At 43.0% G+C, this 57,500-nt stretch overlaps 4 protein-coding genes across 8 annotated transcripts in view; all 4 read left to right on the top strand.

Annotated features, from left to right (window-relative positions):
- Positions 1–6,981: 6,981 nt before the first annotated feature.
- Positions 6,982–40,794, top strand: prtga (protogenin homolog a (Gallus gallus); the record flags this gene model as incomplete). Its single annotated transcript, XM_080843539.1, is given in 20 exon segments — positions 6,982–7,048; positions 8,552–8,854; positions 21,716–21,860; positions 21,967–22,100; positions 22,408–22,704; positions 22,872–23,031; positions 23,462–23,709; positions 25,502–25,666; positions 27,205–27,510; positions 28,783–28,971; positions 35,513–35,608; positions 35,787–35,873; positions 35,876–35,972; positions 36,763–36,890; positions 37,633–37,803; positions 39,167–39,349; positions 39,675–39,798; positions 39,951–40,086; positions 40,199–40,330; positions 40,408–40,794. Coding segments are annotated over 20 exon segments (3,555 nt in total).
- Positions 40,795–46,879: 6,085 nt separating this feature from the next.
- pygo1 (pygopus family PHD finger 1) lies at positions 46,880–49,202 on the top strand (the record flags this gene model as incomplete). Its single annotated transcript, XM_080843377.1, has 3 exons — positions 46,880–47,006; positions 47,735–47,820; positions 47,961–49,202. The coding sequence occupies exons 1-3, from the start codon at positions 46,961–46,963 to the stop codon at positions 49,200–49,202; spliced, it is 1,374 nt and encodes a 457-aa protein (XP_080699503.1). The 5' UTR covers positions 46,880–46,960.
- A 2,276-nt stretch (positions 49,203–51,478) lies between these two features.
- On the top strand, positions 51,479–54,886 carry dnaaf4 (dynein axonemal assembly factor 4; the record flags this gene model as incomplete). The annotated part of the gene is given in 9 exon segments (XM_080844179.1): positions 51,479–51,601; positions 51,791–51,935; positions 52,023–52,156; positions 52,256–52,487; positions 52,572–52,681; positions 54,013–54,122; positions 54,221–54,439; positions 54,441–54,565; positions 54,783–54,886. Coding segments are annotated over 9 exon segments (1,302 nt in total).
- A 1,703-nt stretch (positions 54,887–56,589) lies between these two features.
- Positions 56,590–57,500, top strand: part of ccpg1 (cell cycle progression 1) — an 8,526-nt gene continuing 7,615 nt past the window's right edge. For all 5 annotated transcript variants that reach the window (XM_080843194.1, XM_080843193.1, XM_080843195.1 and 2 more), the window contains exons 1-2: positions 56,590–56,692; positions 57,498–57,500. The exon at positions 57,498–57,500 is cut by the window's right edge and continues 68 nt beyond it. The gene's annotated coding sequence lies outside the window, so the exon portion shown is untranslated. The remainder of the gene's footprint in view (positions 56,693–57,497) is intronic.

Genomic DNA, 57,500 nt, shown 5'->3' with positions numbered 1-57,500 from the left:
GGGGAGGGGGCGGCTCTTACAGTAGGCTGCTGGAGCTCACAGATGGGTGGGTTGGGGGCGCGTGCAGATGGGACCCCACCACGCTGAGACTCCTGAGGGGCCCTCGGCACCTTGCTCCACCCTTCCGCCCCGCTGTTCAGTCGTTTGGAGAGGGCAGAGAGGAGGAGAGTGTTCCGCTTTCTTAAGTCTCTATATCAACGCTCACTTCAGAGGTTTACAGAAATCAATGTTTTTAATGCCATGTACATATATCTGTAATACATGTGTGCTTTTCTGAAACATCTGTGGAAGCTTTTAAACTATGCCTTGCAGCGAGCAGATGCAGACGTTATCACAATCTCTATATGTATAAATGTATACATAATCTCGGGAAGGCCACACTTTGCCAAGTGGGTGCACTAGCTTAGATAAACAAGCGCCTTTCTTAGATCATCAGGTTTTGTAGTAGTACCATAATTAACCTTTCGGTAAGGTTTGATATAAGCATATTGTCTACACATGTACAATCTCAGTTAATATCAAAAGATCTGATAGTATCAACGCTCTCTTTTTTGTTCTAGTACTTTATTCTGTGTTGGTTCTAATGCTGGGACCAGACCTAAACTTGAAAACTGCTTTGTTAGAAGCTGTCAGTTCCTCTTAAAGGGTAAACGTTCAGATGCAGGTTGTGTTGGTTTAGTGAACTCAGCTGATGCCGTAATGCTGGTGGCTGTATTCTCTGCACAAAGTATTGTTGTTTGTGCCATCGTGACTTTCTACTTCACAGCATCCCTATTGAACCAGGGCTGAGGTCGGATACTGTATTTTCCCGACTATTAACTGCGCCGTGTATAAACCGCATTACTGTATTTTTTTGTAATTTCACAAAACAAACTCATGTTTTGACCGCAACGTGATTTATTTATTTATCCCATTTATTAAGTGTATTTAGCGTCATGGTGTCGTCTAGGGATCGACTCTAAATGTTTGCAAAAAGCCGTTTAACATCATCCACAAGTGGTTGTGATCACCTTAAATCCAAGACGGCCCTTTATTGGTGAGCTTGGACTTTGTTTCAGGCTATGCCACAAGCAATGTTTTTTGGTTGCTTAACAAGAACAACTTTGAAATAACTGTACATGGTTTAAATGGCAGTTTCATTTGCATGAAATGATAGCTAGGTATCTAGCTGATGTTACCATCTCCTCAATTTCACTTTTACACCACTGTCTTAAATACAAATCACGCGCTGAGCCCCCCTCATGGACAGTGGTACATGTGCGTTTGTTGACAAAATGAAAGATACAGAACCGGCAAAGACAACGTTTGAAGCCAAAGAACCATGTCGACTGACAGTTTAGAGTAACACTACAGGATTTTACACAAATATGACTGCATAGTTTTACTTATTGTGGCATCATAGATTAGCACTAACATAACAAACAAAATAACAAAAAAGAATGTAAAAAAGTTTTAGTTTAGCTGAAATAGTATGTGTGTGTGATCGCATAAAATGTTGTTTCTGACATGACAGGCTCAAATGTCCGTGAGACAGGGATGAAACAGATGTCGTTTTCCCGTTAGCCTTGAGACAGATCTCCCCAGCTAACATCAGGGCGGTATAAACAGTTTGCAACCCTGCATTAGTTGCTGTACTGGCCAAACAGCAAGAAGTAGAGCTCAGTATCTGTCTTGCATCCTTTTATCTCTTTAAACCTTCGCCAACGAGTGAAAGCCAGTCTGAAATGTACTCTTGTCCAGTCTCTTGCTCGGTCACTCTCTCTCTTTCTTTTCCTCGCTTCCTCTGACATGTCGTCTTCGTTCTCTCAGCCCATACTACACTGGGTACACTGAGCTAGCTGAATGCTCTGACCCAAAGATGTTAGTGTGACTTGATGCTGTAATACAGTCAGATAATACATTTGGGTGGGAATAAACAACACCTGTTACTTTATCATAATGGAAGACTGAGTGTGAATGAAAATGTGATGGAAAATCTTTCCCAGGATGTTTTAACTTGATACATTAGATGGATTTGTATGGAAAGAGGGAGAGATGGAGAGATGGAGGCCCATTCACACTTTACCTTGCAGAGTTAATGTGCACGTTACTAACTTCCCTTGCGAGGAAAAAAAAATGCATTCCCTTGTATAAACTGCAGGGCTGCAGATATTTAACAGAATCGATGTACAGTATAAACCACGGTTAATAGTCGGGAAACTACGATAGTCTTTTGGATAGTCTCCTAACTGAGTGAAATGACCCAAAAGTATCTCAGTGGCAGCCATGATGCTAAGGAAAGGTGCTTAAATGCTTCCTTTCTTATCTCCTTTAGCATAGAGTTCACTGGACCATCCTTCACGAAAGGAAATGCCGTCTCACAATTCCTTGCGGCAGCAACATTTAGACCCAAAAGACCCACGTCTTTGCGTAATTATGTAGGCTAAAGTGAAAGGCCAGTTGATTCTCTAAGCACCGCGGTTGTATTTTACTAAGTCCTTATGAGTTTTCCTTCACGTCTTTCCTTGACCTTATGATGTTATCCATCGAGGTCAAGGTAAAGTGGTTAGGAAAGGACTTTCGACTGCAGCCCTTGTTTGTATGACCTGTACAAATCACAAGTTCACACGTTTACACTCTGCTGTCTGTCTACAAATGACTGACAATGTTCTTGACTTCTTTCACTTTTAATCTACTTTTATACTCTTTTGGTTTGTTTGTTTTGGTTTTGCTGTTTTGGAAATTCAGGCACTTTTTTAAAAACAAATGACAAAAATAACTTTTTTAGTCTTATGTGATCTTTGCCAATCAGCTCTTTTAAATTGCTGTTAAGTATCTTGGCTTGACCTGTACATTTGACAAGAGTTAATGTTTACATGTAAACATTGCTGATATTAAGCACATTCTTTCCCTCACCTGTGATTTACCTTGACTGTTAAATTACAATGCCTTTAATTGTAAGATAAGCTTTTATCGAAGTTGAATTGTAATAAAGTATATTCCTATCCTTTGAAGGAAATATTGTTAAGTATCATTAAACTATTGTATAATTAAGAGTTATGGCAAGATAGATTGCATAATTTATGTACATATCTGTCATCTGGACAGTGACAAGAAGTGCATTTGTATGAGTATGTGGAATGGATGGGAGCAAAGTACCCTATATAGGTTGGTTGGGATTGAAGAACCCTATATAGGTTGGATGGGATTGAAGAACCCTATATAGGTTGGATGGGAGTGAAGTACCCTATATAGGTTGAAGGAAAAGTTGGCAAAGTGGTTGACATCTTTTTGAAAAAAGAATAAAAAAAAGTTACACTACATCTGGCTGTTCGTAACTATTTGTGCTTCTTCTACAATGCCTTCAGGCTACTGCTTACGATGCTTATTCAGTGCTTCATTCACGCCATTATTCCGAACTGAGGGGTTTTATATTCTGATCTTGTAACCTTTGAGTTGGCCCTTTTAGTCTGTTCTCTGTGTCCTAATCTTTCCAATGTTAAATGCTGTTAACAGTTTTACTCACCCTCTACACTTCAGTGGTAATTCTAATTTAGACCACTGGGTGGCGTTTCATATCACAAAGTAACTGGCAAATGTATCACTGAAGTTTTATCCCGGCTAAAGTTTAGGTGGTTAGTGGTGATTTAACTGCCTGTGGAATGTTATGTGTGATGTACTTCTTATTTATGGCCATTCATTTACATGTATGTGGCAGTTTACAAGTATAATCATATGCATCAGTCATGGGAAATGTGTTCTTTACCTGCATATTATGGCAAATAACTGAACCAATGCGAAATGTGAAGAGATGACATATAGTGCCAGAATTCTCTCCTGAATAACAACTTAACACTAGTATATTCTGTAAGAGAGTAAAAAGGAGTTTTCTATGATTGGGCTCAGACTGACCAGGACTCCATGTGGCCATGCTCTTTCTCCCTCTCCTTTTTTTTTTTTCTCATCCCCCAACCCCCCGGACGGGGGTAACTCTGGAGGATAGCCTCCCCCTATCCCTAAAGGGGTCAGGTGATAGGTCACACACAATTCCATTCAGCCACTTGGACACAGCAAGGGTCAGTGGGGATGGGCTTCTCCCAGGGCAGGATGACTCGGTCCCTATCTAGAGGCAGAGGATCCATAGGCTGCCGGATCTCCTTTCTCGCTCCACAAACTGAACATTCATAACCAGATGATGACTTTTACTCTATTGATCCGACCTGCGAGTTCGACCTCTGGCCTTACAGAACCAAAAACCCCCACAATGTTACCATATTGGCAGGTCCATGGGACAAATTCAACATCAAACTCCCACGTACACATACATACTCAAACTTACACACACACAGTAACACAACCCCAAGTCACAGGGCACAGGGTCAGCATAAATGAGGCCTCTCATCTCACATATGTTATGTAAGATCCATAACTGACTTTCAATATTGCTCTCTCTCTCAGACAGCATTTTTGCATGACTGCCATCAATGTGTACAAATAATTATCAAACTCATCTCAGCATTTAAATCATTTTTGTTAAGTTACAATAGGCAGCAAGACTTTGCTTTAATTTACAATGTGATAAGTGAAGTTGCAGGTACCCACTGAAACTCATACACACACTTTAGTCCTTATTTAACATGCATTTCTCTCTTTTCAGTGGACTTTTACAATGTAGGGATTTGTGTCAGTGCTGCAATGGGCCAGGTGGGGTGCTCCACACAGTATGTGTTGTCCACAGTGCTGGCCATATTGCATCTGGGCCTATTGTCCCTTTGCTGAATGAGGGTCCGGAGAGAGGGGAAGAGGTCACTTTCACCCCACAAAAAGAAACCAACAGTGGATCGATACTGGCCTTTACATGGCAGCTGGTTGGCCATGCCTTGTCCAATCTTCCCTTGCTGGGACCTTTTTTTTCAGGCAAGGGATCACATTAGCATTAAACTGTTCATTTCCCAGCTCTGGCCACAGTGGTGTGAAGCACAGGCGTTGTTACATTATAAATACATTTACTTTAAAACATCATACGTGGAACCTGAGAGTCTGAAATGACAAGACTGTATAATACTTCCAATGTATAAGTGCTGTTATGTGGCAAAAGGCTAAAATATTCTATTTGTTTGTATCAAATATAATTGTGTGGTACTGGTAAATATTAGAAAATATGATGCAGGGTGCATTTTGTCTAACTACTCACACGTGAGTTGTCACACTGGGGAATAAAATGATTTAGTGCTACATATATAGGCAGTGCTACATTAGATTGTGACGTATATATCTGTGAATTCTTTATGTTGTTGTTCGTTATGTATGATTCAGAGCTAATTACTTACTTTTTTCCTCATTGAGTTATTTGCAGTCATGTGAAATGCTTTCTGAGGGAATCTCTATCAGTTTTATGTAACTCCTTGAGGCACTGTAATAAATAAAACATCGTACTTAAACCCACATGTAGACATCAAAACAGCTGCTTAATATCTGAAACTTGTGCTTGACATTTTTGGTGAAATTTGAATTGTTAGTCACACTCCACAGAAATGTGTCTGAGGCGTGCTTATGTTGTAAAAGATGAGAAACCTTCACTGTGAGTTTCCATCAGTGTATCAGGAGGGCAGTACATAATGTGGTTAGAAACAGCAGAATGTATTAGAATGTATTTGAGCATCCAACCCTACTTCCAGGTTTGCTGAAAGCCCCAGAAACTGAAAGCTCTTTTGCAGCAGGTAAACTCACCAAATGAATAATGTAGGATGTAACATATGCCCCCATGAGCACAGAGATGGAAGAAGGTTTCCTGGTAAAGTGAGTAGAAGATTAGGATTGCAGTTTCAAGCTGAGCAGACAAGTGCATAAACTAAAGTGGGTGAAAAACAAACCTTAGAGTAAATGAACCATGGAAACCTTTCACTTCAGACTCTTTGTAGAGAACTGTCTCATATCTGTTATTCTCTGTGAAATGTCACCATCTAATCTGATCATCACCTTCATTCTGTAATGAAAATTAGAGAATATAATTAAGATACAGAATCCAATCGGCAGGGATTGCAGTCAAAAGCATGTGTATGACTTTGATGACACAATACAGTACAACCAGTGGTGTAGTCCAGGGTATACGCAGGTATACGGAGTATACCCACTTATTTTTCAGTCAGCATTGCGTATACCCACTTCTGAAAAAAGGGGGATTATCCTGTATGAGCTGCTTACAAAAATTAAGAGTATACCCACTTCTCCAGGGACCACTACACCACTGAGTACAACTAAAATACAGTATGCAAAACATAAATACTAATAGGCCTACACCTCAATCAAAAAAATATACATACATGCCATATTGTCTTAATTGAATGGAGGATCACATTATGTTTCACGTGAAATAAGGATAATACTGTATAAGGAGCCCTTCAAGTTGTTGCCTCTTAATCTACGGGTCTGATTACAGAACAAAATGATTTGATCTGAATGTGAAAATCTACGGAGCCCCTAAAGGGAGTTTCTGGTGCGCACGAGAAAGTTTCTGGTGGGCACGAGAGAGGTTTTTTTTTTTTCATGTCCCTTTAGGGGCTCCGTAAAAATCACACATCGGTATATTAAAATTAGTATTCAGTAATGCAAGCCTACATAATTCGTATTTATGAGATAATGCCTTATCAATAGCTGAAATGTAAGTCTACCAATAGAGATACAGTTTACAAACTGCACATGCATATATGTAAAAAAGAATAAAAAAGATAAGCAGTACCAAAAATTAGATTCCTAACAGTAGGTTCACAAACAGCATGAGAGGGATGTCCCCGAGTTGGCGGAATAACTCTCAGTGGCTTCACCATGATTTACGTTTACTGAACCGTACAACGCAGCCAAGGGGGGTGTTCCTCCACATTGAGCTGAAAAAACTAATCCCCTCTACGGTCAGAGGCGTGCTCAGTTGGGACTCGTAGAAGTCCTTAGTAGAGCTAGAGGCAGGAGCCCAAAGGACCTAGCATGCGAGAACAATTATAATAAATGGCTTTTTTCAAACGGATATTATATCAGCGTTTGCTGGTTTTTGCAGTATTTCTTCCAATCTCAGGTAAGAAGTTTATTTTGAATCTCCAGGTCTGTGAATATTTTATGCTTTGGAGCAGCATCTAGTTAGCCTACGGACTTCGTTGGAAGTGTCATAAACTCTATGATGACAGTGTGTACAATTAACTGAAATATACTAGTGTGAAATGTGAGAATGTAGTCTGTTTTATTGCAGGCCTAATGTTCTTCGCTAAGTTGTAGAAAGGTCTTAATGTATTTTCAATATAAAAGCAATATTTGCCCACTGGTAGATGTAACGTTTGCGTCCTACTGATCAGAAGAACTTTCAGTATTGGACACTAGAGCAGAGGCGCTCTGACCATGCTGACCATTGCATGTATTATCCATAGTCGATAGACCTCTGTCAAGAAAAACAAGTATCACAGCGTAGAGAGAAATAGCCTACGTGAGTATCGGAAGTTTGACAGGAATTTCAAGTTAAGAGACCAGTCCTGCTGATAGAGGAATTATTTTTGTAAACTATCGTAATGATGCAAAAAGTTGATTTGATGATGATTAAGCAACCTGCAGTTGAAGAGCCTTATGAACTGTTCCTGAAAGTAAGGGACTGACTGTGAATAACAAATAGAATAACATCATTCACAGAGGACAGTTTCAGTTGTCAGAGTTTTTGTCTGTCTGTAAACCAAAACATCACCATAGGTTTACCTTTATTCTAGAGGTAGAGGACAACTTGCGTTAGAAGTAGGTGGGAAAGAGGTTAGGATGTATTTGCTTGTTTAGCTAATTTTTCCTTATCTTTTCTTAATAAACATAATAAGGTGAATGTTGACCCTATTAGATATCAAACCAACAGCTTAAGGGTCGCAATCATCTAAAATCAACAATAAAGTCTCAATATAAGTGTATATTATACGGTCTCCAGTATATGTAGGCCTAGTTTCTTGATTGTGTCAACAGAACAAAATATAACTTTAACATAAATGTATTGTTAAATGCACACATCTTTGCTTGTGGTGTGACCTAGACCTGTATAACTACAGTGATCATTGAAACACTGTACATCACAGTTTTATAATTTCACTTATATTTAATTCTTGAGGTTTTAAACCATTTTACATCTTGCATGTCTGTTATGTAATGTGTTAAACACTAGAACCTTTTCACCACAAAGATACTCTTCATTCTGTCACAATGATCCTAGTGATAATGACCATGCTGGGAGCTGGCTGCAATAAAAACAGTCCTGGGTGAATAGGGCAATGGAGGCAGTCTTTTCAGAGCAAGTGACTTTATTAGCCTGAAGTAATTGGATTAAATTGTCACTTAAAGAAATCTGGAAACTCAAATATGATTACTGTAGCTCAACATAATAAGACCCATGTTGGAAGGGTTCCAGCCCCTACTGAGTGCTTTATCCCATAAACATCACACCAATACTGGAAGGTCTCGGCTGGCTGGGTTTCACGGGTTATGTAATATTAGTTCTACCCTTTCTTCTTTTGTGTGGTTTAACGCTCATATCCCCTCTCTGTCTTTTTCACAGGCATACTGTGTTTTAGTGAGCTGTTTTTCATCAAGGAGCCACATGATGTGACGGTGATGCGCAAGGATGCTGTTATTATGGACTGTCAGGCACATGGGGAGGCCCCCATTGCCGTCAAGTGGCTGAAGAATGGAGTACACATTGCAGAGAACGATCGCATTTACCTGCTGCCCAACGGCTCACTTTATATTGCTGAGGTGGAGAGTAGGAGAGGAGACAAATCAGATGAGGGGCTTTACCAGTGCCTCGCTCAGAACAAGTATGGAGCCATCTTGAGCCAGAAAGCCCGTCTTACAATCGCAAGTAAGTTCTGTTGAAGGGCAGCACCTCTTCTCCCCTCTGAACCCCTCTGGCAGTAACCTTTCTGATTCTGATTCTTATTCTAAATACTGATGCCACTGAAACTCACAGTGTCATTGTGGATATGCATGTGGATGGCAACATCAAATCTAGTTTAAAGATGAGTTAGGGATCTTAGGGGACCTGATTTTAAGGCAGTGATGGCCCATGCGTAAGAAGAGCACAAGCATTTTGAAACAGGATAGCACAATCTCAGATTCTAAGCCATACATCTCAATCCAGCAGTAGGGTGCTATCATGTTCCATTTAGTTAACAGCATCTAATCTCCAACCATGGAGAATCCCTCTCCTCTGAGTTTAGCACGTGATGCAATTTTTGTCTTTTTTTTTGCTGGGATTCCCTATTTCATCTGGAAATGTTGAGGAAGACAGGGCATTAGAGAAACTTTTTTCTCCATTGTGCATTGGGGGTAGAGGATAAAGCCTTCAAAGCTAGAGGCCTGAGCCTCACAAAGATGCCCATTGGTGTGCAAATGAGAGAGCCACAGGTTTAAAAGGTTAGGAGCTGTCCAGGATGCTGGTTACCCCAGTGCTAAAGAGCATATGACCCCTATTCACTGGCCGGGCTTTCATGTTGTTGCCTCATGATCACCAGGAATTGTTCTTTTGGAATGTCTCTCTTTTTCCCCCCTCTCCTACCGTGCATACTTTGTGAGCCTGTTCTTTCTTTAAAGGGGGGCAGTGAGGCAGCCTCAGAGCTGAGTTTTAGGGACTGTCCGCTTGGGTGTCACCACCCCCCCAGGCCATCTCTCTTGCTGTGCTGCTTTTCCACAAAAGAATTAGCCTCTCTTTTCTCCCTCTGTTTGCGTGCTATTTCACTGAGGAAATGTGAGATACCCTCACAGGAAGTGGGCTCTCTTATAGGGCATCATTTTCAACATGAGGGATGTTCCCCTGTACTTGTGATAGGTAGTGGAGTCTATGTGAAGATGGATCAAATCAGAACACGATTTGCAGTGTTGTTTGGGGAGACGTTGCATAATCAGTTTGCAAGTTTGCATCTCACCATATATTGTTATCCACAGATGAATTCACTGAAAGGTGTAGTTCATGTGTACCAGTGGATGGTGTTTCTGTCTGCGGCTTCTTACCGTGAAATTTGAATGCTGTTAATCACTTGTTACTAGTTTGGAAAAATAACAAGAATGGAATATATAGCCGTCCATTCAGTGTTTGTGGTGAAAACACAGTCGTGTGTTGGTACACAGTCCTGGCTCTGTAAAAGGAAAACAAACACAGTGACTCGGACGAGCCATAAACAATCAACACATGTGCATTAGGTGCGCGGAATGGAGGGGTGTAATTTGATGGGCTGTTTAGCGCACTTATCAACAACCCTTCACAAAACCAAAACCGAACCGCAAACGGTATCTTTAAGATTAGGAGCATCCCATTTTTGGCACACAATCCCTATCTGTTCTCATCCTGACCATCCACTGACAAGTAGATGTTGAGGGACTAAAATGTGTCTTTGCTGAATGACTCCTTCAAGCTGTACTCTCTTGAAGTTCTCTGGGTCAACAAACTATTCTTATTTTCTGTACCAAAACCTAGGAAAGATTCAGTGTTATGTCAATGAGTGTCATGCTTTCCAACAGCTGACAAAAAAGATGGCATTCCACTTTCTTTCAAGTTATTTTGCTCAGAACATACACCTGTAAATCCAACTGTAGTGGACAGTTAATGAGCCTCAAGTTGTGTAACAGCTCTTTGAGGAATGGGGGTGGACGCAGCAAATGTCTTAAAGCAACAAAACGACTATTACCTTTCCCTCCCCCCTCTAACTTAACAACAAGCATCAGGACCTGGTCCTTGGTCACTGTTTTACATTAGTTGATTTTACAGGAGTGGCTGTTTGTGCAGTTTATTAATTGAGAGGGGTTTCTGAGTTTTATGTTATGAACTTAAAAGGTGGTAAAGACTGTGAGCAGAGTTTACAGGCTTGTTTTAAAGGGACACTTAGACCTGCTCGACGGTCTGTCTGGAAGCTCATAAAATTGGCAGGTACCTGAGAAATGCTCCGTTGAAGAAAACAGAGGTGGCAACGGGGATCATCAAGATTACCACCTCTCCACGAAACTTGAACACACACATACATACACACACAAATACATACACACACACACACACACACACACACACACACACACATACACACACACACACTTTCACAAACAGAGTAGAGTGTGGCTCTCTCATGCATTAACCCATATGAGTTGAAAAGCTAAACTTTATTGCAGGCAGCCAGCAGAGGACTAGAGCAGTGGATGTGATTGTTTTCTGCTCTGCTACACTGGAATTAATGAAAAACCTTTTCACTCCGGCCTCCTTTTGTCCCCCTTGCCCCCAACTGCCCCTTCGAAAGAAAAGGATTTCTTTAGAGGGCATTTGTTTGTCCAGAGATCAGTGGACAGGACAGCTGGCCCTATTCACCACTGGAAGGGCAATTATGGTAATGGTAGAAGTTTCCAGAAGGCCTGGCCTCAGTTTAGATTTTCTTCTAAAAACTTCTTTCCTCTAAAAGTTGTTGTGTTACCAAATCAGTCACCATAAAGCAGACAGGTTAGAAAATGGATTTGAATCTCAGTTGTCTGTCTTCTCAGCCTCATTCGGTATGCATTTAAGTTTCATGTCGCCGTAAACCTACAACTCAGATTTGTTGTGGTGAGTGGTTATACCACGATTATGTAGAATCAAAATAAGAACACTTACACATATCTCCAAGCTTTTGATTGAGAATAATGAATTTGTCGAGGGATTTATTCCACTTGTTAATATGTGCCTCATATTACTTTTGAAAAGTTATGAAACACTGGAATATGCAGGGTGGCATTTAAGCACCTTCTAGGAAAGGAAACGTACAGGGAAGGTGTGGCCGTTCTTCCTGTGCCCTGTCCCTCACTGGGTAGGATTGATAGGGTGACACATGTGTGGGCCTTTTGTACCTTCTGCTCTGAGTCCCTCCTCACCTTTGACCTCAAGAGATATTCATTATCAGTCACAGAGTGCTATGTCCTGGCTTGAAGTTTTGGGAAAGATTTGGAAGTTGCCTTGTCACAAATAGCAGGTAGATTTTCTCAGGTTAGATTGTTTTCTGTTTTGTCTTCATAAAGTCACATACACAAGCACATACACACGTATACATTTACATATAGGTTTTTGAGTATCTATGTTCCTTAGCTAATGTGACAGATGTGAAGTGGGAGATGGACCCTCTTATTTGGTCCCTGGAGAAGTTCAGCCAGCATTATTTAGGAAGAGGGCCCAACTTTACTCACATGTACAACCCTGACACTTTCTGTCCACTTACAAGGACTTCAAATCTTTGCAGCCATGGTCTTGAATTGGACAATGAAATTCTTGAATAAATGGTAAAACAGCCCCTTTTACCAGTTGTAAAGCCTAGCTCCCTGGGCCTATTGCAAGGTTTAAGCCTTGGAGCTTATTTTAGGTTGCCATGGAATGCATCTGTCATGCATCTGACGTGCAGTGGTTTAGCAATGTAATAACTTCGATGGACAGAGAAGCAAACTTGCACAGTTTGGGATTGTTAAGGATGTTTAAAGAATTTATAGTGGAGTTACTCACACAGCTTGAATATCTTTTATGCCTATAGGCTTGACATGAAAGGTTGCCATGGTTTCCTTGGGCAGCAGTGTTAGAGGTCAAAGGTTGTCTTGGATTGCTCAATGGATTGTCAGCAAGGAGACGGAACTGGCTGCTTAGCTCTTCCTCAAAATGCACATTCCTCTGCGTTGATAACTAGATAAGCGTCCTTAACATACACTCAAATGTAATATTATCATTAAGGAAAGACCAGTGCAGGGTATTTTACTCTTATTTTAACTATTATTTTTATTTCAGTTTTTAGTTTTACAAGCAGCCTCTTTACTTGAGTTTTGACATTCATCCTATGATCAGCATTCTCCATACAGGATAATTACTGGAACATTCCACAGCGTCGAAACAGATTATGTTATATTTATGGGCTGGACTGTATTCTTGGGTTGACTGTTTGACCTGGCAAGAGCAGGGGGAGATTAGAAACAATGGCATAGTTGTGAGGCTGGGGCAAATATATCATGGCCCATGATTGAAGAGCCCAGGGGGTGAGATAAGAGTTTTGGTGGGGGAGACTTCTGCCCCTTTGGCCACCCCACCCCCTGCTGCCCACAAGGCAGAGAGAGGCCAAAGTGCTTCTGGGAGCCGCTCTTTGTTTAGCCAGCTCGGTGACCATTGGGCTGTCCTGGAGGCTCTAAGCCTGGTGCCGGCTGGTCAGTGATTGATTTGTTGTGCTTGTCGGCATTGCATTCTGCTCTGCCACTGTCAAGAAAGGCCATTCTTTTTCAGGAACCCTCATTATTTATTAAAGGGGGGAAAAAGACAAATGTGTGAGGTCAGTTCACCCTGAAAGCCTTTTTCAGGGATCTGTTTGGCCCCATACCTTCTCACTTATACAACGGGCTAAATAAGAAATGTCTTCTGGCATGTTGCAAAGGCATTCAATAGATTGATCATCAAGAGCCATTTGTGTCTACATGGAGAGATGATTACAGCAGAACCATCCCCTAGCTTAATGACATTGCCACTGTGAGACACAGTGAATGAAAAAAGATGTCCTTTTCAAGCCCACGGACAGGTTGCTATCTGCTTGGGTGACATGACTTTTACCAAAGGTGAATTTGTGGTTGTTTACCAATGACTCATCTCAGCTTACCGTTTACTGGTATTTAGTTCTCTGTTAGATGGTGTTACTGCCGAGCCCTTCTCCATCATCCTCGGGGTTCTTGAGGCTGAGAAATTGGTGTCACCTCTGTCACTGAGCACACTCATATGAACTGCTAAACCATTAACTGTTTCCTGCCCGCCTCAGCAAGGGAGCATTGATGTGAAATCTCCATACGGATGAATGAAAGCAGCACCCATCGATGTCCTGCGAGGGTTCATTTGCTCATTGCTTACTGGCAGTTCGAACCGTGGGATTCCAATGTATTTATAGCCCTCGGTCCTGGCTAGTGTTGTATAAATAATAGATGCAGAAAGCATGCTTAACGGTCTGACTCTATACAGAGAGTTTCAGTGCATGAAGAAAGTGAATGCTCACACAGGACATATGCTACTTTATGGAGCTTTCCCTACCAGAGCTGCAGAGAGTACCTGGCCCCCTAAGTAAGGCTGCTCGATTATGGCAGAAATCACAACCATGATTGTTTTGGTCAGTATCAAGGTCATGATTATGTAACACGATTACTCGTTCAAGTGTTTCCCATATCATGTTTTGCAGCAGCGGTGTGGTTGTGCACCCTCAGGGCTTGTATTTTTGACTTTGACTGGTGTCCTGAAAGGCAGCCTGCAATGAAAAGGACTGATGTAAATGAAAGAAGAAGCGTTTAGTGAAACATGTTCTACACAAACTACACACCCCAAAACCAGGCAAGAAAGGATGACGTGAGTGTAAGGAGGTGGTATGGCAATTTCCACATGAGCACAGCACTACCGGTCACGGATCTCAAAGCTCTCCTCAGGACAAAGCACTCCTCTGCCGACCATCCAGCTTGTTTCAATCAGGGCCGAGTAGAAACAAACACAAGCCAAGGTGACAGGAACAGGAACGCATCCTCTCCAGTCACTTCCTGAGTTTTAGCACCGTGTGGAAGGCTGAGGGGGCCTGGAGCGAATTAGCAGTGGAGAACGCACTCAGCCATTTTACCTGTCAACAGACACTCTGGCTACTCTCTACTGGGAAGAGCCAAGGAGAGCGTTTGACAGAGAAACAGGATGCATGACCTGACCTAAGGATGGTGACATGCTGCTAATGTGTGTGTGTGTGGTGGTGTGTGTGTGGTGGTGTGTGTGTGTGTGTGTGTGTGTGGGGGGGTAGTTATAAGGAATGTCTGCACCATGCAAGTCACTATGTTTACAGTACAGAAGTGTTACTCTAAGTGTAGTGAACGGTTTCACTTCAAGTATGTACGTGGTGGATGTGGGTTGGTTGAGTGGCTGCAGCCCTCCCTGTAAGATTCATTACCATGACAATATCTCACCACACACAAAAAAGGAATGAATTCCTAACAGCGCTGTTTGGACCTCGTTTACCACCTAGTGCTGTGCTGTGTTGAAAGGTGCAAAAATGCCTGCAGTGCTTTCTGTTGTGCTCTTGTCATGATACAGTATATGTTTTCTGATGGTAATAAACTCCAGCTCAGCTATGTTGCCTAGCCTCTTTCTTCAGGGGCTGGGAAGGCCCCCTAATGCTACAGAGGGCTATTGGAGTGACCAGGGAAAAGGGGGACTGAGAGCTGGCCCATGACATCTCCAAGGGAACCTTTGTCCATGTTTGACCTGTCCACTGACCCACTGTTAACCGAGCTGCTGACTGCAGAAAGGCCGTCTGCCATGGATACGCGGGGGAGGCAGCGGGTTGGCTCACCAGAAAAGAGGGTTAGAGAGATTCAGAGAGGTATGAAGAGAGGAACAGACAAACTGGAGACAGTCAAACAGTCTCTTGGATAGTAAGTAAGTAAGCACTTATGGAAGCACTGAGGATGGGTCTCGTCCCTACTGTCGACTCACTAGGCCGCATTGTTTTGGCTCATGTCTTACTTGTGCATTTTTAGTAAATTAAATATGGACACATTCAAGTCATGTTAGTGGTTGTCTGCTATATTAGTCTTTAAGTGGAGAGGGGGGGGGGGAGAGAGAGAGAGGGAGGGGGAGAGAGAGAGATAGAGAGAGGGAGGGGGAGAGAGAGGGTGGGGGGAGGGGTGGGCAGTAATAGTGATCACAACTGTTCTCAATCCACAGAAACAAAAAAAAATCTAGCTAATCTAAAGACTGGATGTACACTGGACCTGGACTACAGGGACCTGTACAAGATGTCCGGTATTGCAGCCCTGGTAATGAGGAACGATTTAGAGAGAGGCTATGGGATTTCTGAGCTGCAGGAGGGCGCTTTCTGAGGAGCCTCTGGGTGATTGATGGGTAGGCTGCAGAGGGCCTCTGCTTTGCGTTGGTGTGGCCCTGCACAGCCCTGCCTGGATCAGCCCAGCCCCAGCTAGGATTTGTGGAGGTCAGAGGTGAGAGGTGAGGTCACCAGAGGGGGCAGATGGCCAGATCCTCTTTATGTTTTGGTCAGGAATCTGTAGGCTCGAGGCCTCTCCCCTGATTTACAAACAAGCAAGGCTAGGATGTCAGCTTTCTAGATGGTGATGACATGCATGTGATGAAGTATTGGTATAGTAGTGAACTAGATGGACGATACTTTTTAAGGTTTGCTGCTATTAAAGCTAACGTTAAGGACATAAGCAGAGAGACCGTGTAATGAGATCCCCCTAAGACACCCATGAAATACATCTCTAAATCCTACTTTGGGGAAGGGGGCTCTTTAAAAACTAATCCTATGATTTAATGCATGTCGAGGTGAAGTCCTCTAGAAAAAGTTTTTAAGACTGTTCTTCAGCACAGCCAGGTCTTCAGCCTGCATGCCGTTGCTTTTCTTCCACATTACTATACCCCCCTTAAAAGAGTGAAGGCCTTTGATTTTTATCTCTTGCCTGACAAAAGGTCAGCCGCATGTTTTGAGTAGCTCAGGGCCAGGGTACTGACCATAATAAGAGGTTCTTGTGCCATTGGGGATATCACAGCAGCCCTTAGTTGTTGGTCAATAATCAATACAAGTCCTGCAGTTTCCCAATCCAGCATCTGCTAAGGAGACTACAAACAAGAAGTCAGAGAGAGAAAATTCCGGGAGCTCATCCTTGTTTTGCCCTAAGGCCTTCTCTGGCTGGGAAGCCTCTTGGTCACGGTAGTTATGCTTTGCACCGTGTTGGAATGTGTTTGATGTTGACTGGAGTCTTGCTCCCGTGAGGAGCATTGAGAAGAAGGCCTCTTGACAGGACAGTATCCCCAGGTCTGATCATCTGAACCAGAGAGAAACCCGTGGGGTTCTACAGTTGATCCCCTGGTGGTCAGAGGGTGCATTTCTGCATCTCCACATCAATGTTGCCGCTGCTGGGGCACACTGTTCCAGAGCTACAAGAGGCTCAACAGCTCAGCACTAATTCAATTAAAAATGCCCAAAAGTGGAGAGGCCGGGAGCTCATTGAAAGGAAATTGGAGCGGTTTGGCTCCCAAAAGAGATGGATACAAAGGAAGTGACCTTTACAGCAATGGGTGTCAGTAGCACAGGAGAGGAGCCCATTAGTGAAGCCCTTTCTTCAAATCCTCTGCCTCAATTCAAAACCTCAAAGGCATTTGAGGCCTGTGGAAAGGTAACAGATGCTAAATGAATATATGTCCAAAGGTGTAATATTCGCACGGGTGAAAAGCAAAGAAACCGTCTCATCTGAAATGCCAAAGGTGAGTTGAAGGAGAACTCCCTGTGCTCGCCTTCCAAGAAAGGATGTGGAAGGCCTCTTTGAGGGTAATGATTCACTGAAAGACCAGCCGAGTGGCCACAGGGGGATATCCTGCTGTTTGGCATGCCAACACCTGGCAACACAAGTTACATAGCAGCATTTATCACTTGGAGGGAGGCTAGCCCAACCTTCAGCATGTATCACTTGGAGAGAGGCTAGCCCAACCTTCAGCATGTATCACCTGGAGAGAGGCTGGCCCAACCTTCAGTATTTATCACTTGGAGAGAGGCTAGCCCAAACTTCAGCATTTATCACTTGGAGAGAGGCTAGCCCAACCTTTATCATGCCTGCCTCGGGTTAGCTCTCCCCTGGTTGTCAGGATCAGCCTGAGTGTTTGTAAGTGTGTAGTGAGCACTGTCCTAGAAAGGTTGGGCCCGGTGCTCTGCTTGCAGTGTGTGCTCTGGCTCTGGCCCTCCCTGGCGAAGTAAGCCGTGTAGCTGTATTTGTGAGGAAGTGACAGTGGATCTGAAATAGTGTGGACTTTCCTGTGGGGGCTCCTCTTCTGGCGGAGGCTCAGTTGTGTGGCAGAGAGCAGAGGGAGGCCGTGCAGCGCAGCGCTCAGGCTGCCAGCACCTCGGCACTTCCTCTCAAACAGCATTGGGCGTGTGAGTGGACGTGTGTTTGTTTACACTCGGCCAGGCTGCTGCGTCGCACAGTCGGAGAAACCACAGCTGTTGCCAAAGTTGTGTGCTAACAAACTGTGATGCTAATCAGGTCTTGTGTGGCTAAAAGTCCTCAGTGTTTTGAGTTGTTTGTGCCTGAGTTTGTTCTGGTTGTGAAGCTAGCTGATTGTCGAGAGAATCCATTTTGGATTTGATTACTGTATACCATAATTAAGTAGATGTTATCAAGCCTTGAGGATTTTTGTAAAGATTTTCTCAGACCTTACCAAAATGGGAATAATACAGGGCTTCTGAATAAAAGGCAGCACTGTCATTGATTTCTGTTAACAAATTATTGACCTGAGGCATCTTTAGGAAGGGAGGGGGAGGGGAGGAAAGAGGCTGACCTTAATGGCTTTTAGGGGGGTTTTACAACTCTCTGCCTCAAAAGGTCAGGGAAAACATCCATAGAGCAGTTTGGGTGGAATCCTCTCAAACTGATATTGAGCTATAGTAATGCATTGTGTGTTCAACGGGACTTGAAAGGCTTCCCCCCTTTTGTTTTTAGCAAACCATATCACCTTGATGGGAGACTGGGTCCATAAGGAACTCTGCCTTATCTGAAGAGTACTGTTTAAAGAGTTTTTTTCCGTACCACTTAGTGTAGTTTAGCAGCCCTAAGACATCCACTCTCTACGTTGTAGACTATTTTGGTTCTTGTTTCTGGAGACTATTTTTGGGATCTTTTCCATGTGGTAGGCCCAGTTACGGTAAAGAGCTGGCACTACTGATAGGGTAGGCTAATCATTGAAATCCATGACCTCATCAGACAGCTTTTGGGATTTGCCTGGTCCCAGATCTTTTCTAATGGGAGAATTTTACTTTGCATCACAATAGAGCATCACCTAATGCAGCAAGCCCTTGCTAATAAGTAGATCTGACTGAACTGTCAACATTTGTACTGCATGTCTGTGCTGTGATCACTAGCATTAGAGATGAGATGGGAATTGGCCTTTTTATCCTTTGCAAGGAAAGATATACAAGAATGTTGATCTAGGGACAGTGTGTGTGTGTGTAGTGTGTATGTTTGTGTGTGTGTGTGTGTTTGTGTGTTGTGTGTGTGTGTGTGTGTGTGTGTGTGTGTGTGTGTGTGTGTGTGTGTGTGTGTGTGTGTGTGGTGTGTGCGTGCGTGCGTGGGTGGGTGGGTGTGTGTTTGGGCGGGGTGGGGTGAGATCATTGAGGAATTAGTGCTGGTGAGGTTTGAAAAGGAGAGCGAGAGGATTATTGCCAAAACGACAGAGTTCCCTCTGAGGCTTTCCACATGTGATTGGGCCTTTCATGCCAGTGTTTACACAGAGCAGCTTGGGCCCTTTGGTTCCTGCTGGTCATTCATCTCCTCTGTCTTCAGCCCTCGCTCATAGTATCACCTTTCACTGCTGCCTGCCTCTGCTCACCCCTGCTGCAGGATGACGAGAGGAGACCAGTCAGTGTGGACACATGCGTCCAATTTCCGATTTCAGTCCGATTTAAATTGGATATTGGACACATGTGACTCCCCAGAACTAGATTCATTGTGTCCAGCTTGAGTCCGACTGGACTCCGATGTAAACCCCTGGACACACGATTCGATTCCGCTGGGAATTGGACTGGGCGCGCATGTGTCTCTCGAAACTAGATTGAAATTGGACAACAACAACTTTTGCACGTGCTTGAGATCGTGCCCACAGACATATACATGCATCATATATGTCTATGATATGATAATCGCTGCTAGACGCTCAGTTCTTGTGCTCCCTCTCATTCACGTTGAAATACTGAAAGCGAAACTGAAACTTATAAACTGCAACGCAACTGTTTGGGACAGAATGCGCTAATTCAGTGAACAAATATTTTCATATTACTTTTTCACCAGTTGTTAGTCATGTAATCCTTTCATATCGATGTGAATCAATCAATACTAATACAAATTTAACTGTGGTGTGTTTTTGTTTCATTTCACAACGTATTTACTGTATAATCAACGGTAGCAGATGTAAACATTCCGCATTTGATTTGATCTGACACGGCCAAGAACTAGTTGTGTCACTGCCATGTGCTTAGAGATAGAGCAGTTAACCCCCCATGGAGACCCCATGGAGAGAATTGAATGGGATCGAAGTGCTGCCATCATGTGCCCGCACTGAGTGATATTTAAACAGTTGATGCTCTCTCTCTCCCTCTCTCTCTCTCTCTCTCTCTCTCTCTCTCTCTCTCCCTCTCTCTCTCTCTCTCTCTCTCTCTCTCTCTCTCTCCCTCTTTCCCTCTCTCTCTCTCTCTCTCTCTCTCTCCCTCACTCTCTCTCTCTCTCTCTCTCTCTCTCCCTCTTTCCCTCTCTCTCCCCCTCTCTCTTCCTCTTCCTTTCTTTTATTGTCCTGAAAAAACAGAGAGTGATGCCGCCATCAGGAGAATGAAGGAACTTTTAGTGTTCGCTTTTTAACTGTCAACCTGCGTGAGTTTCATCAGGCAAACTGCCTTTCAACACAACCTATCTGTCAGTTATAAGGGAGAATAAGGAAATCTTTGGGTGTTCTAGTGTTTCGGAGAGCCTGGCAGGTGTGTGCTGTCAAGGTGTGACAGCTGATCCCTCTGGCTCTGTTCTCTGCTGAGGTGAGGAGTTTATTAATGAGATTAGCCAGCCTCTGCCCTGCTGCCTGATTGGAGACCACACTTTAATGTGTTTCAGTTTGAGGAAGCTGTGAGGGACTGCCAGAGGCTTAAGTGTTTTCTGTTAGTGCTTACTATTGGATGGCCAATTTGGGCTCTGCATCTCATTTGGATGAGAGCCAAGGTATTCTTTTTTTCAGTTAGTGAGTGATTTTACAGTCAGCTACTTGGAGAGAATAATTGGGACTGTGCCTGAGGACAAGCTTACATCAGAGAACACAGGGGGGGGGGGGGTTCTGTTACTGGTGGTCCATTAACACTAACTAATGGTCATGTATCATCTAACAAACTGCTTTCCCTGACAGTAAGAGGCCGAGGTCAAAAAGCGCATTTGTTTTTAAGCCTACAGCACAAGCAGGTTCTTGCAGTAGCACGTACAGATTATAGCTGACAAATTCTGTCCTTATAATGAGTTGGTGCAGATTGTAGGTGGACATTAATCAGGTTGCCAAACATTCCAGTTGGCCTACATCTGGTGACATAAATGTCCTTAAGTTTTCAGATGTGGCAGAATGTTTGAAATGGTTTGAATCTATTCAGATTCTTGTCACATAATCTGTTTGATAGTAAATTGTATTTGACCCATATAACACTGTTCACATTTGACTCCAAGATAGCTTTCAGGGCGATAATGTATTCATTAATTTAAACAGGCTATTGATATGATATTTCTGGAGGCTCAATATTGGAACTCATTTCCATAAATGGCATTGACTGAAGATTTAACCTTAAGTCTTTTTGGTGCGGAGGATTAGGTTGATGGATTGGAATACATTCAACCTTAACTATCACATGATGGGCTGAGGACATCCCCAGAAAAGTCCTGAGCTAAAACATGAGTGATGATCGGGTTTATAGATCCATGCAAGTTGTACACTAGGGGTTGTCAATATGAGTAATCACATAAGCAGTGCCCTGCAGACATAAAACTGATGCTTAAACATATTTAATGCAATGTGTATCCAGTGTTGAATTCAAACATCCATGACCCAACATCCCTGACTGTTTCTGTGGTTCTTGCATGAGCATGGTTTGTTGCATTTGTTGTAAACTAACAGACTGTTTCATCTTTTCCTGTGTAGATATTTCCCCCTTTACAATCCAGCCAAAATCAATTGTGGTCACAGAAGGATCTGTTGCCCGCTTCAACTGCAAAATCACAGCAAGTCCTCCCCCCATCATCACCTGGGAGTTTAACAGAGTCACTTTACCCTTGGCAACAGAGAGGTTTGTCCTCCTTTTCTCCCGGTTTTGCTTTTGTCAGGTGCAAGTAATGCTGTTTCTTCCTTACAGCATTTAGGTCAGTGAGACTGATCACATGCTCTCTGTTCAGGATCACTGTCCTGCCCACCGGAGTGTTGCAGATTCAAGGGGTGGAGGACAGAGACGCTGGTAACTACCGTTGTGTGGCCACTAACATCGCCAACCGTCGCAGGAGCACAGAGGCCACTCTTACTGTCACTCCAGGTGTGTGTGTGTGTGTGTGTGTGTTTTTTTGTGTTGTATGCAGGGACTCACTGAATATGATCAGGCCTAGAGCTCAAATTAACTTAAAATCTTCTAGTTTTTCTTAAAAAAACAACAACAACTAGGGACGTAGCTTTCTGGAAATGCAGATAGATGTTACGACTATATCTTCAACTTCGTCATTTTTAAAACCTTTAAGCTGGCCTAGTTGCCTTACATTGGGCTGATTCTATTAGTATTACTGTCCCCATGGATAAGTATTTTGCTTGACCGAGGGTGTGACTGTACTGGTTTTATTTCCCCACAGCAGCCGGTGCCCAGCTTCCCCAGAGGCCTCGCATCATGGCTGGGCCCCAGAACCTGACCGTGTCGCTGCACCAGAGCGCCCTCCTGGAGTGCATGGCCACGGGCAAACCCAGGCCACTCATCTCCTGGAGCCGAGCCGACCACAAGTCCATCGACGTCTTCAACACCAAGGTGCTGGGCAGTGGGAACCTGATGATCTCTGACGTGAAGCCCCAGCATGCAGGGGTATACATCTGCAGGGCCACCACACCTGGCACTCGCAACTTCACCATCGCTGCCGCCAACATCACTGTGCAAGGTAGTGAGCTTACCGTTACTCCCTTGTAATAGGTATCAGCAGACATTTGAACGCTTGTTTTATGTGAATAGGAATTACCCAGTAGCTGTCGCATGGAAGAAATAATGACGTTTCTGGACATTTTGTGGGCTTTCCTCTGATACTGATGAGAATGGTTTGTGTCCCAGCTCCCCCCTCACTGGTGGAATGGCCGGAGAGTCTGACTCGTCCTCGTGCAGGTACAGCCCGCTTTGTGTGCCAGGCGGAGGGGGTGCCCACCCCCCACATCACCTGGCTGAAGAATGGCGAGAGGGTCCACTCAAATGGAAGGGTCAAAATGTACCACAGGTAGAACAAACCCCCTCTTTCTTTCTTTCTCTCGATCTCTAGGTCTACGTTTTCAGCTAAGTGTTACATTTTACAAATCAGAGCCAGAAGGCATGCTCCACTGATTCAGATTGAATGAAATGGTGTTAATTTCGAGTAATGAGGAACACAGCACGAGCAGTCGCCTGTAGAAGGGCAATCTGCCGTTCTTAAACGGGCTAATTTGTCTTTAGGAAACTCTGGAGCAATGAAATATTCATAAGCTTGTCCCTTCAGTCAGAGGAGAGGAGTTTGAATAATTTACTTGTGGCTAATGGCATTTTAGTTGATTTTCCTGCTGGCGCATCTGTCCCACTTACTGTTAGTGGACTGGCTCCGAAATTAGAATTGCCCAGTGTTCTGGACCACTGGATTCGTTACGTGACTTTGTGTATGTGTGTGTTCCTTTCAGCAAACTGGTGATCAATCAGATCATCCCAGAGGACGATGCCATCTACCAGTGCCAGGCGGAGAATGAGCTGGGCTCGGTGCTGTCCATGGCCCGGCTCATCGTGGTCATGTCGGAGGACCGGCCCAGCGCGCCCAGGAACACCCGCGCCGACACCGTCTCCAGCTCCGCCATTCTGCTGGCCTGGGAGAGGCCAATGTACAACGCCGACAAAGTCATCGCCTACTCTGTGCACTACATGAAGGCAGAAGGTGAGTGAATGAAGGGAAAGAGAATAATGAGCTAATCAAAGCTAACTGGATGCACTTCCTCCCAAACTCCTCCTCAGCTCTTGTGATGAGTGTCTGTTGAAAAGGGCAGTATTGATGTGAAATATATGTTGAACTGTAAGATTAATGGACTTTTTGGCCCCCAGGAGTTAACAGTTAACACCATTGTGAGTCCACGGTGCTCCCACTTCCTCCTTGCCCTGAAAATGGAATGTGGGACATTTGCCATCTGTTGTTAATAGTTGGTTGCTGGGCAGAGGTCAAGGGAAAAGAATGACTACACCACTAAAGGAAGAGGATTAGCCTTCTCTACTTCTAGTCCTAGTACAGCTGCCCTTAAAAGGTGCAGGACCCACTCTTCGATGTGTATTCTTAGTTTAACATAGGCACGGGAGAGACAAAAAACACCTTTCAGAAATATTTAATCCTTAGGGCATTTTGGAGTCGTAGCCGATGTGGCCATTAGTCTTTATGCTTCCCCAGTGCCAGTTGAATGGTTATTGTTGATGAAGTCAAATGACCAGTTAGTGATGGGTTAAACAGTCAGTCATTCAGCTGACTCTTACCAGTTTTAAAAGGCACTGAATGTAAAAGAAACACCTGTCAGGTTATACAATAGTAATGGAGGGAAAAAGTCAGAAAATCAGCCTTTTCCCTCATGAATGCCAGGCTTTTGTGAGTGATTTTGTCCACTTAATAGGAAGTTAGCAGCACATTATGTTCCTATGCTAAAGAAAGCCTCCCCGTTTAGATTGACAAAAATGGCTAGGACACTACACTGTGTCTCTGTTGTCATGGGCAGAAAACATCGGAAATAAACGGCCAATCCATTGAAGGCAGGAACTAATTAGCCTCCGTGTTGAAGTGTGCTAATCCTGTGCTGGAGAGGCTTGGAGGAGGCACAGGGAGCGCTCGACTCGGCCTGGAAGGCAGGCTTTGTCCTGCTCTCCCTTTTCACCTCAAGTCCAGCGCGGGGCTCACCAAGCACATTCAGGGCCCCCTAACAAGGCGCTCTTCTGTCTGCTCTCAAGAAGCCTGTTTACCGGGTCAGAAATTGGGCCAGGGCGATTCAGTGCAGCCAGGCTTTAAGTGATTCCTTTGTGTGATCTTCCCAAAGTGTGCTAATTAAAGTGCTATCAGGTGCAAGCTGCCTGTGTGGGAAAGTTTGAGTTATGGACATGTTGATGACATGCCGACGTTGCCAAATGTGGACGATCTGACTAGTTTGATTGAGTTGACACGTCTGCTGTATGGCGGCCCAACCTCAGATTGGCACTCTTTCTATGTTTATAAAAGATCTTCAGAATTATTATACTGATTCAACAAGAATGAGTGGCTTTCCAAAGTCAAAGAAATTATGCACTAATTAGTCTATCAAAGAGATAGATACTAGTTACAAGATGCAGAGGGCCAGGTCCTTCTTTTCAATCTCACTAATCCACATAAATCTCTCTGTTATTGTGGGGAGGCCTCCTCAGAGTCAGACCCCAATGCCTTTCAGTGGCCCTTAATTAACAACTCAAAAACAACGCTCTCCTCATTAACATTCTCAAGCACATTTCTTTCGTTGCCCATTTTTCAATGTACCCTTCATGATTCTTTAAGGGATATTGAAAAGCAAAAGTGTTACAAGCAACACTCTTATGTCGCTTCCTGACTTTTAGACTTATACTTTGGAAAACTGCACCGAGCTCTGCTTCGGATGGTAGATGATGTGGTGATGGGTAACTGCATACGGTGTGTTTTGACAACAGAGCCTCTCTTCTCCACCCAGGTTTGAATAATGAAGAATACCAAGTTGTCATTGGCAATGACACCACCCGCTATATTATTGATGACCTGGAGCCTGCCAGGAACTACACCTTTTACATTGTGGCTTACATGCCCATGGGAGCCAGTCGCATGTCTGACCACATTATCCAACACACTCTTGAAGATGGTGAGTTTGCACATGTAATACACATGCACATGATCATGGTATACATACATACATACATACATTAACACATTCACTAAACATATACGTTATATACATTCACACATACATACGTACATATATACATTCACACATTCCTTGAACATATACACTAATTCTCGCCAACAATGTCAGGTAGTTCTCTGTTGTAACTGCTCTACCCACTTAGTGCCAAATGATTTTCTGTGATCCATTTGGCACTCTGGGCATGTGAACTGAGAGTCTGGATCTTTCACTGGAGAGGACTGATAGTCCTCGCAGCCCATTATTTCAAAGAACAAATACCAGCTGCCTTCCCCGAGCAGCACGACTACAGGCACGGTGGCCTGCTCTAATGGAGAAGGAGATGAAAGACTTTCAGCTGGTTAAACATTAGACTGGATGATATGTAGAGACCTGCCCCAGCAGAGTGTTGAAAATACAACCTGGTACTTAACTCCAGTTAAAGGGGTCTGACCTCACTTTTAAAATCATCCCAAGACTCCTGTCCTAACTTTAGACCCCTCACAAGCACATTCTTTCTAATACAGAGAACAAGCCATAAATCAATGCACTTGTTTTCTGAATGTATTATTTAAGGAGCCCTCTTGCTTTTCACTTAAACCTTTACCTCAGGCGTAGTCATATTTCCTGCTGTAGACCTACCTTTATTTATTTGGGCTATTGATAGTCATTTTATAATGCCGTTGATTGATGGTCAAGGTTTTATTCTTTCTGATGCGCATCAAGGGAGAGAGGAAGGTTTCACAGAAGTGTAAATCATTAGTCCCAACCCTACATGAATATGTATGAGAGGACAACTGTGGCACAGAAACTGCCACAATGCCACAGAGAAGACAGAAAAAAAAGAATAATAGTCTCCCCTTGCTGGTGTCTGTAACTTTTTGAAAACAAATTCAACCACCAATCACAAAGTTCAGCATGGAGGACACAGACTTGACACAGACTTGCTGTTTGAACCTAATTATGAGACACACATGAATACAGGATACATAAGAATAGTGAAGAATAATTATAGAAAATGATAGCGACTAATGATTCTGATCCACAGCCCTTTCACTATGAAGATCAAGGGCAAATGACCCAGAGTAAATACTAGAGATCAGTGTCTGCGAGTCAATCATAGAGATCAGTGTCTTTCTGTCTCATTTCAGCAGGTTCCCTTACTCCCTTACCCTGTGTGCATCAGTTAGTAAAGCGATTGACCTGCCTGATCTTATTACTGAAAAGCCATGAAAAAACCATACTAACAACAAGCATGCTAGCATGCTAATTCATGTCTTTTGGTGCTATCATTTTTTACATTTTCGCAGGGTGGTCTGACCTGGACCACAGAACTATGTAGTGCATAGCCTAGGTTGCTAGTTTTGGAAACTTTGAAAATGATGAGTTGTAAATGATCCCACCACTAGTTGTGTACATCACTGCCTTCAGTATCTGAGCTGGTAAGTGCGGTGTGGGTGTATGGGTCTGAGGTAACACTTCTCCTCTGTCCTCCGCAGTGCCCCTGCGAGCCCCTGAGCTCAGCCTCACCAGCAGCAGCCCAACCGACATCCAGGTGTCCTGGCAACTGCTGCCGCCCAAGCTGAGCCGCGGCCACGTCTCGGCCTACCGCCTGGCCTACCGCACCAGCACCGACAGCGCCATCACCCAGCTGGAGCTGCCGGGCCACTACGCTCAGCACCTGCTGGAAGGCCTGCAGCCCGACACCATCTACCTCGTACGCATCGCCGCTGCCACCAAAGTGGGCTGGGGGGAGCAGTCTGCCTGGACATCCCACCGCACCCCTAAAGCCTCCAGCACCAAAGGTACACCGACAGTGAAACAGTTCTGAATGACAGAAGTCATGACAATAACATTGTTAGATGCTCATGCGGGTTAAGCGGATATTAGTGCTTAGGCGATAACCTACAAACTGCACATGTTAAATAAATTGACATTCCTCCCTACTGTGTTTGGCATGTATAGATTAAGCAAACAAGAACATGCTGCAGGCCTGTAAGCCGTCAACTAAGGCTAGGTTGACCAAGCCATATCGTGCACGTACTGTATATGCAAATGGTGGGCGCTTTGAAGTCCACCGAAAGCAAAGTTCATTGTGGGGAGAGCGGAGAAAAAAAAACAACACAAAAACAAAACAACGGCGAGAGCTCCAAACCTCAGTGAGATTAGTGTGAGTCCCCTCTCTGTGTGTGCGGCCCTGGTGGTGCTGTGTGTGAGGGGCCCATGTGAAGAGTGCGCTCTAATAATCTTGTTAAGGCATTGCATTTGTTACTCAGCGACCTTTGCCCTGCACTGTCAGGAAACATGGGAATGGCCTCAGTCATGGGTCATAAAGAGAGAGACCCAAGCCTCCAGCAGCACAGAGAAGAATAGGGCTGTTTAGTGCCAGAGGGCCTGCACACAAGGGGGAGGGGGGATGCTTCTCTCAACCTCCCCTAAAAAGAGAGTGCATTTTCTAAGGCTTCTCCTCAAAGCCAGCTAAGCGTGACATGCTAGCTGTGTGTCCAGAATGTGTAGCCTTTTTTTTTTTTTCACTGGTCATGGGGTCTTTGCTGCTTGTGTTTGGCTGGCCGTGGATGTGCCTGCTGTAGCTCTAAAGAGTCGATGGGTCTCTTGAGGGGGTGTAGGGGGACAGTGGGAGCAGGGCCTGTTTTTTCCATCAGATAAAGCAGGAGAACAGCTGGGTGGGAGACATTCCTAGTTGCGTCAACAAGACCAGGAGCAGGAGCAGGAGTTAAACTCACTTGTCAACCCCCGGCCTCACATTCCTACAATACTTTGAGCTCTCACATCCACCCTCCTGTGAGCCCCCCCATGAGTTTAGTACTGTCCTTCAGCAGTAGCTGGTATAAATGCCATGGAGCAAGGTCTCAGCTGGAAGGTCAGCTGTGTATTAATGGTAATACCAAGATGACACCATGGGTTTTCATGCAAAGAGTTAAACTGAAGATCAGGGTGTTGTTTCTTCTAATGCACGAACATCAAAGAAGGAGTTGAAATAACAATAATCAAATGATCTTTTCATTGATGTAAGACCTGACACTGCTGTGACTAACTGATCCCTATGTGTTCTCCAGTGCCCCTGGCCCCAGTGCTGCAGCTGGAGCCTCTGAACTGTACCACCATTGTGGTCCATTGGAAACTCTCCCCAGGCAATGCTGCTGGCATCCAAGGCTACCGGCTCTTCTATCACGAGGAGAGCCAGACAGAGAGAGCCCCCATTCAGTTGCGTGCCCAGGATAACCACTACACCATCGGAGGACTCGGTGAGTGACTTAAGTCTCCCTGTGCCACCAATTGGCTGCTGAATTGATTTAGTATGTCCTGTTTCAGCATCAATTGGGAGTTTCTCCATCATATGAATGGTTGTAAGTCATAAGTATGTGTGTGGATGTATATTGAGCTTTAATCGGTATACTTGAAGTCGAAACCTCCGTTAGATAAACTTCAGTTAACCTACGTCAACCCATTTCTGTAGAATGATCGACCATCTTTGTGTTGGAGAGAGAGGTCATTAGTTTTGCATAGAACAATGGGGGATCCTCCTATCAGGAGAAGCTATTGGCAACAAAGAGCCCTGGCCTGATTGATTAAATCAGCCCTGCCATGGAAGATATGTGTCCCATCTCAGGAGGGCCTTTCCCTGTGAAAAGGGGACCAGGACTCCCAGCCCTCCCCGTCCTACACTCCACTGACCTTTTGACCTCCCAAACCCTGAATGTGTGTCCACCCAGCAGTCCTCCAAATCAAGCTGTCCGGTCAAAGCAAAAAGGCCACAAAGGAGGGTCCAGGCTGTCCAGAGCGTGGAGGTCAGCTCTTTCATGCCCTGGCCATGTGTGCTCTAGGCTGCTCTCACGGCTCCAGAGCCAGTGGACATCTAGCCATCTGTGCTAGGACAGGGTCAGCCATGTGGTCAGCAGCTGAAATGTAAATCAGGGGAGGCTTGGCTGAGCACTGTCCAGCTCTGAAAAAAGGTGGAGGAGGAGGAGGAGGAGGAGGAGGAGGAGGGGGAGAAGGAGGTGGGGGAGGCTCACAGGAGCCATAAATACAGTGTGAATCCTCCTTTTTTCTGTTTTCTCTCTGGCGGATTGTTTTTGTTATCCGTGCAGTGGCCATACTGTGAGGAGAACAGTGAGGCAGGGCACGGGGAGGCGACACCACAAAGCAGGAAGTGTTCACACATAATATTGTGATTTATGTGAAGTCGTTTCAGTATCAATATCATTATTTGCTTATTAATTAAATACTGAGAAGAAATGTCATGGCCTTATATCTAAAGGCTCTTTAAGTGGGTTAACCTGAGTCACCACCCGCTTGAACTGAGACATACATCTTTTATTATTAACAAGCTATGACCTGAAAACCTAACAGACATGCACTAGTCCATAGTCAGTTTTTAGTTTTCATTAGTCACATTGGACAGCCTTTTTGGTGGTCCGCATGGCAGGGCCTCCATTGGGCCTGTTGTGGATGGAGGTGGTGGTGGTGGTGGTGGTGGTGGTGTTGGTGAAGGCTTTGGCGGCCTTACAGGAGAGTCAGGCTGTTATTTGGTGGGGGAGATTTACGATGTGTTTTATGAGTGCTGAGGGCCCAGCTATTGGAGGGGCTCTCACATCAAAGCTGGCCATTGTGCTGCAGAACAGTGTTTATTGGTTAAGAGTGAGTCAAGCAAACTCAGACCTCTCCCCGATAACCCAAAGCCTCCGCTGTTTTGTTGTAGCGGGTGGAACGGCTGGATACGCACATATTATTATTATTATTATACACTCCTAATGCTGCTCAGGATCTGGACACAAGGCAGAATGTGTGTGTGTGTGTGTGTGTGTGTGTGTGTGTGTGTGTGTGTGTGTGTGTGTGTGTGTGTGTGTGTCTACTGGGACAAGTTTCCTGAAATAAATCAAATGTACCCTACTATCATGCACTTAAACAGTCCTATCTGCATAGATGATAAAAAAGACACCATTCTAAAGGGGCTGCTGTCAGGGGTGTGGGGGGGGGGGGGGGGGGGGGTCGGGGGGGCGTAGTAGGATGCTTGTTGCTGAGGAACAGAAAGCCCCTATAAATACTCACCTAAATGCTGCTCATGCTTGGAATTCAAACAAAACTAGGCAATGAAAGACATAAGAAGAGACGTTTTCATTGTATAATTAAACTGTATATGAGATGTAGAAAGGATTGATGTGCTAGTCTGTAAAAATCCGTTACATAGATTGCTGCTCTTTCGCCTTGCCTGCTTGCCTGGGGTCTGTTTATAGCATCTGAATATTTATAGCGCCATAAAGGCGAAGGCCTCTCTACAGTAATTGCTTTGTGTTAAGTCTCCTAATATAGGGCCTCTTTAATTAAACTTGTGTGTCCTCATCCATTTGGGTCCGCTTTAATGTGCATGTTTACCTATATCTGAGTAGTCCATGGCAGTATTTCACCTCTGAGAGGTCATTTTACCATTGATTTTATTTGAAGTGACAAAGCGTGACTTATTCTTCTTAATAAACCATCCTGATGTGACTACACTCTAATGAGGAGGATAGGTGGAACACATGAATTGTTTGTAAACGCCGATCTTTGGCCGACCGTTTAATGCACCCAGCATCCAACCTGAGCCAACTGTCACACGATTAGCACAGCCGCCCGCTACCACAGGTCATAAATGTGTCCTCTCAATGCTCTTGATATTTTGATTTCATGTTTGGCTGACTTAAGGGAGATTTGTCCCTTTTTTAACTCAAGTTAAAAAATGCCAGTATATCTTCCGGTATACATTTCTCCTCCACATGCTGACTCCATTGTATCTCATTAAAGTTTGCAAACCTGCATTGAGACCTGTGGGTAATGGAGAGTAAACAGATATGTCTTAGTACAGTCGTAGCTCAGGGATGTGTCAGTAGCTTGTGCTCCCATACTGAGTCATGTTGAGAGAGAGTGACACTGCACGTGCTCTGCTGGCTCTTTCCATGATGAATGGCTCTTCCTGAGAGGAATATGAGCCGTTGTAAGCGAGCGCTGCCTCGGTGGAGGCCCATGATAGAGTGGCGTTTCCCCTGTTTTGCTTGTTCCTCTCCTGGAGTGCTTGGGGTTAAACTACTGCCGGGCTTGTGGCAACCGAAGAACAATCTGAGATTTATTTAGCCGCTGCAGGCCATCTTATGGAGTCAGTGGTGTTTGTTCTGTTTACAAATCTAGTATATCATGTTGAGTGTCAAAAGATAGATGTGAGATACTGGGGACATCAATGAGCTGCCTGGTTCGATTTAAACAAACGTTGAGTTCATTGGCTATCTGTGGAGACAAAGGCCTCTTATATGAATGCACACAGAGGAACATATTGTCCGTGTGTGTGTGTGTGTGTGTGTGTGTGTGTGTGTGTGTGTGTGTGTGTGTGTGTGTGTGTGTGTGTGTGTGTGTGTGTGTGTGTGTGTGTGTGTGTGTGTGTGTGTGTCTGTGAAAACAGAACAGATTTGCCATGCTTTGTTTTTTGAGTAGCATTGAATCCACATATGCTAGTTTATATAGGACCATTAGCAGCCACAGTGTCCTTTATCTGTGTGTGGTATTGAGCGTTGTTGAATGGACTAATACATGCCTTCCTTTGAGAAGCTGGTTGGTTGTGAGAGGCAATCAGTGCAGTCATGAGTGACTGTGCAGGGTGAGGTGTGTGTGTGTGTGTGTGTGTGTGTGTGTGTGTGTGTGTGTGTGTCTGTGTGTGTGTGTGATGAGGCATTATATCTTTTAGGGCCCAGTGTGAGCATTCAATACAAAAAGAAAGACCTGCCAGTTAAGTCCTATTTTGCTGCTGCCGGTGCCAACACCCAGTAAAATGTATATATTTGTTTTAAATTATCTCATAGGGTGATACTTTCATCCGTACATTTTATATATGAAAGTCGCTTTGGAAAAAGTGTCTACTAAGTTCACAAACCTAAACCTAACATTTTGTTTTTAGCTGTCCATCACACATTTGTTTTGGTTTTTCAAATGTATTTTTTTATAGCATTTTTCTGCTCGGTTACCCAGCTAAACTCTCCCACTCCCGAAGCCCCACCTTCAGCAGGATTTAGCTTGCCCAGATTCCATGTCAAAGGTCATGGCCCAGATGTCATCCCCCCTACTTCTCTCACTGCGTAATTGCCCCGGGCCACCATGCAGAGGGGCGGGGTTCCGTGTTGGGCTGGACTCCTTGACCACAACCCCTAAAAAGATGGAGCCTGGAGTCGGACATAGGCTCCAGGCTTTGAGCCAGGCAGATGACAGTGGCATTTCTTTTTGTGTTTCAATGTATTTACAACTATTCAATAATTCCCCATTAGATATTCATCGATGTATGTTGGAGGAGCGTGATGAATTCATTTTTTATTTTATTTAAAAATCTTTTAAATTATTTAGTCAAAGTTATGTAAGACTAAAAATATATACTTTAAAGTCAAAGTAATATAAGATTACAAAAATATATACTTTAAATAAACGCTCAAGGAAGTTTCATCCCAACTCCAGTTGCTCCTGCAACTCTCCTCCTGCACAGAACTGAAGAGTTCTCCCCTCCTCCCCATCTGTCTGAAATAATTTCTTTATCTTCACCCAACTAAAGCTGGGGGGTATTCTGGGAGAAAAAAAAGGCTCAACTCGTATTACACACCCATGACCTGGAATTCCTAGGGAGTTTTTATCTGGGCCTGACCCCCTGACCCTGGGCTGGCTCCACTGAATCTTGTGGATCCCTGTCACTGCGCGCTCCCCCCTCAGCGCCCCAACCCTCCCACAATCCCTCGGGCTCAAAGAGCAAGCTGATGCATGGAACACCCAACACCTCACTCTGCTCACACTTTTTGGGCTTGCAGTCTCAGTTTTCCAGCTGCCCAAAAGGTGGCACCTGAGCTCTTGGAGGCGTCAAACTGACGGGTGTACACAGCCTCAGAGGAGCCCTGCTGTCTATAAGGGGTGTGATGCTCACAAGGCACAAATTAACTGAGCACATGCAGGATAAATTATCTTTGTCTCCAACATTATAGATGTGTCAATAGGGGCTTTTTAAACATTTTGAAATCACTTTTGAAAACATTTTACATCATTGGTTCTTTTTCTTGTTTTTGTTTTTTTGTGTGACCTGGTGAGGGATGATTTCTGTGTCATGATCTGTATTGAGCGCTGCTGTCACTGGAAGTGTGTGAGACCTGAGAGAGGGATATTCATGCCGCTGTTCCCAGTACTGTCATTAATCTCCAGCGTTGTATAGCACTCTCTAGTGGCTGTCATGAACACTACAGGGTAACCTGAGTTTATCGTTCACCATCTGGAAGGCCTCACAACCTCCATGTACCCATAGCTGTACAGCCTTCACGGTGGGTTTATACTATATGAAAAACTCATATGTCAGGCTATTGCAAAGCTTGTAATTTGTTTTGCAATATAAATAATGGATTAATGACCAGGTTATCAGCAGTTGCTGTCTCCATGTTGACCACATTCTGCCTGACTGGGTTGTATATTCATTCTTAAATGTATATCGTAGCCCGACCTATTATCCCGCACGACCTATTATCCCGCAAGAGCTGGTACACGTTACTTAATATTGATTTCGGTGTCATCCAGGATCGCAGATTTCGGAAAACATAAGTCCCTGCCCAAAAAGGGTATTTAAATTAGCTTTGTAGCAAAAATGGCACATATACAGCGTATTGAAGTGTATAAGATAGTGTTGTAATACTGCATGTACAAACCAGCCTGATACAAATAGTAGAATTTTGATTTCGCGACGTTCGGTGTAAATTCTTTTTCTTGTTGAGCTTGATTCCCAACGGCATTTTACATCAATGCGGGATAATAGGTCGTCGCCAACTTTGTTGCCATTTCGCGACTGTACAAAACAAATCGGAAAATACGTTAAGAAATGTTCCTGCTGAGAGTCAAACAAGACTTCGTGCATGTTCTACACACCTGTCACTTCTGAAATATGTAAGGTTGATTCATTAAACCATATTTATATTGATAAAAACATATTTGTTAAGCGGATTTTTTGGTGGCCCGCGGGATAATAGGTCGCGTTACGATAGTGATATTATATATGTCATTTACTTATATACTAAAAACCCTGCTTGAAGTGTGTCTAATTATCTGTAGCATACTCAGAAATATTGAGAAAGTGAGAGTTCCAGGGTTGGCATTAACCTATTACTTTGAGAGATGTGAGTTGTGTAATTTCTGGAAGGTGACCCAATGGGGTTTTGTAAGGGCACTGGCTTTAGCGGTTTGACTGACTGCTCCTGTGTTCCCATGGAGCCATTGTCCCCTGCTGCAGCCCCTCCTCCCTGTCCTGGGGGCTGAATGAGTGTCCAGTGGTCAGCAGAGGATGGAGGTGGGGTAGGGGCGCAGGGTGAAAGCCGTCCATTCTGCTCACAACTCACTGACAGAGTGATGGATGGGGTGCTCATCTTTTGTGCCGCTCAGGGAAGGGGGGTTGAGGGGGGGGGGGGGGGGGGGGGGTCAGGGTGGATGGTTGTGCTGGTCAGGAGTTGAGCCCTCAGAACCACACATCTGCTGTAGAATGGCCCTCTGACCTCCAGTGCCCAGCGCCCATCACCCAGTCTCATCATGCGCGCGCAACACACACACACACACACACACACACACACACAGAGACGCCTGAGTCAGCAAAGCCCTGCTGGCCACACACACACCTCTCCGCTGTACTCACAGTCCATTATGGATTCACATGCTGGGCTCATTATCAATGCATGGAGGGGGATGTTGATGGCCAAGTGACACTGTCAGCAAAATGTCTTATTTGCATGTGTTCTCTATTTGAATGTGCAGACCCCAGAAAGAAGTATCACGTCAAACTCCTGGCCTACAATTTTATGGGAGAGGGATACCAAGCAGACCAGACTGTCAGCACCCCTGGATGTGTCTGTAAGTTGCTTCCATTTGAGGAAATCACTATATGTTATTGTATTGTGTCGTGCATTGAAAATAGATATTGATATTGAGCTGTCAAGATGACAATGATCATTTTATTCAGTCATTAAGTCAGGCAATGCCATTCATCGTCACATACTGTATATATAAAAAATTAATCTCTCTTTCATAGCCGTCCGTGATCGTCTGGTACCCCCTCCGCCACCCCCTCACCATCTCTATGCAAAGACCAATAGCTCATCTGCTGTGTTCTTGCACTGGGCCGGCCTGCCTTCAGCAAGGGCCAGACTGTGAACTACACCGTCCGTTGTAATCCTGTGGGCTTACAGAACGCCTCGCTGGTGCTCTACCTGCAGACGTAAGTGCTCCAGACGGGTTTCTCCTGAGACAGACAGGCAGCTATAGATAGGTTAACGTAGCCATCTCTCGTTATAAAGTTAAAGATGTGATAATTGGGCCATTTTAAACACATTTTAAGGACCTTTGAAATCACTTTTTACATGATTGGTTCTTTTTTTGTCTTTGTGTGACCTTGTGAGGGATGATTTCTGTGTTATGATCTATAATAATAATAATTCATTTTATTTTTAAAGCACTTTTCATTCAAAGGAATCTCAGAGTGCCTACATATTAGAAAATAACTATAATAATACAATACAATTGTATTGATCTGTATTGAGCGCTGCTGTCACTGAAAGTGTGTGAGACCTGAGAGGGGGATATTCATGCCACCGTTCCCAGTACTGTCATTAATCTCCAGTGTTGTGTAGCACTCTCTAGTGGCTGTAATAAACACTACAGGGTAACCTGAGTTTATCTTTCACCACCTGGAAGGCCTCACAACCTCCATGTACCTATAGCTGTATAGCCTTCTCAGTGGGTTTATACTATTTGAAAAACTCTTATTTCAGGCAAAATAATAGTTAAAGTTGTGTTAATAGGACTTGGCAAGAATACATGACAGTACTTGACACACTGTGCATTTCAATAACAAGACAAACACTGAAATACCTAGACAAAACATCATAATGCCATTTCTGTCTACACTTAAAATATATTATAAACATGCACAAGATTTTGCTGCAGTAATTGAGTGTATGTCCTTGTCATTTCGGTAATGTGAAAAATACCTTGTCATGTTTTTGCAGTGCTGAACCGAGTCTGCTAGTACAGGACCTGGAACCCAACACCCGCTACGAGTTTGCAGTTCGTCTCCACATTGAGCAGCTCTCCAGTCCTTGGAGCCCTGTTGTATACCAGAGCACACGTCCTCAAGGTGAGCATCATGATTCAAAATGACAACCCCCACCCCTCACCACATACCATATGTAACAGTCTGTGCGATCAATGGTTTAACTCACGGTCCCTATAGTGATTAGATCCCTATTTGTTTGTTTTGCATTGTAGCTGGAATGTATTGGCTTGTGATATAGGAAACCCTCTCTTCAATTGTTCCCCTGAATACTCATGAAATAAGATCATTGAGCCTCTAGTTAAAATGGACAGGATATCATCATTGATTATGAGGTAATCCAATTTCAGGTTGCTACTGATCTGGCGCTGAAATCAAGAAGCACTCAGATACTGTATTTGACCTGATTTAGCTGGCTGTTAACATGGCATAGTCCCCATCAGTCACGTACTCACAAAGCTGAAGCTGAGGTGTGGCTTAAGTACAGCCTCTCTCCACTTATCTTCCCAAAAGGCCACAGCCATTTAGTGGATTTACAAATAAGCCTCAGCAGCACTACAGGGATTGAGCATGGGAGTGTGCCAAGTGTGAATAGATCACATCACTCAGGAGGCCTCCCGTTGCACTGTGTATCCTGCCATCAGGGTTCCCATCAGGTATCAGAGTCACTTAAAAGCCTCTGAGTGTTTTGCTCCTATCAGATTTGAGCTCGGATTGTGCTTAGAAAATTAGTCGTCGAAGTAGACTTTGTGCCTTTTCAGTCCTTAAAAAAAAGCTGTTTTCTCCAGATACAGTTTTCAACTCTCTCATCTCCTCTCTTTTACAGCACCCACACAGCCTCCATCTGGAGTGAAGGTGACGCTGATTGAGGACGACACAGCCCTAGTCTCCTGGAAGCTACCAGATGAGTCCAGTGTACCAGTGACTCACTACACCATCCTCTATGCTTCCCGCAAGGCCTGGGTGGCTGGTGAATGGCAGGTGCTCCAAAGAGAAGGTGAGGAGAGATAGAAAGGGAGAGAGAGAGAGAGAGAGAGAGAGAGAGAGAGAGAGAGAGAGAGAGAGAGAGAGAGAGAGAGAGAGAGAGAGAGAGAGAGAGGAGAGAGAGAGAGAGAAGAGAGAGAGAGAGAGAGAGGAGAGGAGAGAGAGAGAGAGAGAGAGAGAGAGAGAGAGAGAGAGAGAGAGAGAGAGAGAGAGAGAGAGAGAGAGAGAGAGAGAACAGTTGCTGGGCAGAGAGGGCTGCAGGGAGCCCTTACAGACCCCTAACACCTGCCCCCTCTCCACACCACAAAGCCAATTGGAAATCAATAACTCATTTCATCCTACAATCCATCTTTTTATTTGTCATTCATCTCTTGTGATTCCTGCGTGCTTGTAGATAATGCTCTGTTGTCTGTTACCAGTGAAGCAACACAAGTTTGAGAGTTCTTTGATGCAGAGTTGCATGAAAGTATGTGATGTTCCAGTCTGGCTAAGAAACAATTGACCACTGCCAAACAACAATAATGATATATTCTACTGACTTCTTTCTACTATATCAAATGTTGCCCAAAGTCCTGCTCAAAGTTCTACAAGAAGACCAAAAGAAAAATAACAGAACACAGTGCAAGACATTGTTTTAACAATAACGCATCTATAACTGAATTTGACACAACCTTTTGCAACCAAACAGGAAAGAAAAATGGCCCACTGTTGTGTTCCTCAGGGAAGAAAAACAAATATGCTGATTGGCTTAGACATGTTGACATTTGACTGGGCACATAACTGTGACACAGGCAGCTGCCAAATGTTGGAAGCTCCTGGAACTGCTGATAGGTTTCTAAGCAGCAGAGAAGTAATTCATAGCAGATGACTCCTCGAAATGCCTGGCATCTCTGCTTCACTCCTGAGCTGTCGTTGTGGAGGGTCAACGCTGAGGTCATCCACAAAGCCCTCCTACCTGGCTTTGGACCCTCTGTGGTGTAAATCACTTGCAGCTCCATGACAGTTACTGTTGAGGGTTTGGCTGTGTTACAGCCAGGGGCTGGGTGGTACAGGGGTCTGGAATGGGCACAGCCTGCGATCTTTGACCCCCACTTGTTCTTTGGGCACGCTGGTCACAAATAGCTCCTCTACTGCTGGGAAACTTTTATGTTTTTTTCCACTGTGCAGTAAACCTTGGTTTTTCATGGTTCAGTAGAACCATGGGAGAGGGGCACTTAAGAAACTGCTGGTTTTGGGACCACAGAGGAATACACTGATGACCACTTATTTCTCTGCCAGAAAGACAGCAGGATATTTCTCTGTGTTCCTGTAATCTTTTTTTTTTTCTTCTTCATGTAAACGAGTCTAAGTGTCCCTTTTCATTCTTTCATTCGCAGGGAGCATCACTATGGCTTTGCTGGAGAAGCTACAGCCAGGGAACGTCTACCTGGTGAAAGTGTCAGCCTCCAATGAGATGGGTGACGGGCCATTCTCCAGTGCAGTAGAGCTGGCTGTACAAACAGATGGCTCTTCCTCTGGCCACGTCCCCAGGCGCTCACATGGCTCCACTCATGCCAAAGGTCAGAGGAGGATTCATGGAACAATAGTCTTTCAAATATCATGACCAGAGCCCCCTAGTGGGCTCCTCTGTGTAACTTTCAAGATTCTGTTCCTTAAACAGGCTGTAATTATAACCGGTGGTACATCAGACTCATAAGGTCTTAAATTGAATATCTTAGCCTTTTGCTTTCATTTCCAGTTTGAATGATTTATATTGTAAGGCGGCCCGTGAATAACAGATATGCATGCTGTCAGTGACCATGGTTCAGCTGCTTGTGTGAAAGGAGGTATCTTTCTACTGAGATGTGAGAGGACTTTTCTCATGACTGATAATGTGTCTTACAGCGTTTTCTGATGGCTTCTACCACCTTGACCAGAAGTCGATGACTGGCATCATCTTAGGGGTGTCTGTAGCACTCACCTGCATCATCATCTGTGCCATTATCCTTGTGTGTAGGGGCAAAGCCAGGTAATTGCATGGTCATTTTCAGACCATTCTGCTGTCAATACATGTTTCCCTTCAATTACCTTAACTGGATTAAGTTGTAGGCCAAGACCCATTCTTGATAGCCCAGTGTGTGATTATATTAAATTGTTATAATGATTATATTGATTTGATAGGAAATCCGGCACAACAAAAACTGTGAGACAAGGTGGTGGCCAGATTCCTGCCCTCTCTCATTTGGCTGGCAAGGTTCAGGTTGAGAACGCAGAGGTGATGGTGCCCATGATGAGTGATCATTTCATTGACGCCAAGGTGAGAATCAAAAATATACAATCAATCTTGCTTAATCTTGCTCGTGAAACTGTGAAAATGTGATACTTTTAAAAGCCGTGCCAAATTAATTAATCAAGACTGTCATTTTTAGGGTGGAACGAATTTGATCATAAATAGCTATGGCCCAGTCAACACAAATCCTGAAGTGAAGAAAAAGAAGAAGTGGCTTTTCTTTGAGAAGGAGGGAAACGAGAAAAGACAGGTAAAAAAGATACAAAGTCAAGTGGAAGGGACACATTGTCCATGGTTAACAGTCTGTTGCATCATACTCTTTTTCTTTGTGCTACTACACAGAATCAGCGGAGGACCCAAAGCACATGTTCCTACCAGCCAGGGACCACGGTTCTGTGCTTTAAGGAGGAGGCTCACCAGCCCACTTCCCTGCAGGTTCTGTTTAGCTCGTCGGGAGACACTGAGGGCTCCAGCGAGGGGAGCCACGAGACCGGGGATTCAGGCCGCTACTCCCATGACGAAATGGAGATGACCGATCTATCATCAGGACAAGGCAGTCGGCCGTCTTCTCTGCAGGGAGTGGAGAGTGGTGGGTCTGAAGGTGAATGTGTCCCTGAGGCTCCGTCATCGGACATCGCTGTGGACATGGGAGAAGGCACAGTAGAGCCCTGCCAGGAGCAGCGTGAGGTCCCAGACATTTCCCAGCCTGCACTTTCCCTGTCGTGGTGTGAATGACCCCAACACCATATACCTCTGTCCCCGCTCCTTATCCCCCTATTCCTCCCTTTCCACCTCCCTCCTGTTTCGATGGACAATGAGCAGGAGGCCAAAAATCAAGAGGCTACTTGGAAGACTAGTGCTCTGGCTTCATATTTATGCCAAAGACCTGTGTTTATTGAATGTCTCGATTTTTCTTTATCTTCCTTTTTTGTGTGTCTGTTTGTTTAAATCTCACCCACCATGAATGTTTAAAAAGATTGTCAAAAAATGGGAAATATGACTGTTACATTTTCTGACATTATTTAAGTTTGTCACTGGAACGAAAGGGACAATGGACCTCCTTTTGCTGACGATCTACCTCAGTTTACTTCAGGTAAACATCAACTATGTATTTAATGTCCACTTATACATACAGTGGGGAAACCCATTGTTATAACAATTGATACTTCCTGATAGCAATAATTTGCGTCAATTAGCTTAGAGTTGTCTTCTGTCTTTCTGTGCTTTTTTTTTTTTTTTTTTCCGAAGGATGGGATTGTAAGTGCACTGCATTTCCTTTTTCTCAAGTCAGCACATTACTAGTGTACTAATGTAGATTTTTCAGATGAATGCTCTCAGGTATATAATAATATTTTTGTCCACATTCTGCTGCATTATGAAGAAACCCAGGAGTGTTCAGTTTACCTTATTTGAAGCCGTCACATTTCAAGAATTTCCAAAGATTGAATAATGCTGCATTATGTTTTTTGTGTATCTGGAAGTGCATATGCCCTTACAATCCCTGTTTTATACTACCTCGTTTTAAGCATTTTTTGTATTGTTTTTTTTTCTTCCTTAACTCAGGGAACAAGGTTTAGTACATTTGAACAAACCATGTGTTTTCTGATGTTCCATGGTTGATTGACAGGGTATCATCTTTGAGCTGAACTGCTTATCAAAGTTGGATTAGTTGCCATAGATCTGTTATGTATGTTTCTCAAGATTCTTGCGCCAGTATCAGTTCAGAGCCTTGTGATACCCTTCTCACAGGTGGAAAGGCCTTTTTATTAAGGATTATATGACTGTGCTATGGCAGGTGTTAATTGTTTTATTGATTTTTTTTTTTTGTTGTTTAGTAGGGATCTTACCAATACAGCTATGTTGTTGTACGCAACACAGCTACCCTTAAAACCTTTAAAATGGCCTTAATGTGGATCGAGTTCCTTGGATTTCAGAGCTAGGAAGCACAGTGTTTGCTTACCAAAGAATATTATGAGGGAACTCTTTCGCACATGGGGATGAGAGATGAGAGAGGAATGATTGTTGTTAACCAGTGAAACAGTTAATGAGTGGAATCAGTGAAGTGGAAGTGAAGAATGGATTGAACACCAAAAAACTTTAACATTATAAGATATATATTTTTTCTTGACTTTTATGTACTGCTGAGTACATTCTCTAGTTACTTTAGTTCTTAAAATAGTCAGTACTATTTTAGAGTAGAAACATGAGTTTAGCACTTGTCTCTCAGATTAGTTTCAGTTTGTAGATCGCGATGTCCGTGTGCAACGGTGACTAATGCTATAGCCCAAAGAGTCGTTTGCTTCTTCAGTTTTCTTTCCTACTGGTCCTCAGGAATATCCTCAGGCTAGACCAAAGATGGAATGCAGTAGCCTGTGGATCAGCAAAGATGCTGCTTTTTGAAGAATGAAATGCCTTGCACATTTGTGCCCCCATTCTGTGACCAAATGAGTTGAGATGCGGGTAATCTCCCACAAAGTGCTCCTGGGGTGTAGGGTACATGATGATGTAAAGGGGTAATCGATTAATCGGTTTGCAAAACAACCAACTAGTCCAGATTGGTTTCCTCCAAAGAGATGTTGCTAGTATTACAGGATGTGTTTGTATTATAGGGGAAAATTATATGCAGAGGTATTATATTGTATTTCCTGCTCAACGCTGCATCATTCTTTTCAATCAGAGGAAACCAGTGGTCACTGAAGGCCATGCTTAAATCAGAGCGACACAATCAGTTTTATTTTCTTTTGAAAAGCAAACGATATAAACCAAAGATTTTAGAGTCACCGTTGCACATTGGCAAATAATCAGGTTAGCCTTTTGTCCTTGCATGATGTTTTATCATTCTCTCAACATGTTCGACAGCTGTAATTCCGTACCTTCTGTATGCAGTAAATGGATTTAGGCACACTACTGAGACACCTCAAGGAAAGTCATACATGGTTGTGATTTTATGTTATCATTATAACATGTAAGTTCAGCTAACAGCAGTTTGCGTCTACTCCGTGTCTTTTTTTTACTGTTTTCTCACTGGAGGAGAAACCTTTTTTATGGTAGTAGGGGAGACCGATAACCTCCCTTTGCAGTACCGACTGAATTTAATGTTTGCCTAGCTCTGCCTGTAATGTTGATTATAATGTGAATACCTCTTCAAGTGTTGCAGGTGAATATTAATCTGGAAAGCTGTGCTAAAGTTTTACATTCATATTGTATATGGAATTTTTGTTTGTTTTGCTCTTTTATTGGCAAGTGTATTCCACTGCATCATCTTAGTTTCTGTTGTCTGTGGTCCAATGGTACTCTTTACTAAAATAATATAGGAAAATGAATACATGAATACAACACACTGTTTGGCAATTTAAGCGGATCAGTTAGTTGCAGAGATTATCTTATTCTACAATATTGTTATTGATAACTTTACTCTACAATGGTAATGTCTCCATACTCTCCAAAACACTCAGGCAGTATTGTAGTATTGCAAATGTAGTTTTGAACAAGACACTTAACTCAGGGATATCAACTGCGCAGTAGAGATGTGACCCAGACATTGTGAGATTGTAATGCCCAGTAAAAGTGAGCAGTGTTACATGGTTCTCAGAGAAATGAGTGATGCTGATCACTCCAGCTATGTGATTCTGAATTGTGTTAATTTTTGTTTGTTTCATTTTGTTCTTTTCTTAAATATGTGACTGTAGGGATGAGGCGAAGGCTCTTGTGTGAGCATTGATTGTACACTGCTCTGTCTCCTGCTTTGCATCTGCTGTCACACTACTTGTGTAAAGGCGGTACTGGTGTACATGTGTCATGGCAAAGCAACATTGGGCTTTATACGATTTCACTCAGGGGGACCCATGAATGTCTTCTGCTGCCACATAAAACTTGCACCGGCCTTGAAAATGAATGTACCTGTTGTAACTGTTACTTGTTTATGTTATGTTGTCATTTTTTCCTGGTTGTTCACAAGAACTATCAACTTTTTGGAAGGTGTTCCAGTGTGTTTTCTTTATAATGACAGCGTCATGCCAAAATATTATGTCTAATAAAAGCCAAGAATGATTTGAACCTTTAATATCAACTACACTGGTTTTAAGTCAGGCCAAATTCAAATGATTACCTACTTATGTGTTTGTAACACTATTAACCTATACTGATGTCATGGGGATACTGTATGTGTAATGGGAGTGTGGTCTGTACACCCATGCCACACACCATGCCACATTTGATGAGGTGGTTAGTTTGAGCAGGAAAAGTTACAGTTGACAGGGGTTCAGCAGACAGGGACCCATCAGCACACAGGACTGATAGATAGAGGACACTGAAGTACTTTCTTGTTCAACTCCAGCTGAGTCTGAACCCATCACATCGTCTCTGTCCACCGTCATTGTCTCAAAATCCTGTGTCACAACAACGTGGATCAGAGCCACAAGGAAGACCAGCAACCAGCAATCCTGTCATTATCTAGAGTAGACTGTTGTGCCATCCCACCTATCTGCCAGTTTCTTGTTCCTTCTTTCACCTTTGTTGGCCAGCAGGACACCTACATTTACAGGTTGACCCCTTTGTTTTCCTGTTGTATAGCTCTATCTGTCCAAGCTGCTGTTTTCTCAGCGTTAGACTGAGCCAAGGCCATGGCCTCTTTTAGGTCCCTCCCTAAAGGCTCAACTTATGTGTTTACTGTATCCCAATCCAGCAGAACACCTCAAGCCAACAGGCAGCCTGGAAGTGCTGCCACACATTAAGAAGGCAGGAGGAAAACCTTTGGTCTCATGTACAGTACAATTGTATGAAAAGTACCCTGTTATGCATCTAAGGGCACTTTGCCTTTGAGCTGGGTGGTAGAGCTCGAATCATGTTCCCTAGAGCACGATTCATTCTCCCTGCTTGGCCATTCCCCATGGGGTGATACAGTGTGGTGTGAGATTTGTCAACCCTAGCTAACAAGAGCAGCTCTGTGATTAAAGAGTTCTCAAAGTTCACCCCTTGATCAGAATGTACACATGCAGGAAAACCAATTATTCCGAAGAACATGTTCAAGCTACTGACCTAGCACTGATTAGGGCAGAGATTAGTAAACGCCAGCTTTGTAAAATGGTCAGTCACTACTAAGACATCAATCGACTGACCAGAAGTCAATGCATACTAATTCGAAAGGAGCTGAGGTGTCAATAGAAACGAGAAGGGCCCTGGCCTCAGGTGGTTGAGCCTTGCTGCTCTTACACCTCTCGCACCTGTGAATGTGATTTCTGATATCTTTTTCAAGTATCCATGTAAAATCGGTGTATCTTTGAAGGTGTTCTTTTTAGTGGCATAATCCTTAGACACTCTGTAAAGTACACCTAACTGTGTGTCGTGTTTTCCCCACAGCCACAAAGTTGTCAGTGTCTCCTGGGATTTCTGTACTCTCTCCTGCCTGGACAGGTCTGTCTACAAAGAATCTGACTCTTGATAGTGGGGTCCTCCTGACACTGCTTGTCAAACAGCTGGTTTTGCACATGGCAAGGGATTCTGACCAGTCCTAGACATAGCTTTCAACTGCTGAGCATGGAAGATGGCCTAACATTTTGCACCTTCCCCCTAGTACTTAGAGGACCTTGCGAGGACCTTGTGAGATTTTGCCTCCTGTCTCACTCTGAACTCTGACATGTGTGGCCCCGTCAGACACGGAAGCCGTTTGCTATTCCCTAGCTTCAGAAAGCTCAGCAGAACTCAAGCCGATGAGCAGGATGTTTTGGCTGAGCGTGATCCAAATACTTATTAGACCAAGCTTTGTCCTCAAAGGGTTGAATCTGAGACAGAACAGCCCGACACCATTAGTGGATGTATCAACAACAGACAGATGAATGGCTCAATGAAATCTGGGTGAGCTAAAGGCCCCCTATTAATTCACCAGCGTGTACTTGAGAGTTAAAAAAACCTGTGTACACTCTGAGGGCCACTCCTGCAGACAGAGCTTTCTCTTCAACACAGGCCTAAGCAATAGCTCGACCAAGCATAATATGCTGAAATATTTCTTATTTCACCTTTAGTAAATCATAGCATCATCATATGACTTGGAATAAACCATATCCAGCGTAGGCTATGCGTCTGACAGACGATGTATCAATATTAATTAGGTCGATGTCTAAGAAGGAAATGGCCTAATAGCCTATTAATATGGTTGGGGGGGGGGGGGGGGGGGGGGGTTAGGCTATTGGCTTAGGTATTTGTTTCTACCGCTAGTATACTATGTAGACTAATCGCTGAGGCGAGACACAACCAAAAAGTTATATCGGTCAGTAATGGCTGCACATCCTCTGATGTTTTGACGGCTTTATACGTAGCATAGGTAGCTACTTGGCAAGGAAAACCGCACAGTCGGATACCCTTAATTGCTGCGTCCATGCACAATACCATTTGGATTTCAAACTATGTAGAGCCTATCCTCATTTGAAATTGTAAAAATCCCCGCCAATTGACTGACTTTTGATGGGTTCGTAGCTTTTCCCAGTCGCAGTTTTACATCAGCGGTTTATCATACTGTCTGAGCGGCACCACATCAAACCGAGCTGTGCAGAGTGCAGACACACTCACATGCTAATGTAGAGGGGTATCTGTCCGTCAATATTACTGTTCAGCTTTTTCAAATCTGCCATAAAGTATAGTTTTTGGAAATCGATGACGTTAATTGTTGCTAAGTATCGCACAATCACGCAGTGTTTACAAAAAAAATCCCGCATACGTTTACATATAGCAAAGTTGAATTCGTCCGCTCCTCCCAAACTTTGCAAGCGATTGCAGCTTTCCTGGTCACACGCAGAGATAGCTGTGATTGCTGCGAAGAGGAAGACGAGTGCAGTTACCTTTCCAACCACTTAAATAAAATAATATTGCTCGTTTTGGATTTGAGAGTCATGTAAGGAATCCTGTAATGTCAACAGAACAGGATAAAGACATCTCTCTAAAAAGAAACAGAGGTAACGTAGCTTTTCAGTATTTTCGGTCGCTTGTGCCAGGTACGGAGTGTCCGTGGGGGCATGATACGCTGCACACAAATCTTAACCGTAATTACGCCTGTGAAGGAGCTAGTCGGCCTACCTCAAGGCCTTTGAAGAATTGAATGAAACTCGGAAGAGGCCGAGCTATAAAACTGCTGTTGGTGAAAATAATGACGCAAAGAAGTTAATTTATATTATTTGTGCGTAAACTTTAGCAAAGTAGGAGGTTGAAACTATATCGGAATGTACCTTAGTCGCTACCAAGGTAACTTTTACAACGCGTTCACGTTTGAACTATCGATATAGCGTTCATACATAAAGTGCATTGCTGAGGAGGACCAGACAGCGTCTCTTGAAGTTTGAGGAGTAGCATACCGGTGCATTACCTTATACACTGTTGCAGTTCACAAAGTTTCAACGTTTATTTTAGGCTATTTTGTACAAGGCTAGCTATATAGTAGGCTAATCAGGCTTATAAACTGACCACCTCTTACATCATAGCTGGGTTTATTCTTGTCGCTGCAAAAGCTCAAGGAGAGAACTGTTTTTCATGGCCAGATTACAAGGCAATTTAGGGTCTCTTCCACGCAGGTCATGATGACTCTCACGTTTGGAAAATGTCAGAAGTAGATAAAGCCAAATAATAACTAATGAGATGGTATAGTGTCCTATGTTATGACTAATAGGTCCCCCTCATGTCCTTACAGGTGGTGATGTTGAACTTGACGGTTTAGGAGGGCCAAGCTTGCTTCTTGGGAGTCCAGATAAGAAAAAACGCAAGTCAAGCTCACAGGTAGGCCATGAATGAATCCATTAAATAATGATTTTAAAAAGATGGCTACATTTTGCATACAATTCTCTATTGTATTATGGATCACAGAAGAAAATTTAATTTTACCCTCCTGTGTCAGTAACTTCTCTCTAAATTTTCAGGTGCCCCCATTTGTCCCTCTCTCAGAGTATGCACCACCACTAAACCCAAGTGCTGATCACTTAGTGGCATCTAACCCTTTTGATGATGGCTATAGTGTGCCATCTTATAGGCCACTGTTGGCTACAAACCCCTATTTTGGCCCATCACATAACCCAGGATTCTGTGGCTATAGCCCACACCGAATGGCCCCACATATCCAAAACAGAATGCCTGCGCCCTACGGAGGAGCATATCCTGTGCGAAACCAGCTTCATCCCTTTGCCCAGAATCAGATGGGCATGACTTTCAATAGAGCCCCAGGGTTTAATTATGGCCACCCTGAGAATCCTAACTATGGAAACCAGTCCATGTTTAGTAACAACAGCAACATGCCACTTCCCGCGGGTCAGCCGTTCAGACCAGGCCCAGGAGAGAACTTTAATCAGATGCTGCTTCATAATGTCAACCAAAATGCACCTTCAGACACAGGCCTCAGTTTTGGTCCAGAGGGTAATAACAGTGGAAATCCAACAGGAAAGGCCTACACAAATATCTGCCCTAGTTTTACACCACAGCAGCAGCAACAACAACAACAGCAGCAGCAGCAGCAACAACAACAACAGCTGCAACAGAGCATCTTTTTACAGTCCACCTCACCAATGTCCAAACAAGATACAGTTGATTCCTCAGGCAAAAGCACATCCCAGACAACATCCCCACACAAGCCAAGAAAGAGCTCTGAGGAGAATGTGTGTCAAGACAGCACCTCTGACCTGAAGTCTAAAACCAGAAGTGCACCAATTAGTCAAGATGGGGTGCACCCCAACTCTTCAGAAAAGATCAACGGCATCACCCACCCTACTAACGATGCCGTGAAGAAGTCTCCACCTTCTTGTGTTCCCAGAGACACACCCTCCATGGAGGAGAGGCATAAGAGGAGCAGTGGTGGTGTTGGCATGGTAGGTGCAAAAAAGCTTGGAGCCCACCCTAGCCGACCGAGCCACAAATCGGCAGAGCCTGTGTACCCGTGTGGCATCTGTTTAAATGAAGTTAACGATGACCAGGAGGCCATTCTGTGTGATGCCTCATGTCAGAAATGGTTTCATAGGGTTTGCACGGGCATGACTGAGACAGCCTACAACCTGCTGGCTGCAGAAGCGGCGGCAGTCTGGGGCTGTGACACCTGTATGGAGGAGAAGGGAGCACAGCTTGTCAGATTGAGGGAGACCGGTGGACCACCCACAGTCAACAGTGAGGGATAGCACAAAACTGAAATCTTCCATGGTGTCTTCAGTTTAGTCTGTCTTTTTCCCCCTGGATGTTTATCCTGTACCTTAAAAAAAGTGGGTGCTTTTTGTACACATTGCTCAGAAAGGTGGACCGTTATAAAGTTGTTTGAAACTATCCTCATTGGGCAGTAAAAACACAATAGTAAACCATTTTCTGTATCTTTCTAGATTAAAAAGTCCATTTTTGGAAATGAGTTCTATGACCAGGGGTCATTACATTTCTGTGATCTTGGTTTTGTCTGAGTACCATTGATGAGAAGGTATGCATTTCTCTCACTCTTTTATGGTCAACATCCCTTGGCAACATGCAGACATTTTAGTCTTGCTAAAAAGCTTGCTAAGAACCCATGAACAAGATCATTTTCACTTTATGACGTCATGTCATTAGATGCCATGAGATATGATCATACAAGCAATTTTACCATAGCACTTTTTGTGTCAAAGATGGCCTATGATACATGTTACAGTAGATTCACTTTACTGTCCTGAGCCTGCCTTTCAAACATGTCCAGTCATCTGTGTCCTTATGGTTCTGTTATGGCTGATGTTAGATAAAGCTGAAGTTTTCCAAAGCCTTATATAAAAATGACCAGATTCGTTTGAACTGTTGAAATAAAACATAGACATATTTTATTATTAGCTTTGGCATTGAATGTAGCAATGAACTTTTCTGGAATGTAGCATTGAAGTGGTAACCACAGAAAAATAATTTGTGTGAATGTACGAACATAGAGTTAATATATGTTAGCATGCAGCAAACTTGCATACAGTATATCTAGACATATTTGATCTATCTAGTAGTTTTGCTATGTTTTCCATGTTGTGCTTTTCTTGGAAATTTTCGTTATGCAGTATGCACTTCATAAAATATTTTCTATAGAGTTCATGGAGTATTTGAATTCTCAATGTTCATCAGATAACAGATTTTCTTTTCTTTAGGTAGACCTATATTTTCACAGCCTTCCTTTAATGTTTTCAGTTGGTTGAAGAAAGATGGATATAATATATAAGATTTTTTAATATTGCTTTTCTGTGCTGCCCTACTAATGCTTACTACTTGTTCTGTATATTGATGCACACCATTCAATATTTTTTTATGACAAAGTGTAACGATTTATATTTTGTGACCCTTAACATGTTTTCAGATTATTGTTAAAACTAAACTTTCATATTGATACCTTTATAAGTTTTATGTATATTATTTTAATATGCATTGTTAAGCATAGCATTTGTGTCATATGTACTATTTTGTATGATTCCAAAAAAAAATTCAGATTGTTGCATTTGCTCCAAAATGTAAACTGTGTTTTATATTGATTGAGTGTACATGATATCTGTTGAACAAAATGCTGCATCATAATGTAGCTTGGTCCTTCAGTTCATTAGAAGTACATTAAGCTCCAGTATTCTTCCCTAATACTCTGAATGTTGATATTCATCACAGCCAGATGACAAGTTTTGTCCTCAGTTATACAAACAAATATATTTATGTTGATTAATTCTGTTAATTTATTAGATTTTATTTCTGCTGTCAACCCGATAATGTGTGGTGTTGATAAAAAAAATCTGAAATTCAACATGCTTCTGGTACCTTTATGTGTTGTGATTGTGTTCACCCCTCACGAACAAGTACATACATAAGTTATACAATTTAATTAACAGGCAACAGTTGTTTAGTCAGTTGATATTTTGATTAATTTCCATTATTTTTCCACTACGAGTGTAACCAAATATCTTAAAAGCAGTACACTATTAGACTATACCTTGCCTAGTGTTAAGAAGTGCTTTATTTAATCAAGACTTCAATACAACACCAAACTTATTTATCATAGACACTTCACTGAAATGGACATTCGGACAGCTTATTTAAAAAGATGCAGCCCTCTACCACAAATTCTTCGCCGAGCTGGAACCTTCAAGTGTGTGACAAAGTCTGATTATTCTTCAAATGTGAAGGACAACAACTTTTGTCATCTTCCTTAGTGACCTCTGACCATTTGCTTTGACCCGCTGATTGTCTCATATTATAAATTGCATTCCAATCAGGTAATCGGATCGACAACAACTTCGATTAGGCCAAGAGCAAAGAGAAGGATGAGAGCCGGGTGAAAGGTAGTGACGTGTTCGGAAATGAAAGCCCTCCCATGGCAACCATGCTACTGTTGTAGAAACAGGTGAAACGTCTGCGAGTCCTTTAGCGTGTCTCTGTTTTGGTCTTACATACATTAGCTTTCATTCTTTATATCGGAATGCCTTTGATTGTCAAAGACTATTCATGGACCCAAACGGAGTCAAAAGTGCACATCAGTGTCCCCTTAAAAGGAATGAATGCCAAGCAAGTTGACATTTTTGCAACGGATGAATATTTAAAGGTTGGTGGACTGGTGGAGTTTGTTTCACTGAGCTAGCTGGCTAGCCAGCATCCATATAGCCAAGGCTACCTTATATTTAGCAAATGAATTTCACAATCTACCGAGCTATTTGAGAAACTGTCCAATAGTAACTAACATATCCTAGCTGTTTTCTAGCTGTCTAACCAATATTATTCTTGTGGCTTCTAGGTACATTTTCCTCCCTTTTTCTTTGAAGTTTTCTTATTTGCGCCTGTGTATGATGATAAAAGTATTGCAAAGATCGGAAACGGCGTGGCACTTTTTACACTACAAAAGCAGAAAGAGGAACTATGGGATCAACTTTCAAATAATGGTAATCCAGCACATGCTTTTATTTTTTCTTTCAACAACAAAGCCCAGGAAACATTTCCTTAATATGTGAAGTATGTTTTCATTACAGAGGACAAATGTAAACAGAAAGAAGTCAGGGAAAACGCAATTCTTAAAGCCCAGGAAAAAGCAACTGCTGACTCACAAGCTAAAGCAGTAAAGCGACAGGAGGAGAGCAAATTTGCTCTTAAGACAATGATGAAGGTACGAAATGGTTTTTGGTTGATGTTTTAGTGCACTAAATAGCTTGGCCCAGGTAATGTCTATTACATGCCACTGTATTATATCTATTTCATTTCCTAGCTTGAGGAAGAGGAGAGAGCAAGAATTGAGAAAATAAAACACGAGGAGTGTAAAAAGGCGGCCACTGAGTTCGAAAACTGGAAACTGAAGCACACATTGAAGGAAGAGGAGGCTGTCCAGTCACAACAACACAACCTACAATCAGATAGAAACACTAAAACATGTGAAATGAGCAAATCTGACAGCTTATCTGAGTCCAGGTCTTCAGGAAGAGTTGGAATACCTCAGCAAGGTTAGTAGATCAAGACAGCTTATTTCAGTGTTTCAGTGACTGCACAACCTAGATAAGAGTGGTTATTTTGTACCCACTGTGTAGGTAAGGAAAATGTACCTGGTCCAAGGTCTTGTGGTAATATAAAGGTCAATTTCACACCAAGAGTCTTTCCCACTGCACTGCGAGAATCCAGACTTCCTGACGAGGAGGAGGTGAGTACTGGTTTATGCTTTTAATAAAAAATATTTTTAATAAATAATAATGTGTGCTTTGACTCTTTACAATAACGAAATACACAGTCATCCACTGCACGACTACCATCCGGTAGTGACACTCTCATCAGTTCTGCTACACGCCAAAATATGTTGGTTTCCGTTAATGGTCCCGGCTTTGTTGTTGATGGGGCGCTAATAGGTGTGACACACCTTTTAACTTCCTTTTGCTTAGGAAGTTTTAGTTCCGTAAGAGCATAAACATATGTCAAATGTAGACTAAATAGACTTAGGAACGTCCGTGGAACTATCGTCAATAAAAGGTACATCCACAGCCACCTGTAATTTCCACAGACTTCGACATAAAGTAGAACTAATTCAATTCAGAGTTTTTTTTAAATAATTGAAGCTTTTCCTTCTTAACATGCTGCTTTTAAAAGGTAGTTTTATACTAATACTTTCGGGTGTGCAGTCAAGTTTTTCTTTTTCACTATAATAACGTGTATTTGACTGTACTCTATTTAGGCTGGAATACATGTAATAACACATTTAGCCTAGTTTATGCCCAGATAGCAAAAGGCCATTGGACCATTGTTGACCCATTGGGGGCAGAGCTGGTGATCCGCTAGCCTTTTGCTCATCAGTTTTTGGGTGGATCACTGGTCAGTTACAGACAAACAGTCCACCATTTTGCCAATGGCTTTATAACCTTTTCCCCTATATTAATTTATACTTATTGATTTCCACTCTCTTTAACATTTACACACCCATTACCACACCCATTTACTTCTGGATTTTTCAACTCCTGGCCCAATGTTACTCCCTAACATGCCAATTGCCTTTGCTGCGGAGGGCGTGATTGGACAAATATCAGCGATACAAATACAAGGTTGATACAGATATAAACTGAAAAGTGTCAAAGGGGGGCGATATATCAGCAAAACCAATATTTTACTCTTTCTTTAATAATGACCCACAATGTATCTTAAATCGATCCCCATTAACTTAATGGATTTAGTGGCTTTCAGCATTTATGGATTATTGAAATGTGAATTTAATCATCAATGCTATTTTGGCTTAAGTTTTGGACAACCTCTAGTGTAGGGTAGTATGAAGAATGGAGGTGGGACATAATCTGTATTTATTTATTTTTTCCTGATAATGTGTGATGCACTTGCACATTATCAGGAGAAAGACACAGTGCCTTTGGCAAAGCTGTACATAATGATACTGTAGATGAAATTGGATAATATGAAAAAATAAATAAGAACAGGTGGCTCTCAAAAGAGCAAGATACATGTTGTTCTCATCCCACACTTGGGTTTAATCAGTGGCTCAAGAAGCAAGCGGAGGCCAGGCGTACAGTAGCTGCAGATTTGGCTGAGCTTGATGACCTGAAGCCAGAGGAGAGGAATCCTGACTGGTTGAAAGAGAAAGGAGAGTAAGTGCAAGTTTTTTTTTTTTAAATGCCTCACTCCAAAACAAGTGGAATGGTTCCTGTGGAGCTCATGTTCCTGTGCATATTTGTGTGTGTTCTAGCAAATTCTTTGTGGCTGGGAACTACCAGGCCGCCCTCAATGCCTACAACCTTGCTCTGAAGCTCAACAGAAAACTTCCTGCCCTGTACTCTAACCGTGCTGCATGTCATCTTAAGCTAAGGAATCTTCACAGAGCCATTGAAGACTCCTCTCAAGTCAGTACATCTCAGCTCCTTATATTTGTAACAAACACTACTTTTCCTCCTAAAATGAAAATCACAAGTGTATATGTCTTGGCAGGCACTAGAGTTACTAAACCCACCAGTTGCTGACAATGCAAGTGCCAGGTCGAAAGCTCATGTAAGAAGAGGGACAGCATTTTGTGAGCTGGAGCTGTATGTTGAAGGTTTGCACATATCCTGCTTTAAAACCTGCCACTGCAGGTGTACTAGCATACATTATGGAACTGTTACTGATTGTGTTATTATGGTTGTCTAAATATGACAAGTAACAGATTTGAAATAATTGGACAATGATTATTAGAAAATATGCAACCCAACAATTTGTATGTTGTACTGCCATCTACTGGATAAACAATGAAGTTATCTTATCATATCTCAAAGGTCTTCAGGAGTATCAGGCTGCTCTGAAAATTGACCCCAACAATCCGAAACTGCAGGAAGACGTTCAAAAAATTAGAGACATCGTTCAAGGGGCTTCAGGTTAATCTGTACCTGGGTGGAGCAGTGTTTGTCAATATTTTATGTAAATTGTTGTACCAATAAGTAAATCCCTGTTTTGTCTGTTATGAAACAAGGAACATGTTTAACGTGTAAATAAAAATACATTTAAATAAAAATAAAAAAAATGTGTTACAGTAGCCTATATCAGATTGAATATGCTGACAACAACCCTTCCTACAATATGTTCAGATCACAGAATTACCTGCCAGTGTGAGATTAACATTTAAATGCAGAAATAATAAACGATTTTGCAATCAAGCCATCTATCACAGGTGTTTATTTTGGTCGTTTTTATTGAGGAGGAATGAAGTCCAAACATAAGTTTAACGTTTTAAAGAAAAGGAAAAAGCATGAACCAAACATTTAACTGGAGCAGTCCCAATGGAGTTTCATTAACCATCAAACCGATAACTAGCAATCACTTGCAAACAGTTTCAGTTACACCTTGCTTCTGTCCAAAGCAGTATTGAAGGAATTGTCACGGTACATTCCACATTTTCCCATATGCTCCGAAAATGTCTGCGACAAAGGGTGGTAAGAGCAGGGCGAGGATTCATACGTAGGATATACGTGTCCATAATTGGAGGATGTTGTCTTGTAAAAAGGACTAGCCGGTGCTTGTGTCCATGTGTCCATTTCCCGAGACGGCATCTGAGAAACTGGGTTCATCATACAAGAAAAAACAGGGTTCCCAGGGTTGGTGCAGTGTACGACGTTTCTGTTTCCTTCAGACATTGTTCAGCGAATGCAGATGAATGTAACCTAAAGATGAAGAAGACATAATCTGATTACACCTAAAAAAACAAAAACGCTGAACTCTTGTTCAAACTTAAAGTAGTATACGCTGTGGCAAACATATGACTAGCTGTCTACAATTCAAGCAGAATTCAGTCAAAGGTGTTCAAAGGTGTTTTCTGTCTCACCTATCATAGACCTGTGTTGCTTGCTTACCTTAAAAAATCAGTAATTTAGATTTAGACCAAAGACACAGGACACATCCGACCTTAGCAGTCAACACCACTGTATTCTAAACATTACCTGAAAACAGTATCTAGTTATCAAAAACCTCCGTAGGTTATCCTAGCTGATCCTAGCTGTGTTGTCTACCGTTAACTGGAGTACAATTTAAACGCTTAAATCGAAAACTTTTGTCAATTAATAAAACAGTGTTAATTGTGAAACTTATGAAGACGTCGTGTGGCTGGGAAAAGAACATCTTACCTTGTAAATGGACTTGGGCTTATTCCAAGCTAGCCAGTTATCAAGGCTTTATGTTAAGGCTACAAGGTTTTATGAAACCCCCATGTCGCTGAGGACACCTTTGTTGTGGTTACACTGCCTTGACAACAGGAAGCTCTCGTTACCAAAACCCATGATAAAAATATACAATCTCTATCAAATCAACTACTTTAATCGGCGAGAAAATATATTGGTCGGTTATCACTGGTTTAACGTCTAAATTAAGCCCGAGAATTACTTACTTGTATAACATAACATTGTCATATTAAGTTGTTTCAATCACGTTTTAGAAACAGTCCGGCCCTGTTGAATTATGTGATATGTAGTTTTACAAAGCATTATGGTGCCTACTTCTTTCACTGAAAAAATACATGTAAAACTTCACCTCCCGACGAACCTTGCCGCCCGCTTCTCCAACCAACGTCAGTGGGCTTGATGTTTTTGTTGTTGATGTTGATGTTGAATTAGGCTAGTAAGAAGAGAGGGCGCAGTTGGGTTGTAGTTTCGTCAGCCTTTTTGTAACTTACACTGGATAAGGACAATTTTAACAGGTAATGATATGCAAACGTTACACCAGATAATCGTTTCATTATAGTTAGAGATTACTTTTGGACTGACATTATTTGCTCTCACGCAGGTTATAGACTGACAGCGGAATGAGCTCCTGCTAGTTTGTTAGCTAACATTAGCCAGTGGTTTCATTTCGAAAGCTTTGGTGGCATATGTTCGGCCTTGTGTTCACTGTGAATATCCGACTAATCAGAATTTGCAATCGTAACAGGACCTTTTTTGTTGATTCATTGCACAGCCGTTCTACATACATACGGAACAGTGTTGTAACGTTACTGATGGAAATTTTACAGTACCCTATGTCCCTGGGCTATTTCCTCACTTCGTTTCCTTCTAGCGATATCGAATACATTTCAGATGCAGCTTTGCACTATCCTGCAGCGCCATGAGTCTCCTACATCCATTCGCCGCGGGTTTTCCGTCACTCACTGTGTTTTGACATTTAAGATTTTTGTAGAATATAGCTTGGCATGCGCTGTGTTGGGTTTCTTTTAGGCTTTTCATTGATAGTGCAAACTACCTCTATGGTATGCAATGCACACAGTTTAAGTATTTGAAGTGTACATGAATTAGAGATCACCAATGACACTCGACTGAAATGTCAGACATTATTTAACTAGTTCCGGTCAGCGTGACCTGATGAGTTCAAACTATCTCAACATAACCACCAGACTGTACTGTTTTTCATCTCGTATTGAGGTTGACAATGAGATTGAAGATTACAGAAATTGATTTAGCTGGTGGCTGTAATTTTCCTTTCATTTATATTTGTTCACATTTCTTCAGGTA

The sequence above is a fragment of the Sprattus sprattus genome (genome assembly GCF_963457725.1).
Source record: "Sprattus sprattus genome assembly, chromosome: 8".
NCBI lineage: Eukaryota > Metazoa > Chordata > Actinopteri > Clupeiformes > Clupeidae > Sprattus > Sprattus sprattus.
Note: the sequence above shows the minus strand (reverse complement) of the source record. Positions and strands in the feature narration are given on the sequence as shown.